The sequence below is a fragment of the Adiantum capillus-veneris genome, chromosome 8, assembly GCF_014529385.1.
Source record: "Adiantum capillus-veneris isolate H3 chromosome 8, ASM1452938v2, whole genome shotgun sequence".
Classification (NCBI taxonomy): domain Eukaryota; kingdom Viridiplantae; phylum Streptophyta; class Polypodiopsida; order Polypodiales; family Pteridaceae; genus Adiantum; species Adiantum capillus-veneris.
In genome coordinates this window covers 58,372,997-58,445,085 of record NC_140938.1, presented here as the reverse complement: position 1 = coordinate 58,445,085, position 72,089 = coordinate 58,372,997, and the positions used below count along the sequence as shown (strand labels likewise).

At 41.4% G+C, this 72,089-nt stretch overlaps 1 protein-coding gene and 1 pseudogene across 1 annotated transcript; one reads left to right on the top strand and one right to left on the bottom strand.

The window, feature by feature from the left end:
* The first annotated feature begins 12,069 nt into the window (after positions 1-12,069).
* Positions 12,070-12,855, top strand: LOC147452199 (uncharacterized; annotated as a pseudogene).
* Positions 12,856-43,189: 30,334 nt separating this feature from the next.
* On the bottom strand, positions 43,190-67,409 carry LOC147452198 (disease resistance protein LAZ5-like). Its single transcript, XM_086518893.1, has 3 exons — positions 67,272-67,409; positions 66,406-66,892; positions 43,190-43,887 (listed from the first exon to the last, which is right to left on the bottom strand). The coding sequence occupies exons 1-3, from the start codon at positions 67,316-67,318 to the stop codon at positions 43,306-43,308; spliced, it is 1,116 nt and encodes a 371-aa protein (XP_086375019.1). The 5' UTR covers positions 67,319-67,409; the 3' UTR covers positions 43,190-43,305.
* Between the last annotated feature and the right edge of the window lie 4,680 nt (positions 67,410-72,089).

Below are 72,089 nucleotides of genomic sequence, written 5' to 3'. Positions count from 1 at the left end.
AGAAAGTTTGTAAGAAAACGCTTTTGGACATTCTCAAACTCTTTCCAAGTACACTTTGAGATGCTCCCGCCCCACACTTCAACTCCATAAAGAAGAACTGGTGTCACCAATGCATCAAAAAGATACTTCTTGAGAACCCAACACTTGATGTTTCCCGCATTACACATGTTCTCAAATGCATAATATGCTATCTTTCCTGCTTCCAAACGACGCATAGCACATTCATGCCACTTGTGATTGGATGGAACCTCAAGGCCAAGGTACTTAAAGCTCTCAACAACTTCAAGAGAGAGAGAGGCGATCGAAGCCGGCCATACTAGTATATATATGAGAAAGAACCTTACAAATGTCTTGGCAATCATGTGCATGTGTGTGTGTGTAATCACTCTCCATTAACATGTCAAATGTGTTCTAGCAATCACTCAATTTGTTACAACAAAAATGATTGTCTTCTTGAGGCCACCGTAAAGTCTTCACCTTGTTTGTAAAGCCATAAGGAATTCTTTATAATTTTTCTTTAAATCCTTTGAATGATAACTAGATTTATTATTAATAAGAGTTTTATATAACCCATCCACTGAGTATGGCAGAAAAGAGAATGACCCTCTTTTCTTCTCCTTGGACCCTCACGTAATGCCAACATTGACAAACAAGGTGAAAAGTCACAGTGGCAGGATGTAAATTGGCTAGTGAAGACCTCGCCCACCTTTTCATGGAATGCTCAGCTATGAGAGGCCTAGGAGGAAAGGTCTCTAAATGGATTCAAAGAACGTTGAAGATAGGGTTTTTCAAGAAGGATTTGTGCCTAAGGGGGAAATAGTTTTGAAGATATGCACTCCTAATATGTACTCAAATTGTTAGATATTGTTTCTTCAGTAATCTCTTGAAGGCCATAAATTGCCGTATCGTTGATATTCTCCGTGGCTAGATTCTCAGAGATTGTACAAAAAGTAAGGAGTCAATAAATGTGGTAGGTAAAAGATATAACTATGAGAATTGGCTTATGGCGACCCTCGCCATCCGATCGAGTCGTGCTGTGTAAAAGATGTGGATTTTGGTTGCAATACGCTACTAGGTACTTTTGACTAAGCTCTGCTGACTAAGCTTTGATGTAACCCTTTGTCCCTCACGGCTTGGCAAGAGCTTGAGGCTGATTTGTATTCTAACTTGGTGATTTTATAATACATCCACTCACAGTTGTGAGTTTTGCAAGAAAAAAAAAGTCACAATGGTGTAGGTTAAAGAACCAGTAAATATTGAGGTGAGGTCCAAAACAAAGACGACAGTATGTTGCTACAATCATTTTTCATTTCTTTTCATAGGAATCTCCAAAGATACTCCGCGCGTGATGGAGCAGGAGACAAAAAAAATAATATATTTCGTTTGGACGCTTGCCTGTCCTTTCTTTCTGTTGTTTTGTGGGGCTGGGGATATTTTATGTGCATCTAGGCTACTCAATGTGTGACAAAAATAAAGGGAGATGGCACGGGTGTCATGTTGTCTCTGTCAATGCCCTAGGGTTGTATCGATTGCTTGTGTGCGAGGCTGGGCAAGAGAGGTAGATGCCATGCAGAGACGATGTTGAGGGAGGGGAAGACAGGGCCTCCATTGCAAGAGCGTGAGGCTGGGCGAGTGAGGTAGATGTCATGCAGAGACGATGCTGAGGGAGGGGAAGACAGGGCTCTGGTTGCAGGAGCGCGAGGCTGGGCAAGGGAGGAAGATTCTCTGCAGAGAAAATGTTGAGGGAGGGGAAGACATGGCCATGGGAGGGGAGTGTGTTGTGTGCCTAGCACAACAGGGCGGGTGATGCAGTGGCCCTCTCTCTCCGTCTGGTTTTGTGAGAATGTGATGGTTATCGCCATCATGAGGAAATTGAGGGGGGGAAGCTTACGTGAGGCTGCAACAGAGAGATCCAGGTTTGGGACGGAGAGGAGGCTCTGAAACCAAATTTGTTCCCAGGTTTGGGATGGAGAGGAGGCTGTGAAACCAAATTTGTGGGAACAACTGGAGAAATGGAGGGTATGGTTGTGTAAGCTAATGAAAAAGGCATCTCGAGGCTAATTAATTAATTGGGAGCAAAGTTGACCCAAATTTAGGCCGTGCCAATTTTTTGTTTGAGGTTGATTAAGGGGTATCTAAGGAGATACCCTTTTGAATTGAATAGGATGATGGAGTGGAAATGTGGAACCAAATGAGTGATACAAACGTGGCAGGTGTGAGCCAAGCATGGTTGATTCACAAAGTAGAAGACGAGTGTCAAAGCTCTCTCTCTCTCTCTCTCTCTCTCTCTCTCTCTCTCTTAAGGTGCACACATGCACATATCTTGGTGGGCAAGGTGCGTAGAGAGAGAGACGCAGATGAGATGGTGAGAGAGGAAGATTGGAGGTGGTCAAAGAGAGAGAGGGAAGCGCACACATGTCTGTTCAATTCTACTCGTAGGTGGGAGATAGGTGGGAGATAGGTGCCTAGAGGGCATAGGCTGCAGGTCTGTCTTTTGGATCGTGCCATCTCTCTGTGTTTGAGAGCATGGCCAAAGAGAGGCACTCACCGGTGGGAGATGATGTTGGTACAGTGCTCGTCTTTTGCATGACAAAGTATTGCGAGGCAATCGAGTGAGAGTAGTAGTGGACACAGAAAGCAAAGGCGGAGAATCAATGTAGAGGCGAGGGGTTTGCAAAACACATAATGGCAATAGGGATGCAGAGAAGGGCTACGAGTTGAGCTTGCGAGGACTAGGATATGCAACCAAAGGGGGCCTCGGAGCTGTGGGCTGGCTGCCTTCTCTCTCTCTCTCTCTCTCTCTCTCTCTCTCTCTCTCCCCCCCCCCTTGTGCAATTTCCTTTCTGTGGAGATGGAGATGACTGATTTGCGAATGTGACAGACGTAGAGGAGAGAGAGAGAGAGTCACCCTCTAACCCCTTTTGCTTCAATTTTAAAGATTTTGAAAAAAATCGGATATGACAAATTAAGACGTTTTTGTAGTGTGGAGCAATTACCATATGTTGCTACAATCTTTCAAGTGGGATCTAATTTATCATGCTTGCAGATTTGTGATGGGGATACCCTTTTCTATGACCAAAGCTCGACATGAGCATTTTATTTGCATCTTTTTCAATCAAACTCATTCCTTGTAGTGAGAGTTTGAGCCAATTCAATTTGAATATCCTTTTAGAACAGACGCACGTCCAAACGTCCAAACAAAAGATATCAAAATTTTTGTTTCGTTTCCTGCTCCATTGCCCACGCAATATCTGTGGAGATTCCTATGAAAAGAAATGAAAAAAAAGATTGTAGCAACATATTGGATCCTACATTTTAGGTGTCCTTAAGTTGGCTCCTTCACCCTACATAACAGAATCAAAAGTGCTTCTACGTGCGTGTGCACGTGTGTGTGTGTGTGTGTGTGTGTGTGTGTGTGTGTGTGAGTGAGAGAGAGAGAGAGAGAGAGAGACCCACTACTCATTCCTCCTCTTCAAAAAATTAGGGTTGCTACTGAAGCTAGTAGGTGGTGCCATGGAAACAAGGGATCATCCCAAGGGGAACCCTACCATGTCTTGTGCGACCTCAGTTTTTTGGACATAGGAAGGAGACCACCCCTCCCTCCTCTCCTTGGAGAGGTAATCAATGGTCCGATTCTATTTGAAGACATGTTTGTTGCTGCATGGGATTTGGTTTGACTCAAGTGTTGGTGGACCAGCAAGGGGCATGTGTGAGGTGCCCGCTTACTTGATGGTCCCCATTGATGTATTGTCTTGAAGTGTCCTGGTCTCATGCTAGGATTATCATGGTCTCGGGCATTTTTTGTGTGCTAGTTGTTGGCGGCGAATCTACAAAGTTGTATGAACCTTCTAATAGAGAAGGTTAGCACATGGTTGTCTTCTAAGATTTTTTGGCAGATCTCGAGAGATCATGGTCAGTGGTGCTCCATGGTAGCAATACATGCGAACCCTTATGGTGATGGTACCTTGGGCCCAACCCTTGAAACAACAGTATATTGGTATGTCTTTATTGTTATATCTGATAGTTTACTTAGAGCTTTATTGGTCAAGAAATCTCTTTTATGGTGGTATTTTCCTTATGGTTGTCCAATGATGCTATGGTCCTCATGGTAGATTTATTACATGAGGTTTTTATGTAATTTTTTTAGTCTTAATTTATCTACAACCTCCGGTTGTTGGTGGGGATACTCTAAAGGAAAACAAAACGTGTGCCATCATTTAGTTGCCATGTTGCACTAATCAGGATGCCACCAACGGAGACATGGCTTATCAAGCCTTGAAAAAACCACTCCCGTAAAGTGTGGAAGTGGAGGACGCACTCACCGTCGCCGTTCCTCCTGCTCTAGCTAAGAAACAGCTTGTCGAACTTGCCTCTTGTGTCTTAAATCAAGGATTTTCTGTTACTAATGCTCAATCCTTGGCAAAAGGTTTTTTTTTTGTGCAATTCAGGGATGAGACGGCGTAGCAAATTTCTTAACCAAAAGCTTGTTATTTCTCAATCGTTCGCTGGTGTGCATGCTTCCTTGGGATCCATCCTTTGAGTCCCTTGATGCTTTCCAAGACATGTGCCTAGTATGGGTAGAGTTCATGAACCTCCCAACGTGGCTAAGAAGCAATCTGAAAGACCTAGTAGCAGCCCTAGGTACCCCTCTCTTTGTACCATCTAATAGAGCAGTGGGCACTGCAACCAATAGGGTGTGTATATGGTGGGACCTTAGAAAGGCTTAGCCCAAGAATCTTGTAGTGAATGTTGGGACTGGCCTAAAGGTCATTCCATTGAACTTTGGCACCTTCTTTGGGGCATGTTTCAAGTGTAACAAATTTGGACATTTTGCTAGGACGTGTCCAATTGCTACAACAGTGACCTCAGGAAAAAAGGCGGTTGAACCCCGACCAAGGGACCAAACGGAATTTAGAGAAACCCACCAAGGTCCAATCTAGAAAAATTAAGGCCATCCCCAATTATGGTTTCACATCCACTACACAAAAGAAACCGACAACACCGCCGGTACAGAAGATTGTTCTGTCTACCACATTTAGAAAGCAAGAAAAGGGATGGCACCAAGTGTCCAACATTTCTTGTAAGCGTTTTAAATCCCAAGCATGGGCAATGCGATAGCTGAAAGAAGCCCCACTGGACACTCCCAAACCCTCCATCCTATATGATAATATTTTTGAGGGTCTTCAGGATGATAACCTTGAAAACTTCAAGATAACAGAGGGGCATGGGAGTGAGCTAATAGAAGAGAAAAGAAAGAAAGAGGGCACTGAAGAATAGGTCCTTGAAGTTGAGGAGTTTGTACCCCTCTCTCAATAAAGGGAAGAGTTGATAAGAGGTCGTGGCATGCATCACTTTTATTGTGATAGACGATACGTGTAGGAAGAGAGTATTGATAGTGTTCCACTTGGAAGGGAAGATAGCCCTATGAGAATAAAGGCATTGTTTCCTTGGCCGCAGCAACGCACGAGTCACATACTAGTACTATAAATAATTGAGCTTAAAATTTTCAGGAAGGATAGGACATCTATGTGTCACTCTCTCCTTCATTTCAAGAACCTTAACACTTGTCCTGTAAAAAATTAGCCACTTTTGTGGCTTTCCGAGACTTTTGTAAAAAAAAAAAATTCAACACTATATTAGTTATCTAAATAGAAAATGGTTTCAGGGAATTATGACCAACACTCACTATGAGTTGATAAAAAATAGTACATACCTAAATAAAGGTCTAAAGGTGTCTTGCATTGCCATCTTGCACAACTAATTTATACGGATGGACAATTTTCTTCTATTTTCTATTGAAAGTAAAGCAAATCATTGTTAAGCAGACCCAAAATTCTTTGAAAAATCCCTCAATAGGTATGTGATAGATGTACCAAGATTTTTTAACCCACATACAAAAGCTGCCAACATTTTTTACTTCACCAAGTTAAGTAGTAAAGTGCAGTTTTGCATAAAATTTACTAGTTATAAAAAAGTAATTTTCTTATTTTTGAGATTTTCATGTAAATTTTTTATTTAGAAACTTATTTCATATCTTGAACCCATAATTAAGAAGTTTTATGAAATTTTGATGTCATATACAAAAGTTATGTTTCATTTACTAGAATCCTGATGTGAGCCATTTTTGTGACTTCAGCCAGTTTAGTGGCTCATTACAAGTCTAGTGTTAAGAAACATTTGGTCTGAATGTAAAAATAAAGGGTAAGTAGCAAGTTCCATCATGGTAGAAGATGAAAAGACTTAGTTTTGACTTCTCGGTTCTCTCAAAATGTCATAATACTTAGTACTATATCTATATTTACATTATTTAAACTCTTTAGCAAGGCAAAGGAGTTCCACTCGAGCCTTCAATTTCGAAGGGTGTTTACTTTTGTTTTTGTAAAGGGTGACTGTACTTCATATTTTGAAGGCCGTAAAGACAGTCGATCACTATATGGCATGGGCATGGTTAAATGGGATCAAGGGTGGAGGTGATAGATCATGACATGCATGCATTGTAGACCTTGCGATTGGCACCCAAATTTACAAATCAGTCTCCACTTACAATGTAATGCATAGGAGTACCATGATGTTCAGTGAAAGCATGTGAGCGTGGTGGTTAGAGCCCATGCCTTGAATAGGGCAGGTCGCGGCTTTGACGTGCAAGGTGCGAGACAATTTTGACTAGCTCAAATTTACTTGTTGGTCCGAATTTACTCGACAATCCAAATTTGACGGTACGAATGATCCCAATGTCCATCCCATTAGGATGTGCTCGGGCTAGATTGTGCGGAGTATAAAGAACTCCCTTTTCCTTTCTAGCTTTGAAATCTATCTTTGAGCTTCAAACAATGTAGAACTTTTAAAGTTTTCACGCATTGTATAATGTTGAGCTAATATCTCACACTTTGCACCTCATGTATAATTTTCCTTCTAGCCTTGAGAATGTGCACATTGCATGTTGTAGCTTTGCACAAAGGGTCAAATTCGAATGATCTTGGAGTCGATTGATGTTGCTACCTAGACCTTATGTGGAACAACATGAGCGTGCAGAGAGAGAGAGAGAGAGAGAGAGAGAGAGAGAGAGAGAGAGAGAGAGAGGGGGGGGGGGGGGGGGGGGGAGGGGGTTCTCAAATAGGACTTGCCAAAAATAATTTTTTTGATCGAAGAAATATTAAAATAAAAAATTACACAATAAAATGCTTTTGAATTTTAGGTTGAAACTTGAAGAATTGATAGTATTGACACTCAATTTTTTTCATTAACAAGCTTCAAATCTATCCAAAAATTTGCAACTTTAGTGGCAAAAATACACTAGACCTGGCTTACTACAAACATTGGGAGTCTCAAATATCCCCAAAATAAAAGAGCATGATAGATGTTGAAGAGTTGAATGCCCAGTACATCCACGATCATTGTCTCACCACTCAAAGCTCACCTATTGAAAATCTGCTAGACCTTTGCATAGGGCACTGGTGTGTGTGTGTGTGTGTGTGTGTGTGTGTGTGTGTGTGAGAGAGAGAGAGAGAGAGAGAGAGAGAGAGAGAGAGAGAGAGAGAGAGAGAGAGAGAGAGCCTTAGAGGCATCCATGTGTCACTTAAAGGGTTACTCTACTTTGCCTTTTGAAGGCCATAAAGAAACTCGAGGCCTCAAATTTAATACTTTGATATCTATATTACTTCTTTATTGAGCTTGAGAATCCTCGAGCACTAAAGCCTTCCATGCATCAAAAAGTAAAATGGAAATGGCCTATGAACTTTGAGAGTAGCAGAATTAGGAAATTAGATGAAGCACTTTTGTGAGCCTAACGAGTGAACTTAATTGATGGTAGCAACATAAACATGGTACGTAGTTAACTTGGCATGAATAATACTTTTGCAAAAGAGAGAGTTTAGAGAACATGACAACAGTTGAGGAGCCGATTCATATGGAGCCGGCGGTCCCCCCTCCAATAGGTGCTTGTATTATAGTTTCTCCCATCAAGAGAGACTTGGTACAATACAATCTTTGTGTTCCTTGTGACCTAGGTGATGCAATGAAGATGAAAAGCTTCATGCATTACAAGCATAAAATAAACTTTGTACAAATCATTAACTATCTGAAGCCTCAGTCCCAAGACCTCAAACACCTTCAAAGGTGGAGAGAGCTAGCAGGGAATGAGCATAGGGAAGAGGAAGAAGAAACTCCATAGGAGAAAGAAATAGTTTCTCACTTCTCATCACTCTTTTTGCTAGCATACATAATAGCATATTATTGAAGATGGAGAAAATGGAAATCTTAAGCATTGAAGCATTGCTCTTGGTTGTATTTGCATTCCATAGCCAAGAGTGTTGGAGTAGGCTCTCACTTCTCACAAGCTTGGAGAAGGAGGTGGAGCTCCTCAACTATCACCAAGTGAGAATGATCCACAAAATGAGTGTGTGTGTGTGTGTGTGTAGTGTATAGCCCCCCAGTACCACCCTTGCTTGCTTGGGGCGAGTTCTAGCCTTTTCACATGCTTCAAGCTCATTGGGCCCCTCTCCCCCTAGCCAATCACATGCAGCATGCATTCAAGTACATGGGTAGTCTTTGGACAAGTGTCCTCATTACCCCTTAGAGAGAGAGAGGTTGAAAATATCTAGATATTTGTTGGATTGAACTAGAATCTCATTGGACCCCTCTTTAGCCCAACCAATAGCATTCAAGCACACCATGTGGCTAAGCATAGGGAGAGTCTGACATGTGTCCCATCTGCCCCTTGAGAAAAGGAGTGCCCTTTGGGTGAGTGCGAGGTTAAGTCAAAGATTCCCCTAACTTTGGGACTTTCCCCCTCCTTTGTAGGGTCTCCTTTTGACTCAAGCACCTTACCGCTTCCTATGCATGGGAAGCTTCTCAAGAAGCTTCCTCATTAAGTTTGTAGGGTCTCTTTTTGACTCAAGCACCTTATCCCCCATGCATGGGAGGATTTGCAAGCAGCTACCTCATTAAGTATGACAAGCACCTCAAGTACCTTAGTCATCAAGCAGGACAAGCACCTCAAGAACCTTAGTCGTCAAGCACGACAAGCACCTCAAGCATCTTAGTCATCAAGCACGACAAGCACCTTAGTCATCAAGCACGACAAGCACCTCAAGCTTAGGTTGGGTTTCCACCTCAAGCTCAACCCTAGCTTGCCTAAGGTCAAAGGAATTTTAACTCTAACTATTGGTGGTCTTTAATGAAGATAACCCTAAGGTCTTTTAAGCTCCATTAAATGCACGTTTCTCTTTGATAGACTACCTCCTTTTGGACCCATATTAAGATGTAACCATCTCTCCTCTTGGTCCCCTGTTGAGATAAGTCTAGAAGCACTTATTGCACATTGCTCTTTGGTAGACTATCTCCTTTTGGACCCCTATTGAGATGCAGCCATCTCTCCTTTTGGTCCCCTGCTGAAATAGGTCTAGAAGCACATGTCTCCATTCTAACTCTTGTTCCCGTTTATATCCCACATTAAATGATTAGTTTAATATGATAAAATCATTTGGGTTAGTTAGGTATTAGATTTTATGGCAAAAATTGCTCTCTCTCTCTCTCTCTCTTTATCTCTCTCTCTCTCTCTCTCGGATGGGTGAAGCACCACTTTTTTCAGGAATGCAGCACTTCACAGGCATTGAAAATCGAGGCGGCTATCTCCATGCAACTACTTAGCAAGCATGAGGTTGGCCAATTGGCATGCAAGAGAAGCTAGAACTACAGCGCCACAAGTCTAGGATACTTGGTCCCAACTCAATGTCCACATCTCTCACACACGGGTGTGTGTGTGTGTGTGTGTGTGTGTGTGTGTGTGTGTGTGTGTGTGTGTGTGTGAGAGAGAGAGAGAGAGAGAGAGAGAGAGAGAGAGAGAGCACTCACATTCAACTCCCATGGTAGTTGTGTCAGTTCCCTTTCAACGCTTCTTCTCTGCATGCTATGAGATTGGCCTTGCAACTATGCTATTCGGCCTTTCATTTTGCACCTCCCTGCCACACAAGTGGTGCCATCGGTGGATGCTCTTCTTGCGCCTTGCTCAGCTATCCTATGAATGTTAATAGCGAAGGAGGTCCTTCCTACACACTCACAACATATCTTCCATCGGAATGCATAAGCTCAAGGTTTATTGTGGGAACTATTTAGTTTGCAAGGAAAAATGAGACCAGTTATGTTATCTTTCCAAGAAAATAGACACCTACTTAGAAGTGGAAGCAAGATAGGGAACTGCTTATGTGTTACCACTATAAAATGATCAGGCCCTGTTGTTGGTATAGAAAGCCCTAAAAGAAAAAACTCATGTAATGAAGAGCCAGTTTAGACTCTGTCGAGTTCAGACTCTATTGGGATATGAGGTGTCTTTTGGAGAACTTGGAATTGTTTACAAACTAAGGACTATGAGCTCAATATTTAAGTGAAAAAACTTTCTTGGTGCCTATCTCAAGAAAGTGGAAGATAAATCAAATATAATAGTAATCTCGTGTATGTATAAAAGGTAATTGAGTAAAAGGGATAGCGGATAAGGTAAGGTAGGGAGCTAACCAAAAAGATACCTCATATGGCACTATGCAAATATGTGAAAGAATAAGAAGGATATAGCTATCAGTTATAACAATATGTCTTTTGAAGAACTTAGAATTGTTTACAAACTAAGGACTATGAGCTCAATAGTTAAGTGGGTGGATGCATGAATAGGTGGTACTCTAGCTACCATTTTGGGGGGTGGTAGCAAAGGGGTGGGCTTGTTGGTAGCTAGGTGAGTAAACATTGAGAATCTTTTATAAGGTTTTATTTAAAAATTGTTCATCAAAAGGCTTGAGCAGCGAGTTGGATTTAAAAACTTTAAAAATTATCTTTTCAATTTCAACTGTGTCTGTGAAAGTAGTGCGGGGGGGCCACCTTACTCCACAATCATGATGCCTCCTGCTTGTTGATGGTTGTAGAGGGGGGGAAACTCAGGTGGCCAAGCAGCTCTTGCAGCTGAAGCAAAATCAGCCACAATTACTGGGAGGCCGAAGAGGGCCCATCATTCATCTCCCTCGCCTGATCCACCCTCAAAATCCCTTGCTGGAAAGAGGAAGAAGAAGGTCTTGACTCCTTCACCAAAGCCCTGCAATCCTATAGCAAAGAAACATTCAAAAATGGCAGATGTTGTAACCCCCCAACAGTGAGGTACTACTGCATCTTAGTGTTGCTGGCTCTCTCTGCACAATTTATTGTTGTAACTTGTTTCCAAGGTCCATGTAAGCTCTCTTAAGCTTGATTTGAAGCAAACCTAAGTTAGAGGCTAGATGTTTGTAGATGCATTCAAGCTCCATAAGCTAATGTGCATTCATTCAAGCTTGAATTGAAAACCCATGTAGAGGCATGCATGCATGCGTTCAATCTTGCATTGAAAACCTGTGTAGAGGCATGCATGCATGCATGCATTCAAGCAGATATATTTGTGCACATTGCATTTTTTACTGAACTTCAATTGGCTGGCTGCACATGAATTCATGTATGTGCATAGTTGGGACCTTACTCGTATGGATTGCAAATCATAGTGCTATGAAGAAGCATGAATCAGTGATACTCTATCAGTGTGGTAGCTACTACCTACAACACTTATTTAATATAGGGAAAGTGCATCAGAGATCATCAAGATTGTAGCATCCAGCACTCAGCAAAAATCATAACAAGTTGGTAGCATTATGTTAGCTAGCTACCAATCAAAAAGTTCATTTAGTAAAGAAATACCAAGGTGGTAGTTATATGGTAGCTATCTTTCTGGGACACAGGTAGTTGTACCACCTGTTCATGCACATGCCTAGCTTGCTTCTGCTCCTGCTCGATGCAACAATTGATGTTTAATGTGAAAACTTATATAAAATTGTGATATTATAAATGCTCACCATGCATAGGTTATCTAAGTTTTCAGTAAATTTATGGCCGTGTATGTTTCAAGCTTAAGTGTTGAACCATACTCCAATCATACTTCCATACCCGTATGCGTTTGTCGTATGGAAACAACTATGGTCTTATGTTTTTCCCTATATTTTACAGGGCAAAGGCCATTGGTGCACTCCATATGTGCCATTTAAAAGGAAGACAGTTTTTTGCATGACAAAGCATCAATCTCATGAAGTATACGACCTCCCCAACTCTAGAGTGGATGCTCAACTGCTGACTGAGGCAGATTTCACCAACAAAGATTGGTTGAAATGCTTTAAGGAGGTGCCAAAGAGGGGCATCAAAGTAATGTAGAGATGTGAAGCGAGAGCTCTGGAACAGGTTTTATGTATTGTTCACATCCGTGTATCAAGAACCTCCTGGAAATTATGGTATGGAGGTGACTAAAGGATTTTCTAGAGGCTTTCTATATGAGCAGTTGAAGGGACAGGTTGACTGGGCCTTGTTTTCAGAAAGTATTGTCACAAATATGGATCCAGGAAAATTACATGCAAAGAAGCAACGATGGGCAGCTTTCCATTCCTCCTCTGCCCCTAATAGCTCGTGGCGAATGACGAGGACTCCAAATCATTTGGAGGCACCCCAGGAAACTCCGATCGATACAGTGGATGATGTGCAGAAAAAGAATTTATTTGGTCCATCATCTCTTACAGAGTTAGATACTATTTACAACATGGTTGTAAGCAAGCATTCTTTTGCATTGTCAGAGTATAATGAAGATTTTAAGAAGCTGGAATTGCTTCAGACTGATGTGCACCGAAATGAAGGTGCCAACCTCCTAGTGGAAAATCTCAGAGGCCAGTTGAAAGATGCAGAGACTGCATTACTAATGGCAGAAGGTAGCGTCGATGCTGTGGATGCAATGAAGGTGGAGCAACTTAAAAATAGTTTCGGCAGGTTGTCGCTAACACTCCAAACATTGCAAGTGGTAGTTGAGGAGAAGGCACCACTTGATGATATGGATAGTGCTCTAAAGGAGAGAGATTTTACACAGGAAGTGGAGGAGTGTGCACAGGCGCGGATGGATTTTGTGAAGACCATGAGATTAAAAAAAGTACAGTTTTGTTTTCTGCACCTCCGTCGAAAGTTCCACCTATGGATATGGGCACGTTGCCTTTGGACAAAGTTTGCAGTGCTTGTGGGTTGACGATGTACGATGATGATGCACTTGGCATGTTTTTGCTGCCCTGCAATCATGCCTTTCACATGTACTGTTTTGGCCATCTTGTTGCAAGCAAAGAAACATGCATCGAGATGGGATGCATGTAACCGATTTCGCATACCATGCGGTCTTTGGTGATCCTCGACAGTACGAATGCCAATTTCCAAGGAGTGCAATCAGACACCAAACCCTCATTAGTGCCCTTCCATTAAGGTGGTGACGATTGCTCTCATGTAAGATATATGTTGCTTGTTTTTCTTTCATTTGCATATCTAGTCCAATACTTGTCTTTAACTCCTTCTCTATCTCTCATTATTTATCTTTAATACCACCACCACACTTAGATCTATCTCTAATTCTATCTTTACTCCTCCTTTCATCTCTCTTGTTGTGTCCTAATTGTTTCATTGGAAGGTATTCAAGCAGCAATCTTGTCAATGTAACGGGCACAACCTTCTTGCGGGAAACAATTATGTGCACAAGGTTAGTAACCATATCTTCATCTTTCACAAGCACCTCTCTCTCTTACGGTTCTCATTCTCTTCCACAAACTCTAGAATCTCCTTGCTACAGGTACTTCTCTCCCCGCAGTATCCTTATTGCCTAAGGGCAACAATAGGGCTTGGGAGAGAAACTCTCTTCTTCTTCTCCTTTCACTTCTTTCACACCTTTATCTTTGAACATACTAAGTATATCATCGATGAATAACCATAATCCACATAAAGGCGATTTCTTTCATTTCCATTCTGTGCAATCTATTAGGGTCAACATTTGGATTAGTCGAAAGATTTACTTTCAGCAACGCATAGTGTTTCTATTTGGTCCTGAAAGGCTCAACGAAATACTTCTCTCAACAGATCCCATCATACTACCTTTTCTTGACTATAACTTCTCTTTTGATGTGAGTGTGGTTATTTTATTATGAATCAAGAGGATTTGTACTCACAACTAATCCCCATCGCTAGACAAAACATATACATTATAGTAAGCACAAAGCTACAGTTCCAAAGAGCAATCCATAGCTTATTTGGACAACAAAGATTAGATATCATTAACTCATCCATTACCCTTTTATCCTACCCATGATACAATATGATTGTAATCTCGATGTTTTCATTTTTGTTTTGTTCTGACTATATTTCATGAGTTCTCTCCATCACGTATGTGTTTGTAAGCAAAAGTGAGCGGCTTCTTTGGCTACATTTCTTCTTTAGCTTTAGAAGCTATGTTATCTACATCTTAGCTCCTTCTCATAACCCTTGATCTTCCTCACAAACTCTCATAGCAAGAAGCCCGGTGCCTTCCTAGCAAGACCGCCAACTTCTTGACAACGAGCGCTTCAATAATAATCAATTGCTCGATAGATTTATTAGGGGATTACGACATGAGGATATCTACAATGGCTTAGTCATTAGAGGTATCACCACTTGGGAAGCAGTTACCACCAATGCGATCCAATTGGAGGATAATTTAATGATTCAAGGAGAAAGAGTGTCTGCTAAGCCTAAATCTATTAGCTCACAAGCATCAAGGCATCAGCCAGTGACCCTAAAGCCTATTGCTAAGGAGCCAAAGATATCTGAGATGACTTTATCAGATCTCACCAAGGCTATTCAAGAGAGTTTTATAGATAATCGTGCTTCGCAAAACAATCATAAGTATTCAAGAAGGGAGCAACAATGGTTCTCAGTATGCTATGGACTGCATAGTACCAGTGAATGCCCTACTTTTAGAGTAAAATTCAATGGGAATTGGAATGCCTGTGGAAGGTATGGTCATCAAGCTACGTATTGCATAGTATTTAAGCGCGCGATGGCCAATAGACCAGCCTTAGCATCGACAGACACACCTTGAGTGCCTGTATTGATGTCGGCCCCACCTCTTGAACAAACGTCACAGCACATGGTCCCTAGGACCAAAAATATTATTCAAACAACACCTTTACCACCTCCAGTGCTACGACCGCAACCACCACATCTGAGAATCACTTCTGTGAATCAAGTAGGTTGTGAGTCATCTGTTGCTTTTTTGGAACGCTGTGAGGAAGACATAGACCCTAATGTTGCCTATGGGATGGATGTGCTTGAAGAAAGTCCACAATACTACATGGAGGACTATTGAGGAAAAGTGAAACATGTATATCAAGTAGCTGCTCTTGCGGCAAGAGGCCAAAATATCAACTACACTACTAAGAGACCACCTCTTCAATGCTATGAGTGTGGAGGTCCACATCGTGTAGCCGAGTGTCCTATTAGGCTACAAAACAACACCACACTAATGCAAACCAATCAAGAGAGCACGTCTACAATGCGGATACTCATGTGTAATCGATGTGGCATAGATCATTTGATTGCCCAATGTCCAAATAATCCAAATGCACCGAAGATCACGCCATTAAACTTGATTGAAGTTACCGAGGAGCCATCACAAAGTACACCTGTGGTACCACTAAACGTACTCACACGATCGATGCTCCAAAAACAAAATTATATTCTTGAGGAAAGAGACACGGAATCAATTGCCTAATCTCAGAAAAAGAAGAAAACACGAAGGAAGAGATCGCAAAAAGCAGCGAAGTCAGACCCTAGTTCAAAGACCAACATAGGGATTGGTGACGACCCCGTATATATGAACGACGCTGAAGAGGATTCTGATTCAGGTGAAACCATGGAGACCAAAACGACCACTAAGATAGAAACGAACAAGGAAGATCTTCATGAGCCACAATGGCCAGGATCCAGGAAGAAGATAGGAACTTACCCAAACCCTACAGAGGAGTTCGAGCGAGTCAAGAAATTAAGGAGTTTGGTAGAAGATACCCAAAGGGATCTAGAACCATCACCTATGCAGATCCATATTATAGACACCATGTTTCCTACGCAACAACAACCTCATCAAGTCCATAGACCCTTAGCCATACCTAGTGTTATCCAAGAAGAAAGTGACTTAAAGTCATGGGAAAGTGGGTGTACTCACTTCTTGATGGAAAGAATGTTTACAGAGGGACTATGAAATGGAGATCCCATCTTCCCCACGTCAAGGGACTTAAGTCCAAAAGGTTCCATTAAACATTGCCAAATTGATGGATTTCATGTCTTCATAAGTTAGAACCACCATCATGTCCAAACTATATAAAGACCCTAAGCTAGTTTCAGCTCTTCGAGCCTTCCTCAATGGAGAACTGAAGTGTGGGCTACCACAATTTGCACAGATGGATGGAGCGGGGGAGATTCCAATAGAGGAGGAACACTTAGATCCATAACCCAACCTAGATGAGAACCTTGTTATAGAAATACCAGTTAACCAGTTGGGATAATACTTTGAGGGCGATGAATCCAATACAACCATACCAATCACTACTAAGGGATTAACTGTGAAGGGAATCCTTGATGGTGGCGCTGGGGTTAGCACTATGACTAAAAATTGCTAGGAAACTATGGGAAGACCTCACCTTGCAACCACAACCATAGTAGTGACGATGGCCAATGGGTCTATTGTTAAACCTATTGGGATGCTAGAAGATCTCACGATCAAGGTCTTTGGACATAAAATAAGAATTACCTTCATTTTTATGGATTTCTCCAAACAAACTATGGCATCAGAGATGATCTTAGGACATCCTTTCATGAGGGAAGCAGAAATGGTGCATGACTGGTCTAAAAACCATGTCTACTTGCAGTTCCAAGATTCTGTCATTTGAGTGGATCTTGTGATCGGTCGAGCACATTCCTAGGAAATAGGTTTATAATTGATTATAGATCTGACACCACAGTTCACTTGGCCCCATTGCAGTACTGTTACACGTGTAAAGCGGACACTGATGTTGGGGAAGATTCTCCTTATATGGATGTACTACCTGGGATGACCGAGTCGGACAATGTAGATTGGGTCCACCTAGCAGCAACCATAGACACTTGGGGAAACAGGGGGACAACCTGGGTAACACCTGAGGGGGATGAAATGCCCGTACCCTTAAATATGCTACAAGCAATGCATATAGCTTCTGACAAGACTCACCCTAATATAATGAAGAAAACATACAAGTGGGTCCCTAAAGCTTCTTTAGCGACCATAGCTAGTGCTAAAAAACAAAAGCCTTGTAAGAAACGTCCCACTCACCCCAAGAAATATAAAGAAACGTGGTGTTGGATTCCTAAACAACTATGGGAATCCCAAGGCTACTATGAAGGAAATAATCAAATCTGGGTGCCAAAACGTAGATTGTGTTCTTACTTGTCACCTGACCCATGCGAGCCCAATCCCGTAGCTCCAATGTGGAAAGAAAAAAATCATAGAATGCTACACACCCGCTCCAGAGCTAGTTTGGGTACCAAAGAAAAAATGATTTGTTCCACTTAGCTCAGGAAGGGGGGAGTCCCATGAAGCTTCTAGCTCTTCATGTAATGCATCCATAGAGGTAAAAGCTTCTCCACAGCCTCGACCTACAATAGTGGACCTCCATGAAGATACAAAGGAATCCACACCTCCCATTGTTCAAGAATCACCTAATGAACCACTTCAAGTTTGATCCTGGGAGAGTACCTTACCACCCTTGAAACTTGACGAGGTACTAAGGTAATAGAAAAATACTGGCAAAAATCCTCACCTAGTACCAACTGGAACAATTGGTTTCAAAGGGTGACGAGCACATTTCAAACGGTATGATCTACCCAAGGAAGGGGGGAGTGTTTGCTGACAGCCATCATTCACTCACTCCCCTATCAACCTTCCTCCCTAACCTCTCAATCTCCCAATCTTAGGGAATGTATATATAAAGCCTTATACTCACAAAAAACAAGATAAAAATAATAAAGAGCAAGAGACATAACACAAAATCTTAAAAACACATTATGCACAAGAACACGAACCTTGTAATATTTGCACTCTTATTATCATCTATTTGCGTGTACAGATATGGCTAGTACGCTAGAGTCTTCCACTCATGCCTTGGGTGAGAGGTACCCTCGTTACTTTTCACAAATGTTTCACATGGTCTTTCCGGTGCTTGCATGTGAATGGGATTTGGTAGGTACGCTAGCATGTGAGGAATTTCGAGGAGTTAGAATGGCTGATACGTCTCTTGACCACGACTGATCCATACTTAGTAGAGAGCGTTTCTCCCATTGCACAAACCTACCCTTTTGACCAAGATGACTATAGGCGTCTAGTGACCTTCTTAGTAAACATGGGTACCTATAATGAAGAAGAAGATTTACATGACTACACGGATGGCACATATGGTCTGATGGATGATGAATTTGTTTATCTCGACGACGAGGATAGGGGTTTAGCCTTAGGGTTTCCCCCCCATCTCTACAATATCCTATTCCCTTGACTCTCTAAGGGGAGTGCAAATAATTAGGTTAGGGTTAATTATGTTTTTTTGTTGTGTTCAATAAGTGCTGGTACCTTTTCCCACTGATGTGCCTCCTAGAGGTATTCTTTGTGTTTCCTAGTGTGTACAAGAACGTGTTGTTGTTGTTAGGATTTGGACCTTCATGGAATCTTTCTCTCGTTCACACTTCAAATCAAGCGTGACCATCAACACAAACAGGTGTTTCTTTCTCATTAACATTGCCCCTTATCTTTTTGCATCCATGTTTGTCTACTTTAATTGTGATTGGTAGCATAATATTCAATGCCTTTGTTTAGTATCAAACATTAAATTCAATGTAATTTTTGTCATAATCACTTGTCTAGGTTTAAAAATCAAGCAGTCCGACTAAGCTAGTTTGACCAAGCTAGGCGTTAGAGATCTTTTCTTAATACCATGGGGAATGCATTCCTAATTATCAATGGTTGCTTAGGTTCTTAATCCAATTTAGGCAGCATTGTGTGAAATGTAGTAAGGGCTTTCTAGTGGGCCTATTCCCTATTGACCTTTAGCTTAAGTATTATAAAGGAGTTTACTAGTGTGATGAGCCTGGGGAGGGTAACAGTGTTATAGGACCCCCCAAAGTTACAAAATTAAAATGTTGAAAACAAACAAACAAAAAATCGAAGTACCACAATGTAAAATCTTAAGCTAGAAGAGAAATCTCAGCTTGATTTGGTAATCCACTCACATGTATCGCCTATGGTACTAGAGCCCTAGAGGTTCCCGGTGCGGGCGCTTTTCCTTGAAAAGCAAAAAACACAAGGCATACAAAATAAGCACACACATCAAAATTGAAACAATGTGAAAAGACTTTGGGGGGTCAAAGAAAAGGAAATAAGTCGGGCGATGATTTCATGAGCAATTCCTTTTATCGTAGCTTAACTACAAGGTCTTCTAGGTATAGCCTCTAGTCACCCCTTGGACATGAAATACTTAGTTCTCGCGATTAAATAACTTAATTGACCAGAGAAAATTGAGAAGCTTACCCATGATATTAATAGTCGATCTTTAGTGCCTTTCGACCGTTAAATTAGCGACCTCAGACTTGTTTAATTTTTTATCTTTACAGTTGTTTATGCGTTTGATTATATTGCAATTTAATGTTTATTGGTGATAAATGGTTTAAAATTCTGTTACCAATCAAATTGTCTGCCTACAACTGCATATGATTTTTAATTGCTTATGAGAATGCAATTACTGTGCCAATGTTGTTTGATTTTGCAGTGACTGAAGGAGCTAAGGACATTCATCTCAAAAGCTCTTCCACCTCGACGAATGAGCTTCAACTCAATAGCTTCCGAGGACGGAATCTATATCAAGAAGGGGGGCATGTTAGCCCTCACAGCTCATGAACACCCTATCACCTACGACAGACGTATTATTTACTTGGTAGAGTCAGGTACCGAGCTTTTCGGTCCAATAGGAATGGTTAAGAGTGATCTCCAATGAGAGGCGCACTCTAAAATTGGAACGTTTAACGTTTGGGTAAGATTGGCTAAGTGTGGGCACCCAAATGTGAACGGGTGAGCCCATATAAAAGTCAATCTAAACCTAAAAAACCTCATTCTCTCATTTGTGCAATTGAAGAGTGCTCTTGCTCCATTTCCATCTTCTTCTTCTTCATCTCCTCATGTGTGCGTGTATGCATGAGAGAGAGAGAGAGAGAGAGAGAGAGAGAGAGAGAGAGAGAGAGAGAGAGAGAGAGAGAGAGTGCGATCGAGCTTTGCGGCGGCACGATGGCGGCAAGGCGGTTGAGCACGGCGTAGCAGCGTCTCCCTCTTCTTAGCGGCGAGGAATCCTCCACGAAAGCAAGCGTAGAGCGGTGAGTGACACATCATCGCCATCTTTGAGCTTACAAGTTTAGGCTTGTTGTGTGCTTGGAGCCATTTGTGGCTCACACACAGTGTATCGGCAAGTTCCTTGCATTGACACATGCGACAAACGCGCACAGTAGCTATCAGCGCTTGCCTGGTAGCTTCCACTATCATGCCTAGTAGCTTCCACTATCATGCTATAGCTACATGTAACTTGAAACAGCGAGTTCTTAATTCCTTAATACTTTTCATGACTACAGAGGCTGAGCCAGAGATTGTAGAGGCTGATCCAGAGACTACAATTGAGAGGGAAGGTGTGTTAGAGAAGTATAGTCCTGAGAATGGAGATCAAGCAAAAAATGCTCCTTCATCAATGAAGGACAATGAAGTGTCAGCCAGAGACACCAGTCCCTCCATCCTGCAGACCATACAAATGATGCAAAGGGAAAGAAAGAGAAAGATGACAGGTATTATTTCTCGTTTTTTTTTTCCTAAAGGCAGATAATATTGTTTAAGGTTCATTCTTGTTGATTATTTCTTCTCTCTTGCAGATGGAGCTGCAGAAAGCCTATAGAGGATGCAGAAGGGCAAACAATGACATCAAAGGACCAATTCGCCATAGAGACTGGAGAAAATAGTAACATGGAATTTGGAAGAAAAGGTGCTTCAACAACTAGAGTCAGAAAAAGACTCCAAACATAGTCTCAATGTTTTTGCTTTGTAGCCATTTCCTATGAATTCAGAAAGCCAAAATCAAATTATTTTTGTCTTGTCCATCATTGTTGTTTATCTCATTATTATTTTTATGTTCAGATGCTACCACTAGCAACATTGAAAATCTTGATAAGTATGATAGCACAGTCTACTATGAAAGACCCTCGTGATGTAGATGGTTCATTTAGAGTTGAGGGCCAAGTCCCATGTGCTAGCAGCATTGATGACCAAGAGGATAAAAACACGGAGTTTTTTGTCCTTGGTACAGGTAAGGACACGGAGATTATCATGAAAAAGTCTGAACCAAGAAGGGAAAATGGTGATGCATCTGTGGATACAAGTGTTGATGCAAGTTGTGCAGTTGGTGCAAGTGATGACACAGAGATTACAATTGATAAGTTTGAACCACCTCGGGAAGATGGTGATGCATCTGTGGATGTAGGTGGTGCAGTTGGTGCAGGCAGTGCATGTGAAGACACCAACATTATCATTGAAGTCTGAATCACCTTGGGAATATGGTGATGCATATGTGGATGCAGGTGGTGAAGCAAGTTGTGCAGGTGGAGCAGTTGGTGCACGTGAGGACACGGAGATTACCAATGAAAAGTCTGAACCACCTCAGGAAGATGGTGATGCATCTGTGGATGCAGGTTGTGCAACTCGTGCAGTTGGTGCAGTTGGTACAGAATATGTAAGGCACGATGATGGGACGGTGTCTCGGCAAAGGGAGGATGGACGAGGTGCAGGTGGTGTTGCAAATTATGTTAGGAAAGATGATGGGACGATGTCTCGTCCATGGGAGGATATTGGGAACATATTGTTTGAGAGTAATCCAACTCTAATTCTTGATATTAATGGTGTCCAGCTGACTTCATTAGACAAGAGGTACCGTTCACGGAAGCCTGCCTACTGGAATGATCTAGAAATTATAGACATAGAAGGGGTGTCTGTTGGGTATAAAAGGGATGCACCTGCATTCTAGGACTGGTGCCTTGTGCACTTTGATGTATTTGTGTGGACCTGTTGCATGAAGACTAAAGCAGAAAACCTGTTGAGTGCCCGCTCCTAATTAGTTTTCCCAATTCAAGGAAATTCTTGCATAGCAGGATTGTGTAAGAGATGCTAGAATCAAGATAAATGGTGAAAAGCCTGTATTTTATAAGAAGCTAAGTGACTTCTGGGAGAAAAGAGGTGAGTACACTGCTACGTCCACAATTCTAGTGGATGACACACAGTACAAGTAGATGTGGAATCCTCCAGGAACTTTTTTCATTGTGAAGAATATGGAAAATCAGAATCCCACTGAGATTCAAGGATATATTACAGCAACTGCAAGATCTTGGCTCGCGGCTTGGCTTTGTGCGGAAGATCGCCTCGAGTATGCCGAGGATTGTGCAGTGCCGAGACCGATCGATAACCTGAGCATTAGGATCTCAAAGCAGTGGCGTCTAGAGTATTACGGCTATATATATTATCCTGACATGTAACTATGATAAGTGATGTAAACAGTCAACCATTTACTGACTTATGGAGTATTTTGCTCACTTGTAATGATGATACAATGTAGTAAAGCAGCTTTTGTTAACTTGTACACTTGTTTACGTTTTTGCATTGTTCATCACTGCACCTCCATAGTTGCACAATTACAAGTACTTAGCATAGCTTCCGATACCAGGAAATGTTAAGGGAAGTTACCAGTTTGCATAGTAGCTACCCTTGCAGCTACTTAGCTACCAGTTTGCATAGTAGCTACCCTTGCTGCTACTTAGCTAAACTTGTTTAATTTTTCTATGTCTGTTGTGGAGATGATTATTTCTTATGGCGTAATGTACACGCGAGAGTACTGGTGGGCACTTGGGTTGGTTCTAGTGGTCATGATCATTCATGCATCAGATGTATTCATCATTTACCAGAGTCACCTGTCCATTGTCTCTTAGGACTCGCACATGCAGCCTCGAACATTCGAAAAGTGTTGCCACGTTTGCACGTCCTTGCGCCTATTCTGAACGGCTCCTTATCACCCCCAACGTGATGACCCCCCCCCCCCCCCCCCCCCCCCCCCTCACGACGTTCAGCTATAACGGTGCCGATGGCGAAGGTGGGAGAGAAGTAGGAGCCTGCAAAAGACTGCTAACACCTGTTGTGGCGGGCCTGCAAAAGCTGACCTTATCCTCTGTCAACACAACCGTTGAGCAACCGCCTGCTGTGCATGTGAGAGATCCGTCATCAGTTGGCTGTCCGGTCAAGGGCATCGAACCCTTGATTGGCCGGCTGCATGTACGAGTCTCATCTGGAGTTGCTCTTATCTCCTTTTTAAGGGAAAGGCTTTCGACAGAGTGTTCCTCAGGATATCACATAGGCATTTTAGACATGATTCAAGCAATTGCAAAACAGAGTGATTCTCAACACATAGATTACGGAGATTCCCCCAAAGAAAAAAAGAAAAGAAAAGATGTTGAAGGGCCATCAAAAGCAGCTTAGATTAGAACTAGGAATGCTATACATCAAAAGGAGTGCTATTGTAAATAGCCTCATATGATTCTAAGGAAAGTAAGAATTTTCTTGTACGTGCCACTTTTTGCATTGGGAACTTAATAGCTCGTACAAGGTGGCTTCAGGCTCAGAATTTAATAGCTTGAACTCATAGGGATTTTCTTTTGCTTGTTCATACCAAACTCCTTTGACAACAAATGAGCCGGCATTGCAAACATTCCCCCATGCATCTCTTAGCAAAGATTTAGTTTGAGTCTTGTCTGCTGTACGTTTCAACACATAGAAATCCACAAGCTCCTTATTGTCATGAGGAGCCATAACAACAAAATTGTCACCAACATGAAGTGCATCACTCAACGCATCATGGTGTCCTTTGTATGCAAACTCTTCAATCTCATCATCATCTTTGACATCATATGTAGGTTCAAGGGTAACATAATTCCATGCAAAAACGTGTGATTGGTTCGAACACCTCCTCCAACTGCCTTGCAAACAAGCACTAGAAAAGCCTGAGAATTGACGATACCTAAGAAATTTTCCATTTGTTAAGGAGTAGCCACTGACACAATGTAACCCACGTGCATTAGGCACAGATTTACAATCCCGACGTTGGATTCTATCCACATCACCTACTTTGACCTCCCAGAACAGTCGAGTAAGTGGTCGTACCTGAGAAGAATACGTGGCGTAGCACCATTGGACATGGTTTCTCTCAAAAATGGCACCACATATGCTACACATTGTAATTTCACACAATCTAGCTTTAGCTACTCCTGAGTGAGTTGCCTCTTGAAAAGTGATGTGTCATTTTCAAACTTGTCAGAGTTCCATATCGAGCAACAAAATAAAAAGGCCTCTTTGCTTTGAATTGTGAGGCTGCTCCATCTAACCAGACCCAATGTTCCTTGAGTGATATGCCTAGCTCTTTCAACCAACCATAATGGAGCATAAAGCAATGCTGGACAAAAAGAGTATCATGGCTTTTATCATTAGATATATAGAAATGATAGTATTTTTTGACACTACCTGCAATCCTCACATATGTAATGTGAATGAACATTGTCACCTGGCTAGAAAACCAATGCATTGATTGGATCTTATTCTGTTCTTTGACAGTGTAATTTTCAGCGAAATCCACCACTGACACTATCACATCTTCAGGGAAGATATGTAGAAAATCTTTCAACTACTCAGCCTGCCATCTCTAAACAAAATTGTGATTTATAAACTTACTCAGATGATCCTTGAACAGTATGAAAAGCTGCCCGCATTGCATCTCCTTATGAGAAAGAACTTTTCTTTTCTTCTTTTTCCATTAATCTGTTTCGCCAACTTCAAGGTCTTAAAAAATCTTAAATGTTACCATGCGTCCACCATTTAACTCTTCAATCGGGCAAATTGGTAGCTTCTTTGAAGGCCCACATGAAGAGAATTCGCCAATCAAACAATTCAGTGCAAAAAAATTTGACCCGCTAGCCTTCGAGCATAAAACTGACTCCCAAAGCTTTGTAAGGCTAGGGCACTGATTTTTTTGAGCACTACATTTCAAATCTGCACCACAAATATCACATTGACAACTACACTCTTTCCCATGCACACCATAAGAAATATGCCTTATATGGTTTACAGCATCCCTCAAGAATGACATTTGAATATGAGTGATGCAACAGCAGCTGTAGCGATCTCGAAGCTTGCGTACAAAATAAGGTTTTAACTTTTCAAATGTCCTTTGGTGAATTTGTACCTCTAGGTGACTCTGTTTGAAGGCAAGAAAGAATTCTACTTGCATTAAATAATGATATTCAGTTAACTTATTGGCAAAATCATAACTTATTGTTGACATGCAAAACAGAGATCAATTTGGTGGGAGTTAGTATAAGAATGATAACTAATACTTTTGTGATCAGTGGAAGGAGAAAAGTTACAAGAGCCTGAGTCTAATAGTAGAAAGAACTCTAAGACCTGGTTGTTATCAGACTACCTAAGGGTAGCTGCTAGGTTAACAGTGGTAGCTACCAGGTTAACAGTGTGACAGCTACCAGGTTGACAAAGATAGCTACCAATCCACCAGGATTTCCATGGAAAACTGGTAGCTTCCACCAAGGTTGCCATGGCAGACTGGTAGCTTCCACCAGGATTGCATGGCAGAGTGGAAGCTATTACTCTCAAAATGGTAACTAATATTTTGTGATGAGTGTAAGGAGAAAAGTTACAAGAGCCTGAGTCTAATAGTAGGAAGCACTCTAAGACTTGTGGCTACCTTTACCATGAGTAGCACTGTAAGGCTAGTTGTTATCAGACTACCTAAGGGTAGCTACCAGGTTGACATTGATATCTACCATGTTGACAGTGATAGCTACCAATCCACCAGGATTGCCATGTCAAACTGGTAGCTTCCACCAAGATTTCCATGGCAGAATGGTAGCTTCCACCAGGATTGCATGACAGACTGGAAGCTATTACTCTCAGAGTGATAGCTCCAGCTAGCACTAGGATACTGATAGCTACCAAGTTGAATAATAGCTACAAGTACACCAATACTACCATGGAAATCTGGTAGAAATCACTATCAGACTGGTGGTTACCTTATCATGACTATGAGACTGTAAACTAGCAGGTTGAGCATGGTAGCCAACAAATTTACCAAGAACACCATGGCAGATTGGTAGCAACCCTTATCAGACTAGTAGCTACCTTTACCGAGGACAACATGGACGCTACCAAAGTCTGACAGTGGTAATTATAAGGATCACAGTGGTAGCTAACTGTCATGTATAGTAAGCTACCTATTTGACAGTGGTTGTTACTAGGCCTAAAGCAACGTGGAACAATAAGAAAAATGTACAAAAGTCAACTGAAGTACAACCAAACCAGTGCCATAATTGTCAATGAAAATAAGCTTGTAGTTACTCAAGAAGTCAAAACAAACCTGGGGTTGCTCAAGAAGATGCACTCGGTGTTTATCGAATACTTTGCGTGCAATACGCTTTCGACACAATCCTTTTTGTTGGGCGATACGCGAGTATTGTGAGTCCAAAAGCTCACCACTATGGCCTTCACTTCCTCTGTAATTACACTATTTGTGTATGGTTGTCGCCCACACAAATGAAATGGCAGTTATGTATGATTATCTTTCAACCGAGATCTAGCTGCATAGAAGTTGTATGCCAAGTTTCACAAGGTTTGGAAATTTGGTCAAGTCCCTTTACCCAATTTGTCTCTGAAGTCCGACTCAAAACACCAGACAAGTGCTTTGGTGGTCTTCTTGATGTCCAATTTCAAATTTGAAATGATGGTTAAGGTCTAGCTGAGGAGTGGATTCAAGCTATCTAGTCACAATTTCCAAAAACTGTCCCACTCAAGATGTCATGAGTCTATCGTGATAGACACGGCAGCTTGTGCAGGAAAAAGCAATTGAAAATTGTGAATTCACTTTTAGATTCCCGTTACTGTCTTGTGTCTATCCCTCAAATTTCATGCAATTTGCACATTTGGTTTGTGTTTTAGGCCATTTTTAGTGTTTTTGTCAGAACCTGAATCTCTATCTGGGCTTTAGATTCACTTCTAGTGATCGAAACACCTTGAAATTTGGTGTGTACGCTATGTAGGCTCTGCTTAAGCTATCCCTAGAAGGGATTTTCAAAATAAGGTCCATAGCTAAATATCCCCAACCTATCATGATAGGCTCATAAAGTTTCCCAGTTTTGGTCTTTTTACAAAGTTCTCTTCACAACTAGTTTCCTTATCCTAGAGGTTTTTGAAAATTTCAGTTTCTATCACTCTATTCTTACTCTGTCGCGATAGACTCACCAAGTATGCTAAAATGACACTTTTTTCAAATTTTCTCTTCACATATGAGTTCCCTACCCTCTGTAGATCATCATGTAGACCAAGTTTCACAAGGTTTGGAAATTTGGTCAAGTCCCTTTACCCAATTTGTCTCTAAAGTTCGACTCAAAACACCAGACAAGTGCTTTGGTGGTCTTCTTGATGTCCAATTTCAACTTTGAAATGATGGTTAAGGTCTAGGTGAGGAGTGGATTCAAGCTATCTAGTCACAATTTCCAAAGACTATCCCACTCAAAATGTCATGAGTCTATCGCGATAGACACGGCAAATTGTGCAGGAAAAGTCAACTCAAAATTGTGACTTCACTTTTAGATTCCCCTTACTGTCTTGTGTCTATCCCTCAAATTTCATGCAATTTGGACACTTGGTTTGTGTTTTGGGCCATTTTTAGTGTTTTTGGAAAATTCAGTTTCTATCACTAGGTTCTTAGTCTGTCGCGATAGACTCACCAAGTATGCTAAAATGACACTTTTTTCAAATTTTCTCTTCACACATGTGTTCCCTACCCTCTGTAGATCATCATGTATACCAAGTTTCACAAGGTTTGGAAATTTGGTCAAGTCCCTTTACCCAATCTGTCTCTGAAGTCTGACTCTGAACCTGAGTCTGACTCTCAGGTTTTTGTTACAACCTGAATCTCTATCTGGGCTTTAGATTCACTTCTAGTGATCCAAACACCTTGAAATTTGGTGTGTACGCTATGTAGGCTCTGCTTAAGCTATCCCTAGAAGGGATTTTCAAAATAAGGTCCATAGCTAAATATCCCCAACCTATCATGATAGGCTCATAAAGTTTCCCAGTTTTCGTCTTTTTACAAAGTTCTCTTCACAACTAGTTTCCTTATCCTAGAGGTTTTTGAAAAATTCAGTTTCTATCACTCTGTTCTTACTCTGTCGCGATAGACTTACCAAGTATGCTTAAATGACACTTTTTTCAAATTTTCTCTTCTCATATGTGTTCCCTACCCTCTGTAGATCATCATGTATACCAAGTTTCACAAGGTTTGGAAATTTGGTAAAGTCCCTTTACCCAATTTGTCTCTGAAGTTCGACTCTAAACACCAGACAAGTGCTTTGGTGGTCTTCTTGATGTCCAATTTCAAATTTGAAATGATGGTTAAGGTCTAGGTGAGGAGTGGATTCAAGCTATCTAGTAACAATTTCAAAAAACTCTCCCACTCAAAATGTCATGAGCCTATCGCGATAGACACGGCAGATTGTGTAAGAAAAGTCAACTCAAAATTGTGACTTCACTTTTAGATTCCCCGTACTCTCTTGTGTCTATCCCTCAAATTTCATGCAATTTGGACACTTGGTTTGTGTTTTGGGCCATTTTTAGTGTTTTTGTCAGAACGTGAATCTCTATCTGGGCTTTAGATTCACTTCTAGTGATCCAAACACCTTGAAATTTGGTGTGTATTCTATGTAGGCTCTGCTTAAGCTATCCCTAGTAGGGATTTGCAAAATAAGGTCCACAGCTAAATATCCCCAACCTATCGGAATAGGCTCATAAAGTCTCCCAATTTTGGTCTTTTTACAAAGTTCTCTTCACAACTAGTTTCCTTGTGCTAGAGGTTTTTGAAAAATTCAGTTTCTATCACTGGGTTCTTAGTCTATCGCGATAGACTCACCAAGTACGCTAAAATGACGCTTTTTTCAAATTTTCTCTTCACATATGTGTTCCCTACCCTCTGTAGATCATCATGTATACCAAGTTTCACAAGGTTTGGAAATTTGGTCAAGTCCCTTTACCCAATTTGTCTCTAAAGTTTGACTCAAAACACCAGACAAGTGCTTTGGTGGTCTTCTTGATGTCCAATTTCAAATTTGAAATGATGGTTAAGGTCTATGTGAGGAGTGGATTCAAACTATCTAGTCACAATTTCCAAAAACTGTCCCACTGAAGATGTCATGAGTCTATCGTGATAGACACGGCAGATTGTGCAAGAAAAGTCAACTCAAAATTGTGACTTCACTTTTAGATTCCTCTTACTCTCTTGTGTCTATCCCTCAAATTTCATGCAATTTGGACACTTGGTTTGTGTTTTGGGCCATTTTTAGTGTTTTTGTCAGAACCTGAATCTCTATCTGGGCTTTAGATTCACTTCTAGTGATCCAAACACCTTGAAATTTGGTGTGTATGCTATGTAGGCTCTCCTTAAGCTATCCCTAGGAGGGATTTGCAAAATAAGGTCCACAGCTAAATATCCCCAACCTATCGCGCTAGGCTCATAAAGTTTCCCAGTTTTGGTCTTTTTACAATGTTCTCTTCACAACTAGTTTCCTTATCCTAGAGGTTTTTGAAAAATTCAATTTCTGTCACTGAGTTCATAGTCTATCGCGATAGACTCACCAAGTATTCTAAAATGATGCTTTTTTCAAATTTTCTCTTCACAGATGTGTTCCCTACCCTCTGTAGATCATCATGTATACCAAGTTTCACAAGGTTTGGAAATTTGGTCAAGTCCCTTTACCCAATTTGGCTCTAAAGTCTAACTCAAAACACCAGACAAGTGCTTTGGTTGTCTTCTTGATGTCCAATTTCAAATTTGAAATGATGGTTAAGGTCTAGATGAGGAGTGGATTCAAGCTATCTAGTCACAATTTCCAAAAAGTGTCCCACTGCAGATGTCATGAGTCTATCGCGATAGACACAGCAGATTGTGTAGGAAAAGTCAACTCAAAATTGTGACTTCACTTTTAGATTCCCCTTACTCTCTTGTGTCTATCCCTCAAATTTCATGCAATTTAGACACTTGGTTTGTGTTTTGGGCCATTTTTAGTGTTTTTGGAAAATTCAGTTTCTATCACTGGGTTCTTAATCTGTCACAATAGACTCACCATGTATGCTAAAATAACACTTTTCTCAAATTTTCACTTCACAGATGTGTTCCCTACCCTTTGTAGATCATCATGTATGCCAAGTTTCACAAGGTTTGGCAATTTGGTCAAGTCCCTTTACCCAATTTGTCTCTGAAGTCCGACTCAAAACACCAGACAAGTGCTTTGGTGGTCTTCTTGATGTCCAATTTCAAATTTGAAATGATGGTTAAGGTCTAGGTGAGGAGTGGATTCAAGCTATCTAGTCACAATTTCCAAAAACTGTCCCACTCAAGATGTCATGAGTCTATCGTGATAAACACGGCAGCTTGTGCAGGAAAAAGCAATTGAAAATTGTGAATTCACTTTTAGATTCCCGTTACTCTCTTGTGTCTATCCCTCAAATTTCATGCAATTTGCACACTTGGTTTGTGTTTTGGGCCATTTTTAGTGTTTTTGTCAGAACCTGAATCTCTATCTGGGCTTCAGATTCACTTCTAGCGATCCAAACACCTTGAAATTTCGTGTGTATACTATGTAGGCTCTGCTTAACCTATCCCTAGGAGGGATTTGCAAAATAAGGTCCACAGCTAAATATCCCCAACCTATCGTGATAGGCTCATAAAGTTTCCCAGTTTTCGTCTTTTTAGAAAGTTCTCTTCACAACTTGTTTCCTTATCCTAGAGGTTTTTGAAAAATTCAGTTTCTATCACTCGGTTCTTAGTCTATCGCGATAGACTCACCAACTATGCTAAAATGACACTTTTTTCAAATTTTCTCTTCACATATGTGTTCCCTACCCTCTGTAGATCATCATGTATACCAAGTTTCACAAGGTTTGGTAATTTGGTCAAGTCCCTTTACCCAATTTGTCTCTGCAGTCTGACTCAAAACACCAAACAAATGCTTTGGTGGTCTTCTTGATGTCCAATTTCAAATTTGAAATGATGGTTAAGGTCTAGGTGAGCAGTGGATTCAAGCTATCTAGTCACAATTTCCAAACACTATCCCACTCAAAATGTCATGAGTCTATCGCGATAGACACGGCAAATTGTGCAGGAAAAGTCAACTCAAAATTGTGACTTCACTTTTAGATTCCCCTTACTCTCTTGTGTCTATCCCTCAAATTTCATGCAATTTGGACACTTGGTTTTTGTTTTGGGCCATTTTTAGTGTTTTTGGAAAATTCAGTTTCTATCACTGGGTTCTTAATCTGTCACAATAGACTCACCATGTATGCTAAAATAACACTTTTCTCAAATTTTCTCTTCACAGATGTGTTCCCTACCCTTTGTAGATCATCATGTATGCCAAGTTTCACAAGGTTTGGCAATTTGGTCAAGTCCCTTTACCCAATTGGTCTCTGAAGTCTGACTCTGAACCTGAGTCTGACTCTCAGGTTTTTGTCAGAACCTGAATCTCTATCTGGGCTTTAGATTCACTTCTAGTGATCGAAACACCTTGAAATTTGGTGTGTACGCTATGTAGGCTCTGCTTAAGCTATCCCTAGAAGGGATTTTCAAAATAAGGTCCATAGCTAAATATCCCCAACCTATCATGATAGGCTCATAAAGTTTCCAAGTTTTTGTCTTTTTACAAAGTTCTCTTCACAACTAGTTTCCTTATCCTAGAGGTTTTTCAAAAATTCAGTTTCTATCACTCTGTTCTTACTCTGTCGCGATAGACTTACCAAGTATGCTTAAATGACACTTTTTTCAAATTTTCTCTTCTCATATGTGTTCCCTACCCTCTGTAGATCATCATGTATACCAAGTTTCACAAGGTTTGGAAATTTGGTAAAGTCCCTTTACCCAATTTGTCTCTGAAGTTCGACTCAAAACACCAGACAAGTGCTTTGGTGGTCTTCTTGATGTCCAATTTCAAATTTGAAATGATGGTTAAGGTCTAGGTGAGGAGTGGATTCAAGCTATCTAGTCACAATTTCAAAGAACTGTCCCACTCAAAATGTCATGAGCCTATCGCGATAGACACGGCAGATTGTGTAAGAAAAGTCAACTTAAAATTGTGACTTCACTTTTAGATTCCCCTTACTCTCTTGTGTCTATTCCTCAAATTTCATGCAATTTGGACTCTTGGTTTGTGTTTTGGGCCATTTTTAGTGTTTTTGTCAGAACGTGAATCTCTATCTGGGCTTTAGATTCACTTCTAGTGATCCAAACACCTTGAAATTTGGTGTGTATGCTATGTAGGCTCTGCTTAATCTATCCCTAGGAGGGATTTGGAAAATAAGGTCCACAGCTAAATAACCCCAACCTATCACAATAGGCTCATAAAGTTTCCCAGTTTTCGTCTTTTTACAAAGTTCTCTTCACAACTAGTTTCCTTATCTTAGAGGTTTTTCAAAAATTCAGTTTCTATCACTGGGTTCTTACTCTTTCGCGATAGACTTACCAAGTATGCTTAAATGACACTTTTTTCAAATTTTCTCTTCACATATGTGTTCCCTACCCTCTGTAGATCATCATGTATACCAAGTTTCACAAGGTTTGGAAATTTGGTAAAGTCCCTTTACCCAATTTGTCTCTGAAGTTCGACTCAAAACACCAGACAAGTGCTTTGCTGGTCTTCTTGATGTCCAATTTCAAATTTGAAATGATGGTTAAGGTCTAGGTGAGGAGTGGATTCAAGCTATATAGTAACAATTTCAAAAAACTCTCCCACTCAAAATGTCATGAGCCTATCGCCATAGACACGGTAGATTGTGTAGGAAAAGTCAACTGAAAATGGTGACTTCACTTTTAGATTCCCCGTACTCTCTTGTGTGTAACCCTCAAATTTCATGCAACTTGGACACTTGGTTTGTGTTTTGGGCCATTTTTAGTGTTTTTGTCAGAACCTGAATCTCTATCTGGGCTTTAGATTCACTTCTAGTGATCCAAACACCTTGAAATTTCGTGTGTATACTATGTAGGCTCTGCTTAACCTATCCCTAGGAGGGATTTGCAAAATAAGGTCCACAGCTAAATATCCCCAACCTATCGTGATAGGCTCAAAAAGTTTCCCAGTTTTCGTCTTTTTACAAAGTTCTCTTCACAACTTGTTTCCTTAACCTAGAGGTTTTTGAAAAATTTAGTTTCTATCACTCGGTTCTTAGTCTATCGCGATAGACTCACCAACTATGCTAAAATGACACTTTTTTCAAATTTTCTCTTCACATATGTGTTCCCTACCCTCTGTAGATCATCATGTATACCAAGTTTCACAAGGTTTGGTAATTTGGTCAAGTCCCTTTACCCAATTTGTCTCTGCAGTCTGACTCAAAACACCAAACAAATGCTTTGGTGGTCTTCTTGATGTCCAATTTCAAATTTGAAATGATGGTTAAGGTCTAGGTGAAGAGTGGATTCAAGCTATCTAGTCACAATTTCCAAAAACTATCCCACTCAAAATGTCATGAGTCTATCGCGATAGACACGACAGATTGTGCAGGAAAAGTCAACTCAAAATTGTGACTTCACTTTTAGATTCCCCTTACTCTCTTGTGTCTATCTCTCAAATTTCATGCAATTTGGACACTTGGTTTGTGTTTTGGGCCATTTTTAGTTTTTTTGTCAGAACCTGAATCTCTATCTGGGCTTTAGATTCACTTCTAGTGATCCAAACACCTTGAAATTTGGTGTGTATGCTATGTAGGCTCTGCTTAAGCTATCCCTAGGAGGGATTTGCAAAATAAGGTCCACAACTAAATATCCCCAACCTATCACGATAGGCTTATAAAGTTTCCCAGTTTTGGTCTTTTTACAATGTTCTCTTCACAACTAGTTTCCTTATCGTAGAGGTTTTTGAAAAATTCAATTTCTATCCCTGGGTTCATAGTCTATCGCGATAGAATCACCAAGTATTCTAAAATGACACTTTTTTCAAATTTTCTCTTTAGAGATGTGTTCCCTACCCTCTGTAGATCATCATGTATACCAAGTTTCACAAGGTTTGGAAATTTGGTCACGTCCGTTTACCTAATTTGGCTCTAAAGTCTAACTCAAAACACCAGACAAGTGCTTTAGTAGTCTTCTTGATGTCCAATTTCAAATTTGAAATGATGATTAAAGTCTAGATGAGGAGTGGATTCAAGCTATCTAGTCACAATTTCCAAAGACTGTCCCACTCAAGATGTCATGAGTCTATCGCGATACACACGGCAGATTGTGCAGGAAAAGTCAACTCAAAATTGTGACTTCACTTTTAGATTCCCCTTACTCTCTTGTGTCTATTTCTCAAATTTCATGCAATTTGGACACTTGGTTTGTGTTTTGGGCCATTTTTAGTGTTTTTGGAAAATTCAGTTTCTATCATTGGGTTCTTAGTCTGTCGTGATAGACTCACCAATATGCTAAAATGACACTTTTTTCAAATTTTCTCTTCACAGATGTGTTCCCTACCCTTTTTAGATCATCATGTATACCAAGTTTCACAAGGTTTGGAAATTTGGTCAAGTCTCTTTACCCAATTTGTCTTTGAAGTCCGACTCAAAACACCAGACAAGTGCTTTGGTGGTCTTCTTGATGTCCAATTTCAAATTCTAAATGATGGTTGGGGTCTAGGTGAGGAGTGGATTCAAGCTATCTAGTCACAATTTCCAAAAATTATCCCACTCAAGATTTCATGAGTCTATCGCAATAGACACACCAGATTGTGCGGGAAAAGTCAACTGAAAATTAGAGCTTCACTTTTAGATTCCCCTTACTCTCTTGTGTCTATCCCTCAAATTTCATCCAATTTGGAAACTTGGTTTGTGTTTTGGGCCATTTTTAGTGTTTTTGTCAGAACATGAATCTCTATCTGGGCGTTAGATTCACTTCTAGTGATCCAAACACCTTGAAATTTGGTGTGTATTCTATGTAGGCTCTGCTTAAGCTATCCCTAGTAGGGATTTGCAAAATAAGGTCCACAGCTAAATATCCCCAACCTATCGGAATAGGCTCATAAAGTCTCCCAGTTTTGGTCTTTTTACAAAGTTCTCTTCACAACTAGTTTCCTTGTGCTAGAGGTTTTTGAAAAATTCAGTTTCTATCACTGGGTTCTTAGTCTATCGCGATAGACTCACCAAGTACGCTAAAATGACGCTTTTTTCAAATTTTCTCTTCAGACATGTGTTCCCTACCCTCTGTAGATCATCATGTATACCAAGTTTCACAAGTTTTTGAAATTTGGTCAAGTCCCTTTACCCAATTTGTCTCTAAAGTTTGACTCAAAACACCAGACAAGTGCTTTGGTGGTCTTCTTGATGTCCAATTTCAAATTTGAAATGATGGTTACGGTCTAGATGAGGAGTGGATTCAAGCTATCTAGTCACAATTTCCAAAAACTGTCCCTTTACTGTAGCAGCGCTGCTCGGATTTTCTCAAAGCTCCCAAGCCTTGCAAAGCCTTTGTCTGCTCGCAGCTCTCGATACTCTCCTCTGATTGGCTTTTCCTCGATTGGATGCTCCTACACCGCCCATGTTAAGCTTGGCTCGCTGCTCGATTTCTCTGATTGCTCTCGCTAGAAAATTGTGTGTGTGTGTGTGTGTGTGTGTGTGTGTGGTTGTGTGTGTGTGTGTGTGTGTGTGTGTGTGTGTGTGTGTGTGTGTGTGTGTGTGTGTGTAACCAACACACCATATGGTTCTGCCACTTGGTACTCCTGCCTCCTCAAGTTTGGCTGCCCCTACACACACAGTGTGTGTCTACTTGAATATTGCCTGTTGAGCCTGCTTCCAGCTCTTTTGCAAAGCACCTTGATGCTCCAATTTCGAGGCTTGCTCCCTTTGTCTGCACGACATGCCCACTATGCAAAGCTATGACGCCCGATTGCTCCTGTTCTCTAATGTCGTTATTGCCAAATCTATCCAAATCCCGATAGGGGTCATTGCGCACATGGGGTGTAGCCGAGGCAAAGGAGCTCTGCCTCTGAGCTCTGATACCAATTGTGGGGTTGTCGTAGCGGAGTGTGCGTGTGAGGAATGCATGCAAGAGAGGGAAGAAGAGAATTGGGGAAGGGGATGAAGAACATACAGAGTTGGGTTAGTGGAGAGAAAAGTGAGAGAGTGGGCAACTTTCTCACTTTCTCTCTCTACATTGATTAGGAAAGACAAAAGAGTAAGGGTGCTTTCCCACGGCTACCAAGCCTACATCTCAACACCATATGGGTGTATTAATATCCATCTTATCTAAATATATGTGATTCTTTTTATAGAAAATGGCTCATAAGAGAATGTCAAAGTCGGTTGATGCAAAAGGTGGGGCAAGACCAAGTTCTTGGTATCTACATTTTCACTTACCAAATGGTGGAAGTGATGAGAAATTCCACTTGTTCTTTAATGATTAAGAGCAATTATCCTTCAAAGACTGTGGGATTGTTAAGGATATAAAGAAAGATTGTTCAGATCTTGAAATGTCTCCAAGTCTTGGAGTAAGAGAGAGAGAGAGAGAGAGAGAGAGAGAGAGAGAGAGAGAGAGAGAGGGAGAATGGGTAAGTGAGATGGGCAAGTGAGGACACCTCACTAGGGAACCCCACACCTGGCATGGCACTTGGAGGTGTGTGTGTATGTGTGTGTGTGTATGGACTCTCTAGTTCTAGTTTTAGCAAGGCAAATCGAACCTCCTTGAGGGGGATGCCTATATAAGAGTAGCTTCAACCCTCTCTAGTGGACACACAATCCCCAAGACAGTGCAAGGAAGTGTTGTTGCTGGAGTGAATTTTTGTGAAGCCTTTTCTACATCACAAAGTACACAAAGGAGATCTGAACCAAGGGTAATTAAATTATGTTTATGCTAATCCTATTGCTCCATAGCCTATTTTCTCTAGAGGATTCCTATATTGAGCCTATTATGCTAGCTGGCTACAACATTAAGCAATATATTCCCTATTATAATCCATGTGAGGTATTGTCAATGGTTTCCATCCGTTGATTGTATTTCCATTGTTGGATTAAGGAGCACCTTGCTTCATAAGGATATCTAATTTTTCTTTATTCGAGCATAAGTTTATGCACATAATTATCATTGCTAGCTAAGGAGATTGTGCATAATTATGTTGTAAGGCTCTTTCACCTATGATTCTCTAAGATATGGCGAATCCTTTTTCCTCCTTGTCATGTACCCAAATTGAAGTATAATTAAGGTGATTAAACCCTTGAATTGCCCATGAAATTAGGGAATAATTAGAGACTTTTTGTATACTAAAAGAGGCATAGTTAGGGTCTTGTTTTGCACTAGCAAATTATGCATAATCTATTGTTGAAAGGATGCCCTTTCAACAACGTTTCCATAAAGACTCCATTAAAGATTCCACATGAAGATGGTGATGAAGTAATGAAGATGAAGATGGATGCTGCAACATGAAGATACGAGTTCATGGACGTCATCGAATATCCCGTTATTATTATTTTGAGCCATTACGGCCACTTTTGTAATGTTTACGAGAACCTCATATTTTAAATCGGCACTTGTATTTTGGCCATAGATGCTTGTATAATGAGTAAAGCCAACTCAGTTTTGTGTAATTAAGCTCTGTAGAAGCCTAGGGACAATTCAGGTCATTTGGCCGGACATTAGGTTTGAAGGCTTTGTATATAAGCTAAAACCTAAGGCTTTGTAAAAAACACATTACGTTATCTCAAATAAGATACACTCCTGGGTTCTGCAGCACACAGTAGTGAGCTTCACGCACACACACCATCGCGCACACTAATCACATTGCAAATATGAGAGTAGGAGTGTGTTAGCATCGAGGATCTCTCCGCGTCCACGCAAGCAATGCAAGCCGAGGACCACATCGCGAGCTCGCCTGCTACGAGCTATATTTGGTCGTAAGTACCTCAAACGACATCCGTTCTGAATGATCGAGTAGTCGTTAGAATGAGGGCGAGAAGCTCTTTGTGTTGATGTCTTTGTAGATCAGTTCCGGACACTTTGGAAATTGCTGTTTTGAGTCTATCGCGACAGCGAATAGAGGTCTTACAGTTATGGTTTTCAGGGTTTAGGTGTTTGGCTACATAGGATATGTCCTTGTGAGTCTTACCCTCCGATTTCGAGTCATTCTGATATGATTTGAGACTGTTTCGAGCTTGTAGTGTTTCGTAGGATGCGTTGTCTGTTTCTTTGCTTTATGGTAGTGTTGTGGTAGGATTAGTGACTGTAGAGTGTTGTTCGTGTCTAGCTCAGGGTTGACAACCCAGAGATTGCCTCCATGCCCTAATCGGGTCAACTACGTCCTCGGATGGACAGTTTGTTGTTATGTGTTCTCGCTGTGCTCCATCGTCCGTCGCGACGTATCCGCTAACATTGGCGCCGCTGCCGGGGACGAAGCGCCTAAACTAGCGTAGACCGCATCACTCGTGTTTGATAGTATAGCGTTTCTCTAGAGTTTTCTAGAGTGTTGTCACCATTTGCCTTCTTAGTGGGAAGTCAGAGAGCGATCTCTTGATTGAGGGATAGCCAGGGAGCCTGCGTCTTCAAAGCTGGGATCAGGTGCTGGGGCGACATCTTGGTGATGGGCAAGTTGAAGACTCAAAATATCCTTCAGATGGAGTTTAATGTGTCAGCAGCTGATGCTGTCTGGTGTCTACAAAGAGCTGAGTCGTGCATGAGAAAGATTCGAGTGCCTGTCAAAGCTTCCTTCTCAGGCAGTCAGGCTTCTCATCTTTCTTTCCTGATGTTTAAGCAGTTCAAACCCAAGAGAGCTGTGGAGAATGCTCTCAAGCAAAAGCTTAACAGGCTCTGGAAGATTGGGTGGAGTTGCAAACAGTGGACGTATCGTTTCAAATGTCTCTGGGCTTATCCAACTTGCAATAAGCAAAGCACTTTGATGTGGTTGATTATGCACCAAGGAGTTTGGACAACTGCCAGAGCTCTCAAAGCTGGCCTAGGAAATGGGAGATGCAATCGATGTAAAGTAGCCATAGAAGATTGTGCTCACCTGTGGGTCCATTGCAAGTGCAATAAGGATATCATTCAGCTTCTGCAGGCAGTCCTCTCCTACTTCTCACTTTCGGATCTTGACCATAAGGATCTTCTGCTTGGTAATTGTAAGTCTATGGACGTCCCATTATGGAATATATGGAGAGGAATTATACTTTGGTAAATATGGATACAAAGAAATGCGGTGGTTTTTCATCACCCTTCTTCCCATCCTGTTTCCCTTCTCAGAAGAGACCTTATGAATTCGGCTAATAATCTCTGTAACAAGGCCACTGATGCTATGTATGAATGTGTTCCTGTCACCTCCCTTCAGAAGAGTATAAGATGGCAGAAATGGAGGGCACTTATCCCAAGGTTCTATCATGCTTCAAGGTATCTCATGAGATATGTTATAAATCCCTGAGCTATCTCAAGGGGTGAACCCTCCCCCTTCCTGTGGGTTCAATGTAACTTTCCTTTCTGTTCATTTACAATCAAATTCAACTTCGCTCAAAAAAAAAAAAAAAATGTGTGTGTACACGCACACACACACACACACACACACACACACACACACACACACACACACACACACACACACACACACACACACACACACACACCAATCAAGGCTTGAGTGAAGCAGTTTGGCAAGAGTAGCTGATTACAGAGGGAATCGGGACAAAGTAGGTCATCAGAGCCTTTGCAGTCCCGACAGTCTAAAAATTAGTAGATTTCGACAATGAAAGTTATATATATTTTTAGCTAATTTGCCTCTAAAAGTCTTATGTGCAAGGGTGGGTTCACCCCACACCCAAACCCCCCCCCCCCCCCCCCCCCCCCCCCCCCCCGACTTTTGACCCATGCTCACACATACTTGGGCATGACAGATTAAGAGAGAGAGTGTGAAGAGAGAGGATAGATAGATGACATCGACTTTGAACTTGTGAGAGAGAGAAAGATCGGCCATTTTTTCTTCTTTAGAATGAAAGGAGTCCCCAATAAATAGTGCTTCCACGAGTCTAGAGCATGTAGAACTGCTAAGAGTTCCTTCTCATATATGCCTAGAGCTAGGCAATCACCATAGGCATCGCATTGGACCTCAAATGGCTTTGAGAGATCCGATAGTAAAAAGCACAGGTTGAGAGATAAGCTTTTCAAAAGCATTGTTCTCCTTGGTGGACCATATATACCTAGTGTTGTAGGGGCAAGGCTTGCCCAAAACATTTTTCCTAACCAAAGAAAATGATGGCACACTTACCAATTCTTTTCCTTTACAAGTCAAAAATTTCAAACATTTGTCATTACTTACACTAAACTTGTAAGATTTTTCTATAGTAGCTTTCTTCAAGGAAAGCTCATAATAAATTCACTAATGGATTTAGGACATAAACCTCATTATGTCTCCTAGGGGTCTTGAAATTTTCTCTTTGAGTGGCTTTGCTCGATATTTTCTTTGCTCGAAAAAACTTGCTCAGTGTTTGGTAAAACTCATCACATGCACTATGGTTAGTGAGCACTATACTAGAAAGCATACAATCATGATTCATACATGGGCATCTTGTAATCTAGCATGGGTCATTCAGTCTTACAATTGGTATGACAATATCATATACTCTGCTATACATCTCGTTTCTATGCAGACCCTTCATTACACTTTAAAAATCAAATTGGCATGACAATATCATATACTTTGTTAGGCATCTCGTTTGTATATTGACCCTTCATTACACTTTAAAAATCAATTATTTCATATTATCATTGTAACAAGATCGATTCTTTTGGATTTACACACTAAGTTTTCCACTATGGTTGCTTTGGATATGGTATTGGAAGTCATTAGATCACAAGTTCACCATGTATATATCAATGTAATTGCACATACTTGTAATTTTTTTCCCCAACATGAAGGACTAGTAATGAGGCTTATTTTTATCATTTTTCCTTGATTGTTGTGTCTTAATCATCTTGATAGAATCTCCTGCGAAATGGCATGAAAGAGACTTTTTGAAAAGTTAGTCATAATACAAACAAAATGCTGCCCAAATTAATTTCCAAAATCTTGAGATTACATAGTCTAAAATAAGGTGGTCAGAGATTGCAAACAAGGTTTGGTTACATCATTCAAATGCGTACATAAATGAGGTAACCGTGATACCTAATCACATATTGTGAGATCTAAGTAGAATACATTAAGCATTTTTTTGATGCATCATGTTAGTTTTGTAGGAATTCTTAACAACAATAAAAAGGGTCCTTGAAACCTGCCTTCTTGAGTAAATGGGTAGCAAGAGTATTGAGATTCTTGTGGTGTTTCTTGGATGGTGTCATGTAAAAGGTTCCTTCCTTGCAATTACTTCACAAACTACTAATGTAGTAAGAGATCCACAGTGGCTTACACAAATCTTCATTGGTTATGGTTTCTAATGATATCACAATGTAACTCTTTTGTGTGGTTATGGGAATGATTTGTACTTAAGCAAATCTTCATTGGTTATGGTTTCTAATGATTTCACTGTGTAACTCTTTTGTGTGGTTATGGGTGGGCGCAATCCCATAAAACTAGTCAAAGCGAAGCTTCGAACAAATTTTCTTTTTTTTTTACATGTAATATCAACATATTTTTGTCATTGTATTCTATGGGGAAATATTGTTTTATATATTGACTATTCTTTATCATATTATGGTTCAATAGACTGTACGATTCAATATGTTGTTGGATAATCTCTATAAACACACGCATGCACACACACATACACACACACATGTGCATACTCTTGTCAAATTGGCCATGGGTTGGCCATGACCCCCTCCTTTGTGGAGCTCCTTATGGTGGCAGTTTAGAGAATGGCATACACTCTAAGTCATGTTCATGGGATTTTGTCTATCTCTTTTTCCATCCACACACACCACAAGATTCTCTCTCTCTCTCTCTCTCTCTCTCTCTCTCTCTCTCTCTCTCTCTCTCTCTCTCTCTCACACACACACACACACACACACACACACACACACACACATAAATGTGTGTACGCTTTTGCTAAATTGGCAATGAGTTGCCCACTGCTATCTCCTTTGCGAATCTCTCCAAGGTGGCAGCCTAGAGTATGATGTGTGGATGGCCTCATCGTCCAAATTTATTTTAGTCTCTTTAATGTAAAGCATAAAATATCTAGAGAAAGAAGAAGGAATCAAGAAGTGGGAACAAAATTCACGTATACCACATGCATAAAGAAATCAATAGAACAAGCCTATGTTAGCCTTTCACAATGCACTCAAATTGCTAGATATTGTTTCTTCAGGAATATGTGGAAGACCAGGAGCTGTCGTGTCTTTGAGAGCGACCTCTCTGTGGCTAGCTTCTCAGAGATTGTACAAGAAAGCAAAGTGAAAGGCATAGCTCGCATGGTTGGCTTAGGATGGCAACACTTGTTAGCCGATTGAGCCTTGCTTTGTAAAGGATTGGGGCTGCTTGCAATAGTAAGCTACTAGCTATTTGTTACTAAGCTCGGATGTAACCCTCTAATCCTCAAGGCTGGGCCTGAGCTTGAGGCTGACTTGTATATCTATTGGTGACTTTATAATACAATCACTCACAATTGTGAGTTTTGAAGAAAAAAAAAAGCCTTTCACAATGTATAAGAGACAAGGGCATTTTATAGATACACATCTCAATTAAAGAGTTCTCATCTTCTTGGAGCATATAGCCTTGCCCAATGTATATAATGGAAAACAGAGCACTTCTATCGAGTATGTTTGCCGGCTTATCTGTAGGTGATGTTGGTTCTTGAGGTCTGTTATCATGACACCAATCTTGCAATTTCACTTAGGTATAGTGTTCGTAACAAATCAATTTCACAAACATACGAAATTCCCTTTAAGATAGATTAAAAAAAGAAATTTTGCAAAATAATCGTCATTTTTTGCAATTTAACTCTAATTTCTTAAATTTTTCAAGCGGATTTTTTTCTTTCTCCCCCTCACTTCAACCGGCTAATTTGGTGTTTCAACGGGCTCAAGGCTAAGTTGAGGCACACTTTCCTCGAACACTACCTAAGTAAGATGATGAATCAACTCAGGCAAAGACGACTGGTCTCCTCCATTCATGGTAAATGACACAGACACACATATATATATATAAGAAACTTCTTTCAAAACTCTCCATAGGAGCAGGATATAGTGCATTACAAAAGTCGAAAAAGAAAAGAATACAGACTTTGAATAAGGCGTGACAGTTTGATTGTCACTGAGTTTGCATCTGCCTTCATGGAGGTGTCCACTTCATTTTGCCAAGGATTGTTTTGGTAAATTTGCACAATTGATGAAAAATTTTCACGGAATCAGAGATCCTGTCGAACTTTTGATACGCGCTACAGAGTTTTGAATGCACAGTATTGCCCCCTTCGTTGAGATTTCGGAGTTTTGTTTTGGCGATATTGACTTGAATCAAGGTGGACATGCAGAATATAGCACATGCGATCGTCTGTTCGTAGTCAAGCATTCTTAATAAAACCTCTATAACACCCACTTTCACTGCATCTTCCTTTGCAGAATTTCCCGCGTAGTGCACCACGTGCTTTAGTGCCCACCCTGCTTGACGCATAAGCATTGTATTGTCCTGGTTCACATTTTTTAGTATATCCACCAGCTCTGGTATCACCTTCAAATGGACTAGTTTTGTTGCAGCTTCTGCCTTCTTATCAACTCCATTTACCTTGTCCCTAATGTATATCACTGCCTTAAGATTGATAGATAAATCCAAATCCAATTTTTGAGTCATAGCATGGTCTTTGTTTGCTTGTTTAATCATTCGCACAGCTCTTTCAAGGCTGTCCACCGTTATGTTCTGTACGTCAATGAAGGTTTAGTCCCTCCCTCTGTCCCTCTCTCTCTCTCTCTCTCTCTCTCACACACACACACACACACATACGCACAATACAAATGTACATTTACACCTCTTTTGTAATATGGGAAGGGAGACTAGAATTGAAGAAAGGAGAATGTGTGGTGTGTATCACTACAAGAGGCTATTCATATTAGCGACGCTCACACAGCGACACTCAAAAAAAAAATTCCCGACGTCGCTATGAGCGTCGCAAATTTACAAGTAACTTTGCGACGCTCATAACGACGCCGGCTGGGGGCTAGAATTGAAGGGAGACTAGAATTGTAATATGGGAAGGGAGACTAGAATTGAAGAAAGGAGAATGTGTGGTGTGTGTGTCCACGTGCACATGTGCTTATTTATGTGTGTTCATGCATCTCTTTTTAACATACATACAAACTTGCTTGTAGCAGGCCAAAAAAATCTAATCGGTCAAACATTCTCCCACCCCCTAGAGGGCCTCTTAAAATGAAAATGATAGCCTCTCAAAAGTGTTGGGTAGTCACCCATGGGATGAGTTCAATCCTTTGTGGCATCCTCGATCAAGTCCTCATTGAAATGGATATTCATCCCTGCTCCCCCCGCTATTGACATACTCATAGACGATGGTGCAGGGTTTGAACAACCTCTAGAATACAAGTACCTTCCTCAAGCTTGTTTTTTGTGTGGGGTATAAGGTCATTTTGTAAGGAACTTCCCTGTTAAGAATCCTACTCCCGCTCCTTCCCCCTCTCCCCCTAGCCATTTCGTTCCCCAACAAACTTCCAAACCCCCCCTCCCCCTTGCCGCTTGGGGCCTACCCCTCAAAACGCTAAATCCCAACCCCCTAAAAGGAATATCTGCCCCGCCCCCATGTATGCAAAAAAGTTTGACAAACTCCTAGGCCTAACAAATTTGCAGTGATGGCTTCACTTACTGAATATACGGACACCTCGGACTATGAGGAAGAGGACTACGTCCTCCCCACCCCCAAGGAACCTTCTTCTGATCTTGAGTAGCAAGTCAATGCCTAGACTAGTCCTCAAAGCTTGATCTAAATAAGGACACTACCACATGTAATGGGTCCTTGTCAACTTGTGCCCTGGTCTCTTGCCCCACTCCCATGGAGAACCTCAAAGACAACAAAAGAATCCACTCAAATGTTTCCCAAACCCCTATGAGGTTGAGAAGTGTTGGCAAGCGCCCCCAACAAGGCCATCAATGAAAATTTTCTCCTAGAATATAAAGGGGCTCTCTGACCCCACCAACAAGTCCAAGAAGATTACCAATTGGCTATGAGAGGTGTGAGGTGTTAGGTGTTAGGTGTTTTTTCCTTATCTATAGATCGGATTCATGCTCACAGCTATTGTAGTCTTTGACTCTGCTAGATTTAGGTTGTAGGTTAATCCAAAATTAGTTACCCTTGTGCAATAGTTCTGATTCTTATGATTTCAAAAATATTTTACCTATAAACTAACTACTTTTGGATGGACCGTTCATTTGAGGACTATCCATAGAAACTAGTTAAAGCACAGAAAACTTCTACAACTGACTATGAACGACATCCATAATATTCTCTATTGGCTATGAAATCCTTAAAACTCTGAATGGATTATAATACTCTCTGCAAACATTGTCAATTGTAGCTCTAATGAGACTCGTCATTTTTTGATATGATAGAGCAATTTCGCTTCAGACTTGACTGTTCTATTCTAATCAACTTGATGAGGCACTCTCAATGATCCTACTGCCGACTCATTGAGTATGGTGCCTAGGTTAAGGTGGACACACACACAGACACATCACTTTCATGTGTGGATTATTGTTCTCATAATGGATACTTGCTGATATTTAACATTACATGGATGGTAGGTATAAGTTAAAAAGGTTTTAATTAGAACATGGATAACAATTGATAGGTTTGTTGACACTTGTAATATGTATTCAAGGCTAAAGAATCTTTTGTCTTGTTTATATAGATGTAGATGAGGACTCTATCTTTACTTAGAATCTTTTTGGCTTTGTTGTCCATCATTGTCAAATATGACCTTTTTCACTTCCTTTGAGTGCGCGGATACGGTGCGTGTGCGGTTGGTGTGCATGTGGGAAGGAGAGAAGGAGAGAGTACACAATTTGTGGGTGGAGCCACCTCTAGAAGTAACTCAGTTGTATGAGTAAGGTGCTCCTTATTCTTATGTACAGAATGAATAAGGAAGTGAGTATACACAGTGGGAGAACGTTCGGACATCGGACATCTGGCTCGCGTAAAAGACGTAGCGTCTTTACCCCAACAATCTCCCATTGAAAGGCAATGCGCTGATAAGTGAGGCCTACTAGCTAAACTACTAGTATGTACAAGAAAACTAGGCGAGAGACTCTCTCAACCTATGTCCACTGGCTCACTCTATCGATCTACACGCAGTCATATCAGTTGTGGTAGTAGGCGAGCGTACGTGCCACCGCTAGAGCCTGCATGTAAATCTCAGACTACTTTGTATGGTCTGCAAAGTTCCACAAAGCATCATGCTAGTGTCAGTCACCGTAAGACTGACTACCCCTTCTGCAAATGCTCCCACTATAGTTGCTAGATCGGGCCTCGACACTAACAAGTCAAACATGAGACTCCCGAACGCTGACGAAATCTACACGAACGTGGTTGTCCTAGTCTCTCATGTGCTATGTGCATATATTGCATCATCACGACTACTCATCGTGTGTGGATGTGTCACTGCCGACACTTGGGTAGCTACGTGCCTCTCATCCATAAGCAAAACTGTGTATCTTGGCATCAACTCATCAGCCTCTAGCATAAGCATGCCAAAAAACTCCATATCTGTCATCTGTGTTTGTGTCTCTACGGAGCAGACATGCTCTACCTTTGACTGCACAAAGTCTGACAACACCTGTTGTGTCTCACTAGAGCAGTGCCACTCTATCTCTCTCTCTACAGAGTCTACTGGCACGTCCTGCACAGCTAAATGCTTTGTCTCTTGAGCATGATGGAGATCACTGACGAAAGAGACATGTCTCGTCTCTCGCTCAAAACATGTCAGCAACAAAACCTAAGACTAGCAATCACTAGTAAACCGTAATGCATTTGGAAAAACTACTCTCTAAGCAGTATCTGACAACCAAAAGCTGTCAACTGTCTCATTGAGATCAAGCTCTGTCGTAGCTAAGGAACATAAAACATGTTGTAGTGTGTATGATGCACCATTGGGTAAAGACAAACAAACATCTCTTGCACCCTCTATGTCAAACACCGAACCATCGGCCAAGTGCACACAAACAAGTCTCCCACTAGAAATTGTGTAAACCACTCACGACATGGTGTGACATGGAAGCAACATCGCTATCTAGTAACCACTGTGGAGAAAGTGTGCAAACCAGAGACAAATCTGCAAGAGGTACACTGGAGGTAAGCATGACATCAGCGGCACTGGCATAGACTATCACTGAAACTATCTCTCTAACATGTGTCAAAGCCGTATCTATATCTCGCATATATCTTTGTTGTTGTCTTATACGTCTGAAACAACGACACCTAATGTGCCCTGTGTGACCACAATGCCAACAACGCAAGTATCGGCAAGATCAAGACCTCCATCTCTCATGAGCCATCATTGTAGACTCAATTGTGTCACACATCATGTCAATGCATACACGTCAAAAGTGGGAGATCACTCGACCACTACGCTAATTAAGCATAAAACAACCGGTAGCTCAATAGTGAAAACCTGTAACTTGCATGTTGTAGTCTCATGCTCGGAATATGCGTCAAACTGAGAACATGAAGCAAAATCAAAAGAAACTTGTAACCACTACGAGTATACCATAAATAAAATATGCCAAAAATTGACAACAAACATGGGAGATTACCCAACCACTACACAATCATGAAAACCATGACCATCGCATCAAGACCGATGCTCACATCTACATAAAAGCAACTTCACAATCTGCAAACTCTGTAAGCATAAACTGGGATAAACTGCTCAACCGAGCGTAAAGCGCATAACCATGTATGCAAGTAGAGAGAAAACTAGCTCAAAACGCATCCCACAAGAGAAATTGCCTGCAAAAATATGAGAAAACCTGTGAAACCTGTGACTGTCTGATTGTAGCCACACAAACATACGCTATCCTCACTTCTGTGAGAGTGGGTACAAGAATATCAAACCGTGTCCAAATTGACAAACCTATCAAAAGTGAGAGTAAACACTGGATCACTGTCAAAGTGGGAATACATCGACCACTGTACAAGATGGCATGCCATTGCAAACTTTTATGGCAAGAAGACGAGAAAAAACGAATAGAATTTTCTTTACAAAATGAGTCAAAACTCAACGGAAACCGCAAGCCAAAAAACTGCAGATAACTGCCAAAGTGGGAGACAACTCGACCAGTACGTTTTTATTTTTGATTTTTCTCTTGATCGAATAAGATTTTGCAGAATCTACCTAAGCAAGACACTGGAATCGATGTGGTCTACAATTTTGCAAAAGGAAGTTTTTTCAAATTTTGCACCGATTTTGAGTTATCGTTTGTGGACTACGTACATGTCTGAAAAGCAACTTTTGCTTTTTTTTTTTTTTTTTCTGCTAATTGAAAACGATTTTGTAGAAACTACCTCCACAAGCCCCCGGAATTGATGCGGTCTACAACTTTGCAGAAGGAAGTTTCTGCACCGATTTTGAGTTATCGTTCGCGGACTGCGTACATGTCTAAAAAGAAACTTTCGCTTTTTGTTTTTGATTTTCCTTCTAATTGAAAATGATTTTGTAGAAACTACCCCGATCAGCCACCGGAATTGATGTGATCTACAACCTTGCAGAAGGAAGTTTTTTCAAATTCTGCACCAATTTTGAGTTATCGTTCGCGGACTGCGTACATACCTGAAAAGAAACTTTCGCTTTTTGTTTTTTATTTTTCTGCTAATTGAAAACGATTTTGCAGAAACTATATGCCTGAGGCAGCGGAATCGATGTGGTCTACAACTTTGCAGATGAAAGTTTTTTCAAATTCTTCACTGATTTTGAGTTATCTTTAGCGGACTTCGTACATGCCTGAAAAGAAACTTTTTTTTTTGTTTTTTTATTTTTCTCGTAATTAAGAACAATTTTGCAGAAACAGCCTGCAGAGGCACTGGAATCGATATGGTCTACAACTTTGTAGAAGAAAGTTTTTTTTTAAAATTTTGCATTGATTTTTAGTTATAGTTTACGGACTGCGTACATGCCTGAAAAGCAACTTTTGTTTTTGGTTTTTTGATTTTTTTTCTAATTGCAAATGATTTTGCAGAAACTATGCAGAAGAATGATGTGGTGTATAACTTTGCAGAAGAAAGTTTCTCTAAATTCTGCACCGATTTTGGATTATCGTTCTCGTACTACGAATATGTTTGAAAAGCAAATTTTACTTTTGCTTTTGATTTTTCTCATAATTGAAAACTTCTCAATTATATTTTCTCTTCATCAATCATATATTTTTTACTGACGTAACTTTGTTGCAGAAGCTAGTTATATCGTTCCGATTCAATCGAGCCGTTGATGATCGTCCAAATTCTATCGAGCTACTGTTGGTACATGATCTTTTATTATATGATATACTCGTTCATTGATTATTCTTGTATAATTATTCTTCTAGAGATATAGTTTACACCATTTTATTGATAATCTTTCGTTGATACCATAGTGATTTTGATGGTACCATGATGATGTTTTGTTAGTACTTTGATCATAGTGATTTTTGTTGATACCATGATGATATTTCGTTAATACCATGGTTATTCTCGATGATGTCATGTTCATTGATTCCATGGTTATTCTCGATGATACCATGATGTTGTTTCGTTGATACCATGGTTATTCTCGGTGATACCATGATGTTGTTTCGTTGATACCATGGTTATTCTCGGTGATACCATATATGATGTTGTTTCGTTGATACAATGATTATTCTCGGTGATATCATGATGTTGTTTCGTTGATACCATGGCTATTCTCGGTGATACCATGATGTTAATTCGTTGGTACAATAATTTTCAATGATATCATGATGTTGTTTCATTGATACCATGGTTATTCTCGGTGATACCATGACGTTGTTTTGTTGATACAATGATTATTATATGATGCTATTCGTTGATACCATGATGATTTATTTATTTTTATTGATACAATGATGATATTTTGTTAATACTTTGATGATACTCATTGATATCACTACGTTGATAAATTTCGTTTTATGTAGTATATACACATGTCATGTGCATCACGTAATCAGGCATCTTGTACTTTTACGTTCATACTTATATGTTATCGTGCGTATATATGTCGTCAAAAGAGTGGCGTCGCGAACCATCTCTTATGGCATTGTGAACGTAATTATTTCACTAACGATACTAATAATTTTCATGACTATGTTTTTTGAGTCTATGGTCTATGTAGGATTGATCAAAGAATTGATTTCATGAAGACAAACTTGGTGACAATAAAAGATTTATGAAGACATGTTTGGTGATGCCATATTGATGACAAGCTACACAACAGATTCACGAAGACACTTCTGATTACGAGCTAATAGATAGCCTTTACACCTCTTTATTGAACCTTTGTATTCATTATTGTATTTGATAGGATAGGAGTAATGTAACTCCTCATAAAACATTCACTGTAAAAGGAGTGATGTAGCTCCTCATAAAATATTCATTGTAAAAGGAGTGACGTAGCTCGTCATGAACATTTGTACATTCAATGATTTTTATAATATAATGGTGGGTGTATATAGAGCTGTGGGTTTTTCTCTTGATCCCCCAAGGGTTTTTTCATCCACAGTTAGGGACCCTTATTTGAGTGGGAGTGTTGAGCTTATATGTGAAGCTACTCAATATATGGCTTCTCTATATATGACACCCAGGTCCCCTCTATATATACATCATCTCATGTGTGTATTCTACACACTTTGGGGTTCTCCTCTTCTGTGCTCTCTCTCTCTCTCTCTCAACAAACTGAGCAAAAACTCAAAAAATCTCACCAAATACGCATGACAATAGACACTGTCGTAGTAGCAAAATCCACAAATGGTCCACATGCAATGCCACATTAGGAAAAAAATGGACTCTCCATGGGCCTTGTAAGAATCCCTAATTTAAAGGAAGCCTGCCAAGATTAAGGGGGACAAAGGCTTTGAATGGGGCTATTTTGGTAGGGTCTCCTCTACCTTTGACCCCTAAAAAGGTAGGGGGAAGGGGGGGGGGGTAACCATTTAAAGAGTAGGGAAGGGGGGGGTAAACCATTTGAAAAGTAGGGGGGTAGGGGGTCTTCTCTCTCTAGCTTTTTGGCCAACTTGTAAGTGGCCTCTTAACTCTCCCATGCCACCTAAGCAAATCCGTGGGTCAAAGAGGTTTAAAAAATGACTTTTTTCAAAAACTTTCAAAAAAACTCTATTCCCCCCTAAAAAGTACCCCCAACATATACACATAATAAAAAAAAGATTTTTAAGTTAAATTACTCATAATTCAACATTTTTTGACTCCCTCCAAAACTTTTAGAAAATTCTCCCCAAAATTGAAAACTTTCCCTCCTAATATAAGCTCCTCTCCTACACCCATCCCCCTTGCACCTACACCTACTGCTGCACCTACACACCCATCTCTCCATCCTTCAAGCTCCATCTCTCCATCCTACAATGCCTCTTGACGACGTGACCAATGTTCCAGCAAGCTCTTCACGCGGTAGGTCTCCAGGGCTTTTCCTACACCTACCTCAAGAGTATGTTCCGACAAAGAAAACATGCTTGGGTACATTACCTTCAGCCAACGAACGTCGCGCTCAAGGGAAGAAGAATGTGGATCTCTGGACAGACGGATGCTTGTATCCAAAGGATCCTTCTCTCAATGTTCATTCGTCTTTTACAAACATTCCATCACTGTTGCAATACGTTGGAAATGGAGAGCAAGGTTTGTTGGGCTACTGCAAGAGACTCAAAAAACACGAGATTACGCGGTCCGAGATCTACTTGCGTCATTGGCAATTGCTCAATGGGAGTTTCCACAATCTTCAAGATCAGATGCAAACAGCTACTAGTGCGCTTGAGGAGGCAAAGAGCACCATCACAACCAACGAAAATGTAATTAAAAAGCTTGAGGATACTCTTTCACACATGAAGAGTACTGCCATGGGAGGTAGGGTGAGGAAACGAGAGTTGTCCGAAATTCAGACTCTTGCACCACGTGGAGGTGCAAGAAAACGAAGGGTGACAGCTATGAGGTAACATGTTTTGTCCCTCATGTTGTTTAAGTCTAATACCACTCATCATTGTTCTTTTGGGCAATAGGAACTTCGTCCAAGAAACGTGCGGCGGCGAGAATGCGTCAGCTAGGGCTACTTTACTTCGTTCTTGTTTCAACAAAGAGGATTTTATTGGGATGCTTGATGCTCAAGAGGCAAAACACTTGAAAGACGCAATCACTAAGAGAGTTCTTAGTGATTTTTCTAATATTGTCACTGATCTAGATGTTCAGGATATTTGTGATGCTGTTGGGATTAGTACCAAGGGCTATCAAGCAATACATCAAGTGTTAAAAGATGCATTAAGAAGTCGAGGAGTCACGGAAAACCTATTTCCACTTCCTCACAGAGTGGAGATTGCCAAGAAGGTGTCAAATGAAGATGTTGTTCACTGATTAGGAGACTACTTGTATATTGAAGACACGATGCCTCTTCTGCCGCTCCGTAGCAAATCAGAAGGAAGGAAGGGCCGCAGGAAGGGAAGCGGTGTTGTTTCTAACAGCGTGTTGCGGACCGAAGGGTTTGTTTACACCAAATTCAACAATATCTTTGTGGACTTGATACGATTGCAGCAGTCCATGGCTATTTTCTACAATTTGAGTGATGCAGGTTAGTTTAGAGTTGCCTACATGCTCTATGATGTGTCATAACATGCATTCTGAGGCTTTATATTGTTGGCAGTTCTTGAAGGCAAGCTTGTGTTTGTGCTGAAGTTGAATGAGTGTGTAATTGTTAAAGGGAGAAAGTTGGAGAGAATGAGCATCACGCTTATGAATGAAGCCCTAGCTTATGCCAAGCAATCTTGCAGTTCGAGTGAAGCGACAAAGCCCTCTTTTAGTGTGTAATCAGAGAAGGATATATGGTGGCTTGGTGCAATTGAAGTTCCGAAAGAGACACATGAAGTCCTTGCATGGATTTTCAGTAGAATCCCATGGGTCACAGAGGTCATTAAAGCTCAAATAAACGGTGAGAAGCTCATGGTTCCAGGACGTGGGGAGTTTGATGTTGAATGGCATTTAGGTGGTGATCTAAAGACCATAAAGTGCATGCTTGGATGCACACAAGGTGCAAATTCTTTACTTCCCTGTCCATTCTGTACGAAAGGGCACAAGACAAGTCGAGCAACTCAAGTGGAAGGTCAGGACGAAGATAATGATGACCATATAAATAGGGAGTGGCAAACTTCGGTTCTTTCATGTGATATGTTGCAGGTGCCCAATAGGGATAGCAAAGATCCTGGGTGGAACCCCATAATTCCCTTCTCCCTCAACAATGTTCATTTTTGTACATTGCATGCGTTTATGCGAATATTTGATAGGATCCTAAAGCATCACATTGATTATGCTTTCACAATGAAGCCCCTTCAACGGTCAAAAGACTCCTTGCAGGGGGTGGAGACGCTCCTTAATGAGATTGGATGTCACCGATCAAGGGTGAACATTGTAGCAGAGACTTGTAGGGAGAAGACATATGAGGTGGCACAGAAGGTTTCCATGAATGGAGCCAAGGCACGTCGATTTTTCAAGAAGATGTCAAAGTCTCCAATGCAGTTATCCAAGGCAAGTGTCGATCTAGCAAGTGAGAAGCGGTGGGAGTTGTGGAAAGATTTGTGTTCATGCACGATGGACAAAGATCCCAATATGGAGGTTGCTAACCAACGCAAGCTAGTATGGTCATCCTTTCAAAAGGTTGTGCAATTGATGAATCTTTCAAGCACCACCGTTGAGCAGCGAGAGGAATTCAAGAAGGTGCTTTATGAATTCACAAAGGCCGCTAAGGACGGATGGTCTGAAAGCAAGATTACACACTACATGGTTTGTTTTAACGTACTTAATATATATGCAATGTTTGAAAATGTAACTTTTCTAGTAGCTTATCTCCTTTTTGGTTGTTTTAGCACATTCTCTATGCGCATGGTGCATACTTCATGGACCGCTATGGTTCGTTTTATATTTGGAGTACACAAGGCATGGAGAAGTCCCACTATCGAGCAAAAGGAGTCTACTTCAAGAATACTCGGCATGGTGGTGGTAGTTCACACTCCAACTACCTCCAAGAGATGTTTAACTGGTTTTTTAGGCACACCTTTGGGAGAACTCGTACTATTGAGAAAGCAAGAGAGTCGATGTTAGCAAAGCAGTTACGCAACGCCTCTCGTACTGCAGCATCCAAGAAGTGGAAACGCTCGCGAGCATCCCTAGGCCATGAAGCTTGGCGAGTAACTAAGTATCAAAAAAACAGCGTTTGGACGTCGCGTCAGCCGTTCGCATTGTTATATCTTGTATCTGGGTTTGGGGGCTTCTTGTAAAAGCCCTCGAGACGATGCCTTTAGGTATGGTTTAGGTTGGGGTGTTGGGATGGCAGAGGTATGTGCATGGCATGTATGGTCATTTTTTGTATAAGTTCTAATTTAATCTAACCCACATAATGTGAGAATTGCCAACAAAAAAAAAAAAAAAAAATACTTATTACCTTTGGGTGAATACCCCATAAAGAAAGGAAGGGTGTGTAGTAGGAGTGAAAAAACAACGATGTATGAACAAATGAATGTTGCATGGCCGCTATGACGTGGATAATCAATTCATTATCTAGAGCTACATTCACTTTTCATTTTTCAGATTCTTCCCAAGATGCTTCAAGATTCAAAAGCATTTCTAATTTGTAGGATTGGACCTCATCACGTAGAGAATAAGGCTCAAGTTAAACCACTAGGCTACATGTCTACAAGTGCTTTTTGGGGTGCCCTTAACCATATTTTAAAGAATACTCCCCTAGGGTATGTATATTGTGTTTCAATTATGGGACACAACACAAGGGGTAGTGGGGTGGTTAATGCGCGCAAGCGTCAATCTCGGTCATCAGATCGTGAGATCGAACCTTGCTGGCCAAATGGACCTAATTACTCCCTATCCCTGATCGTTACTCGCGTGCAATTTTGTTACACTAGAAAAAACTATTGTCATTGTATGCCATGTGTGGAACGCCGATTGCATTGCCCTTTCGGCCCCTTGTAGAGTGAAGGCTTAGCTTTCAGTTGCGCCTCTCCATTCTCCGTTTTGTACACCATTTTGGCCCAAGAACCGACCTTCTCAGCTTAGGTGGCCTTAAGTTGGCCCCCTTACCCTACCCTACCCCCCGCCCCCCTTTTTCCCTTTTCCTTTCTTTCCCCTCACCCTTCCCTTTTCCGTTCTTCCCTCCCTAATGAGATTCTTAAAACGAACGTTTTAGCCACCTATTGGACGAAGAAGGCCTGGGTGGTTCTTACTCAAATTTATGTAGTGCTACTCTTTGTACTAATTAACTCATTGGGAGCAAAGTTTTTTTTGGATAAATATTCCCAGTAATTTCCACATTGTCACTTAGCTCAACATCACGAGCTTCTGTGAGGGAGGCACCACATACCTCGCTAGGTATGATGGGGGGCAAGGAACAACCAACATCGTGATCTTCTATGAGGGAGGCACCACATACCTAGCTAGGTACGATTGGGGGCAGGGACCGCGGGCCCGGTGGGGGGGTCGGTGGTTCCCTGCCCCCAATTGTACCTAGCTAGGTACGTGGTGCCATTTGAGCATAAGCTCATGATGTTATGAAATGTATGAAAAACACTGAAAAAGATTTTGTTTTCTTACATGAGAAAATTTCTAAATCTTCTTGTGGAGCTAATGGGATTTTAGGAGCTAAAAATGGGAAACCTTTTCCTTCAGATTTCAAATTTTACTAGTATGTGACCCGCGCGTTGATGCGGCCAAGAAAATCGTGGAAATTGGAGATCTCTCTCTCTCTCTCACTCTCTCTCTCTCTCTCTCTCTCTCTCTCTTACACACACACACACACACACACACACACACAATATGTTGAGTCATGGTTGGAGGTGCTCCCACCTAAGCCATCATCTCTTTTCCCTCAATCCAAACACTTAGTGGCTTGAGCAAACCTATGTACACCCATTGCCTTGAGCACCCATTTGCTACTATTAAGCATTCCCCATAAGAAAGCAGTGCCTCTCCCCTATTCAACTCTGCTTCACAACCAAGTTACTGCTACTAAATGTCGCAGCACCACCGCTTGGCCTATCGTACCTATATGTGATTACCAGTGGCTACCCACCTCATTCTTTCTCTTTCTTTGTCTAGTTTCTAGTGGCAAATCTCTGTGTGTGTGTCTTTGACACACATGGTGATGGTGACACACTGTCAGGACAAGGGTCCTGTACCCTAAGAATTAGGTTAGTCACAGACTACGGCCAAGGGCCGAGCTAGGCAGTGTGGACAGGGGATCCGTCTAGGGCAAGGGGCTAGGAGCCCACCTATATAAAGGGAGGTTGGGAGGAGGATCTCAAGGCCTAGTTCCCTAGTTCTTACACTGGTATCAGAGCATAGGTCTCTCTTCCACTCTCTCTCTAGGCATGGTCACTTTGGGCTCCTAAAAAAGGGCCTTTATGTGAGAACCATTGCTTTTTTGGACCTTTTGCCGTTTTTAGCCGATCTACTTGCCAAATCGGGGAGAGCTGCCTGTTTTGGATTCGAAGCTGTGGTGCATGCCTTGACGAACTCTTGGGCTAGGAAGGAGCGCCCTCCGGAGACAGGGTTTGAGCCAGCTCCCCGCGGCCGTAGCCGGGCTGTGCGAGCCACACCATCTTCATCATCATCTTCGTCAACTGTCGCTCGCTGCCTGCGCTTTGGGAGCTTGAGTTTTCACATTAAAACGGACTTTGGCCATTGGCTTTGAGCCTTGGCCATAGTAGAAGGCCCTTCCCACAGGCAAGAGCGACCCGTGTGCCGACAATCATCCTCCCCTGAGTTCGGGTGGTTCGGTGGAAGGCAAAAAATCCGCACCTTGGTGTGGGATGGCATACCTCATCAGTCCGAACCAGCTGGGAACCAATTTGGCAGTTTAGCACACCAAAAAAAGAACCGATTGGCCGTTTAGATTAAAGGCAAATCCAAGTATTGGCTACGAAGCATACATCGGTGTTTGCAAAGGCATCCTCGGCTGCAAATCAAGTGCTAATTTCGTGGTGGCTTGGGATTTACAATCCGATTTCAACTTAGACGTTCAGTTCAGTTGAAGACATAATTACCCAATTAATTATTGCAACCTGCTACGATCTAGTGCTGAAGTTCCTCAGTGATTTCACCTCTTCGCCGATTGTACCGGGATTGGAAATTCACCTTCTTTATGACCGCCGACGAGGTTAGCACGGCTAACTACCTTTGTGTTCGGTACGGTTACGAGTTTTTGTTGCATTCCAAGGTACTGTTTTCTCTTTTGTTCGCACAACACAGATTAGCCACGAGTGTGGAAATTGATGATCAACATATGTTTGACTTTGAATGTATCGAATGGGCTCCACCTGTGGATGTCATGGGGCCGAAGACTCTCACGGAGAGTACCCTCGTGGAAACAGGGATGGATGGTGCAAACCCAAGTGATCAATCTCTGTCTCCTCATTTATCAACCCCTCCTCCACAAAGCGTGTTGGATATTCTAGAGGATGACAGTCAATTGCCTGATGCCAGGGAGTTTGTCACTCGACAGGACTGGAAAACGTTTTGATGCCCGATTTTGCAAGCTCGCTGTCAAGGTTCAAATCTTGGTTACACAAGTAGAAAATCTTACACAACTAATTTACAGAATGCTACCAGAATCAACTCTCCACTTGCCAGTAACCCAGGGGGTTGCCAATTTACCAGTTATGACCAAAGAGGTCCAACATGTCCACAATACTTCGGTTGTCGGAACAAATCGGGGCACGACCAACGTGGTCAAGAAGCACCTATCACCATCTGAATTTCAACGTGCAAAAAGTCAAAAATTATGCTTTATTTGCTTAGGAACACATCAAAAAAAGCAGCGCCCACATGTCGAAAAACTTAAGCATGATGCATGAGTTTGTGATTTGACATAAACTCCAGTTTTGGTGCACGGCACAGTAGCTTTATAGCTTTTGAATATGTTATGCGTAGCCATTTTCGCAGACTTCAATATGGAATTTTCAACGTATTGTACGTTTTTGTTTTCAATTGGGTACTGCTAAACCCAATTGTTTTCTGCCACAGTCATTTTTGGTACGACCAGTCACATCATCTCGGCTTATATGGTCTACCGAAAACATTCTAAGATGCATGCAAGATCACTGAATTAGGGTGTATATGATACACGTGTTCTACAACTCACGTTTTGCATTTACTTTGGACAGTATTATGAAAAACCAAATGCTTGGCCCATTTTACATGACATAAGGCTTCTAATTCGTACTCTGATTACCTCGACGACAAGAGCAGTTGGCAACCAAGTTTGGGGCACCTACATTATTCAGGATATCATCTCATCGAATCCTTACAAGTCTAACCAGTGCAAGGCACTTAGGGTGTTGACTTCAATGGTTGTCACGGTAGTCACGGACTTTCGTTTTTGTATGCAAGGCATGCTACCCAGATGGTATATAGTACACTCTCACAAATCACTCTATCGAGGACACTATTAGTTATGCATTGTTTCCCATAATTTTCGGTTGCTATACAGGCACACAAAAATACCTCCAAACTTCTACTGGATTACAACCCATACACGGTAGACAGTCAAGATCTGACTTGTGTTCCCTCTTGCGATGCGAGCATTGGTTGCATGCTTATAGGATAAGCTGCCAGTCAGGCATAAGATGTCTAAGCGCACACGTTCTGGGCACACACAAACTAGGCATTTAAGGAAAGTCCCTCAGCCCAGCATGCTCTTCTGTTCATTCTTCACCTCTTTTTCTAAGCTACAAATTGGGCAAGGTACCATTCACATTTATTTCATCGGTTTATAGATTGAACACTCATTGCCATACGGGCTATGAACCACGCACGCTGGCTACGGGCCATTGCTACATCTAGGATAAGATCCACTCGTTGGTATTCCTTGGATGATTGTCCTCAAGATCGAACAGCTCTACCCAGTGGTGTACACCTTGACGTTAATTGACAAGCAAGCGTCTTGTCATTACAAATATCATTACGGATGTTTAGGGTGTCATTTATTCACTACATGTTTTCAATGCAAACGCTCATGTGCGTTTTTTGATAATCTTAACCTCACACGGGCTGATCTCTACCACGGAGTATAGACGTAGCAATCAGGGGTGACAACATGTTTGTAAGGGATCGGTAGTTCACTTGTGTGCATCTTCTGCTCTCTCTATAGCACTACGAAGTATCTATGGACATACGGTTTTGGGGTAAGACCCAGCGAGTAATTGCTACATCACCCCATAGGCATTACGGATCACAGTTTGATATGCATTGAGGATCACAGTTGATCTCTCTCAGTTCTACTTTCAAGGAAAGAATTCCGCAATCTACCACCTGTAACCATTTGTAACCATCTGTAACCATCTGATGGTACCGGTTCCTATCCAAACATAGTGTGTAAACTCCATTTAGAACTCTCATGAGCATGGTAAACGAGTTTATCACAACATAGGTGTACTAAAAAGCATACCTCTTGTCACTTTCCATGAAAGTAACTTGCTGACATAACTCATCAGCCAATCAACCCCACCCTAACGAGTGTTCAAGGTTGCAAGCGAGTAGGAAATCTGGCTCACAACTGCATGGAAAGTTACGCAAAGGCTTCCTTGCATTATTCGAGTACCTTCAGAAGATCTGAAAACTGGTTATGCCTTTGGACAACTCTTAGTTGTGGTTACTCCTTTACAGTACTCAAGTGAGTTATAAATGGAGTTACCATTTAAACCCAAGTGACTCTTAGTTGTGGTTACTCCTTTACAGTACTCAAGTGAGTTATAAATGGAGTTACCATTTAGACCCAAGTGGTTGCAAACGGACAACAATGCTGAAAATCAAGATATTCATCTTGATTTCATTGAACCTCCTCACTGCACCAATTATCGGTCATATAGACAACTGGCTCACTTATGGGACATCAATAAAGAGAACATCACTATTCTTAAGAAGATGTTACTACTTGTGTTTTCGAGGACCAAAACTCTTCCTTAAGGGGGAAGTAATGTCAGGACAAGGGTCCTATACCCTAAGAACTAGGTTAGTCACGGACTACAACCAAGGGCTGGGCTACGCAGTGTAGACAGGGGATCCGTCTAGGGCAAGGGGCTAGGAGCCCGCCTATATAAAGGGAGGTTGGGAGGAGGATCTCAAGGCCTAGTTCCCTAGTTCTTACACACACACACACACACAGAGTGCACACACATATACGTAGACACACATGCAAGTTGTCAGGCATACAATTTTGGGTACTATAGTTTGCACGCTGTTGAAAAATAGTGAATTTGCACAATCTCTCTCTCTCTCTCTCTCTCTCTCTCTCTCACACACACACACACACACACACACACACACACACACACACATGCACACACACACACATACACACACATACAGGTTAACACGTTGTCAGGTGTACGATTTTGAATATTTCAAGGCATCGGGAAAGAATTGATTTGCATTGATTTTGGAGTACTTCATGTAATTTTTGAAGGCTCTTTAATGTGTTTATAGCAAGGAGGACAACCAGCAGGGACTCAACAACTCAATTTCGGTGTTGATCCAACATGCTGTGCAAATAAACCTGAAGGCGACCCTCACCTTCCTCTAATTTTTCAAACTCCATTATAAAGAGTATAGATAATGGACTATTGCATAATAGCAAAAAACTATTGTGTACGAAAGTGCTCAAGAAAAACCTAGATTTAGTGTAATCCCACATACAAATTTCCTTGACTATATCTAATACACCTTGGAGGACCCCGTCATGTGACATAAGGAAAGGGCTTGGAGGGCATGGGAGTTGGAGACCAAGAAAAAGCAAGAAAGAGAGTTGATTGGGCGCAAAGAAAAGGGCCTCCCTCACCTTCCTCTAATTTTTCAAACTCCATTATAAAGAGTACAGATAATGGACTATTGCATAATAGAAAAAACCTATTGTGTACGCAAGTGCTCAAGAAAAACCTAGATTTAGTGTAATCCCACATACAAATTTCCTTGACTATATCTAATACACCTTGGAGACCCCCGTCATGTGACATAAGGAAAGGGCTTGGAGGGCATGGGGGTTGGAGACCAAGAAAAAGCAAGAAAGAGAGTGGATTGGGCGCAAAGAAAAGGGCCTCTCTCTCTCTCTCTCCCTCCCCCCCCCCCCCCCCCCCTCTCTCTCTCTCTCTCTCTCTCTCTCTCTCTCTCATCCATCCATAGGATGGGCCACACACTCGTAAGACTTAATTTGAAGGTTAGGACACCCACAACAATTGGAGGAAAAAACCTACGTTTAGTATAATCCCATCTACAATTTTGAGATTTACCTCTAATTTTTGGCCTGCCCAAAGGGCTAAGGCCATAGTGATGGGTTCCCTTTTTTCTTAAGGAAAAAGGAGAGGTTAGTTTAAAAAATCTACTTTTTTTTGATTGGTTGGTTGGTAGACACTCATTAGATTTGATTGGTAGATAAGTTAGTGGGGACTCATTGTTTTAGAAGCTTGTCATGAAAATGATGAAACATTGTGGATTGGAGCTAAAAATAGCAAAATAATTTTAAAGTTTTCACAGACCAAAATAAATTTTAGTTGGTAAATGAAGATAGGGTCAAAGATCCCTTGATGAGGCCGCTTCATCAAATAATTATTACAAAAATAATAAAAATACTAGCCTCTGACACACCAACTCAATAAAGGTCATGGAGGCCAGAATCGCCCAGACCCAAGGCAGCTTGCACGGGGAGAGAGAGAGAGAGAGAGAGAGAGAGAGAGAGAGAGAGAGAGAGAGACCAACACGAAATTAGATTCTGCACATGCGTGTCCAGCTGGGCACTTGCATAGCTCCGCCTGCTCGCCATGGCTGTGAATGACATCCAGCCATAGCCCGCTTAACAAACTCATGCACCTGTTGGACGCAGACAGCAACACAGCTCGGCTTAGCTTTGAAGAGTGCTGCACCCTCTTATGCCTCTCCATGCCGTTGAGAAATCGTGATTCTTGCAAGCTATGTGCTTCCTTGATGCAGACAGCTTTATCAATGTTGTCCCACCATACATGGTTAGTGCTAAGCTCGCTAGCCCTTCTCTGCCACCTAGCTTGTGACATGCGCTGACCAACAGTCCACGCAAAAACTTCAGAAGGCACAATTCCACCAGTCACCTCACCAATGGGCTAAGTCATGCTCCGAAAGCCCCAGTTTTCTTTGCGTTTGCCCGAAAAACAGGCAACCAAGCGAAGAGACTGTTCTTGCAGCTCAAGCTGTGGGTATTGTCCTTTCTGTGGAGAGCTCGGGGGAATGGTTTGCGATCATGTACAACAAGGAGGTGATCAAGGGCGTCATTTTCCCATCCATCTACTAGTATAGCATCACGAACGGCTTATCATGGAGACCTAACATTGTGCCACTGATAAAGTAGACTTCTGTTGGGTGCAAATTGCCGCTGCTAGGATGTTGGGTCTCTCTCTCTCTCAGAGTCGTGACAGCTCAGACGTTGGAAGCTGACGTGGAAAGGAAGTATGGTGGATGCTGGTGTAGAAGGGGATATTTGTGGGGGTATCCAAGCTAGAAATGGGTCGTTGTCTCTCCCCGGAGCAAGGTTGGGGAAGGGAGGGGGGATGATTTTGTCGACCACAGACAAGATACAACAATTGTGTGATGGCTCTCTCTCTCTCTCTCTCTCTCTCTCTCTCTCTCTCTCTCTCTCTCTCTCCAACTCTAGCCTGAAGGCAGAACGGTTGTGCGTGGCACTACGTGTGTAGCCCAAAGAAGAGAAGGCAAAGACAACTATGGGGAGATAGAGGAGCACGATGAAGAAGGGTGACACAGGGCCATAGAGGAGCACGATGAGGGAAGGTGAAACACTCTTGAACGCATCCAGTAGCCTCTCAAAGCACTAGTGATTAGGCCATCCACATCATACATTTTAGAACGCATGCACGTTGGCCACCTCTGTCTGCCGTCTCTCAACACACACTTGGTTGAGGCAGAACCGTCGCAAGGATAAGTTCTCACAAAAAAATGTTGTGAGCATACCCAAGCACTGTAATGTTGGAATCTGACGCTTGAGCATTTCAAAATGTCTCTGCAAGGACAACAAGAAAACGCAAAAAGGGGGGAGGTTTGTTTAGGAGAAGTACTTGAGCCGATGCATGTGCAACTAGAACCAAAGTACACAGAGATCTTGCAACGTAGTGTAGGATTCCAAGCAATGGTGGTGCAACTCTTCTTTTTTAGCACTGATCGGCCCTATAGTCCATCATAAAATTACTCCACAAGGAAATACTAGTAGAATCAAAAGTAACCAGTCTTGCTTGGGTGTGCCCAACCTACCAATCACTGAGAGAGAGAGAGAGAGAGAGAGAGAGACACCTGTCGCCACTGCCGCCACCTGCTATCCCTCTTCTCCTTTGGATTTTTCAAAGACTTCTCCTTTTTAAGGGCTTTTCTATAATCATCCTCACATACTGATTGGTACGCCTCTTGATTTTAATTGAGATAAGCACAAAAAATTCCTATGGCAGGCCTCGTGATTTTATCACTTTTTTCGCTCTTGTTTTAAAAACTTTGTTTTTACCGGCACTCACTTATCACTTGTTAGAGTGAGTTGTAATGAATGAGAAACATAAAATATACAACAATTTTGAGATTTATCTCTAATTTTTTAAAAAACTTTGTTTTTACCGGCACTCACTTATCACTTGTCAGAGTGAGTTGTAATGAATGAGAAACATAAAATATACAACATCCCCATGCTCCAAAAAACCCATGGATGCAAAAAGGCTAACAACTTAACATCACGAATTTAAATTTTAAATTCAAGGTGAGAAAATCTCATAAGTTCAAAAGAACCTAAGTTAAAGTTTAGAGAAGTAACAGAGAAGTTTATTGTAATAGCTTTAAAATATAGTAAATTTGTCTAGAGAAGTTTATGGTAATAGCTTTAAAATATAGTAAATTTGTCTGTAATTTTTTTGGAAAAAACAATAGTATAGTTGAATGATTGAAAAGTCCTCGCTTAAGTGTAGCCCACCTACAGATTTTGAAATTTATTTCTAAACTTTAGATTTGAAGGTGAGAAAACCTACAAAGTAAATAAATTGAGTGTAATAGCCTTCAAATATAATAAAGTTACTCCTAAAATTTCTCATTTGTAAGTTTTCTGAGTCTTTGGGAGAAAGTATTGTGCCTCACCTCGATTTAGTGCAACCCCTCTTACAAATTTTTGAGATTTTCCTCAAAAATTCTAATTTGTCTTTAAGCGCTTGCAAAAACCTAGGCTTAGTGCAATCCCAACTATGACTTTTAAGATTCACCTTTGAATTATGAGTCAACCCAAGGCAAGAGCAAGAAATCTAGCATAAAGACCTTCAAAAATAGCCAAGATTTGCCAGAGCTGCCTCCTATTGTCCACCTTTGCTATCTGTTGATGTCCGCTCTTGCCTTGGGCTCGTACTCCTTCTGCCTTGGATTTGTTGGATCAAAATTTTTCAATTACGTCAATTCTCAAGTTTATAGATGTCGATGTTGATTCCCGATTCTTGATTGCACATTCTATTGATCATCGCTTTGTTGATTGTTGATTGTAAGATCAATGCTTATTCTCCCTCCCCCCTCTCTCTCGTGCTGGTGTGAGAGCCTCTCTCTCTCTCTCTCTCTCTCTCTCTCTCACACACACACACACACACACACACACACACACACACACACATGATGAATCACATGGACCAATCTCTATTTAGTATCACACTCAAAATCTTGCAATCAATAACATCGCATTGTCTCTCTCTCGCTCTCCTCTCCCTCTCCCTCTCTCTCTCTCTCTCTCTCACACACACACACACACACACACACACACACACACACACACGATGAATCATCCCATGGATCAATCTCTATTTCTCAGCACACACAAATCTTGCAATCAATAACGTTGCATTCTCTCTCTCTCTCTCTCTCTCTCTCTCATACACACTCACAATGTGTGCATACAAAACACGGATACATGCATGCAACTATTGAGCTTTGAGCATTAAGGGTGGAGAGAGATCATTTACGATATGGAAGGTTTGTGCAATCCTACAAAGGGAGGTTCATCAGGACATGGCCACGCAAAGCTTAGTTATCTATAAGCCTCGAAGTTCTAACTAAGGCAAGCTCGACATTCCAAAACGTCTTAGGTAGCAGAAGGTAGTGAGGGAGAGTGAGATGCAAACAATAGAGAGAGAGAGAGAGAGAGAGAGAGAGAGAGAGAGAGAGAAAGAGGATTGATCGACAAGAAATTGGCGTAGTTTGAAAATTATACTCTTTTAGGCATAATAAGTTGATGAAAAACTACATGCTATCGAAAATTTTCGACTGATGTAACATGTAACAGGCAACTAAGCTTCGCATGACGATAGCTTTAGATGACACATGGAGGGAAGTTCTTTATAGATTTCAAAATGGAAAGTAAACCCTACACCCTTCAAATGGCTTTAGAAAGCAAAAGTAGTGACTGAGTGAAGTGAAATTCAGTGGCCTTCCCAAGAACTAAAACTATTGTAAATATAGACAAAGTACTAAGTTTTTTACTTTACATTTTTAGAACTCATAAGTCTTCTCATTTTCTACTTTTCATTTTTGCATTTCTTAAGGTTTCCTTTGAAATGCAGTAGAGTGTGAGACGTGGATGTTTTATCCTTGCTCAAAAAATTTAAGCTCCATTATAAAGAGTACTAGTGTGGCTGACAGCTTCGCCGCCTCTCTCTCTCTCTCTCTCTCTCTCTCTCCGCTTGCGCGCATCGAGCCTTGCACTCTGCTGTCTCGCTGTCTCAGTATGGCTCAGACGCCACTGCCGCGAGGGCGCCAGACTAAGCAAACACTGACGCGTGGCAACGGGGGGGGGGGGGGGGGGGGGGCGCGGAATTCCCTCCCCCTTTATCTGTAATATAGATGGATGGATGGCAACGTGTTGTGGGTTGCATCATATAGTTAGTGAAATTACAAATTGCTTGTGTTGTACCTGCATTCGTGAAAACAAAGTGGAGACTTTCATGGTCCTTACCTAGGGTAGATGGAATAGTCTAAGATCATGTAAGACAACTTAGAGTGCAGAATTGACGACATATAAACATATTGAAGCTATTAATTGAGAAGAATTTTGAGATTTGTGCAAGTTGTTCTTTCATGCTGTGTTCTAGCAAAAAAAAGCAAAAACAGAGTTTGCAGTAACTTGCCTGGGGACGAAGAATTTTTGCAATCTCGTCGACAACTTTGTTTGTGAAAATGACCTCCCCGTCTTGTGGGTCGAAGACTAGGCCATTAATGGGTCTCACAGCTGCCACAGCCTCCTCCCAGTTACCAACGTTGATGTGGCGGTCTCCGGCAAAACGCCCTTTCCATTTTTCGCGTGCCGATTGAGGATCTTGAAGCTCAGGTGGCGTTATGTTGAAAAAAAGGGGCAAAATTTTAACTTTGTTTTGATGAAATGTGTGAAGTTCAAACATGGGCCATTTTGAAGTGATGAACTCGTGCGATAGTACTACCACTGCCAGCTTACATGTCTTAGCTGCTTTAATAATGCGGGGTGGAAAGGGCTCCGCAAGTGGAAGGCTATCTTGGTCAATGTCAAAAAAGGTAGAGTAAACCAAAGGAAGCATCATGTGAAGGCCCTTCACAAATCCTTTTTGTACACCACTGTGGGCTAAGAAGACATCATATGGACTGCAAATTCATTCAATATTTCATAAGTGTTGGGAGTTAAAAGTGAAGGTCACAAGAAGTTTTCGACAAATTCTCACAATAATTCCCACATCTTGACTTACCTCAACATCATTAGCTTCTGTTAGGGAGGCACTGCATACCTAGCTAGATATGATTAGGGGCTGGGGATCGCCGGGCCGGTGGGGCGATCCCTTGACCCCAATCGTACCTAGCTAGGTACGCAGTGCTTCTCAAGGAGAAGCTAATCTTATGATCCTTAGATGAGAAGGTGTATAAAGCTTCTTTGTGCATGGAAGCCTTTTAGTCATATGCATGCAAAAGGACACGGTATGTAGATCTGTGGCAACAGACTCTTATGCATGGTGAATGTAAAGGCTACCTGCATGATGTAATGTTTTGAGAGCTAGTCGAGCTTGAGGCCGCCATCAGATAGATGCCTGCAGGACGTCCCAGATCGCTTAACCCTAAACGCCCCGACTAAGTGCTGCCATTTGCAAGAAGTCGCTGGCGACTCACGTCTTTAAGGAAAAAAAAAGTTAGCAAAAGCTTGCTGACCGGCTACTGTTAGATAAAGCTTGTTGACCTTAGCGCGCTGAGCTCTCCTCACGATCTGAATGGTTTTCAAAGTTTTTAGAAATGAATTCATTCTAATGAGATACATCATTATTGTAAGAATTTCCATTTTCAATTCTAAAATCTACAATACAACTCAAAGCCCTCAATTGATAGGTCTCCCCAATCTCGAATAAGCGAAGGGTGAGTTACGAAATGAAAAGACCTATGAAGCGAAAAGTCCAAAGACTTTCTATGCCCATATAAAGAGATGGTGGGATAAAAGCCCCAATTACAGGACAGGTCCCAAAATAAGGCCAACACTGAGTCCAGTATATTATTACGAGGCTAAACCTGAGGCAAGACGAGCCCGCTTGGGTAGTTGGACAAATCGCAATGATGTGTAATGCTTTCATTGGCTACTACGAGAGTTCGAGCCCGTCTTTTTCTCTGTCCGCTCGCTCACCCAAGGTGCTTCCTACTATAGGGGCACAATTATTTTGTACTACGATTTTGTAATCGCCTTCGTGATGCTTGAAATCTCATATGTGTCTGTCAGCGCTACTTCTGTAATTAGTCCATCTCCTCAGCTATAGGTTGCATCATTCTTCGCTCAAAAATTTACAGCATAGTTGTCCTTAACCCGGGGCTTTTACCCTAGCTTCACCTTTAGTGAATTTGTGTTTTTGTTCTTCTTCCTTTTTTTTAACGTTTTCTTCTCTTTAAAATGTCTTTGCATTGTGTAGGCAGCGAATGTTTTTGCCCAAGAAGGTCATAGGGAGTGGTAGACAAAACTTGCAATTGCTCTTTGCACCTTCATCATCCAATCATCACCATCACATTAACTTAAAGTAGTATGTGACCCATGCGTTGCGGCGGCTACATGTTCGTCAATTGAAGCAACCATTGTTCTACTTCCCTTGAAAAGGAGGGCAAATTTTAGCAAATGCATATGAGTCTCATGTGAGCTTTTATAGATCTTTAATACACTTGTGCATCAACCACCACTATAACTACTTTCTAGACGACAATGTATTACAACACACAAGTGAAAGTGCCCTCCACATTCACATCAACAAAGCACAAATCCATCTTTTGGATCAACACTATGTCTACCTTTTCGAGTGTAAGATCGAACAACTAATGAAGTGTAGTTACTCTCCACATTCTTGAGGATTGACCAATGACAAACTCCTTCTAGTTGGTGATGCCAAGCTCCAACATACTCCTCCTAATCATGGAAATTTTGTCCCTCTCTCCCTATCCGTACACACCCCCCTTCTCTCTCTATCTATGTGTGTGTGTGTGTGTGTTGAGTTCAAGAATTATTAGGTCAATTTGAGGTCTTTTGGGAATGAATTAAGTAATGGGCTCCCTTCGCATGATGTCTTGTTTTAACATCCTATGTTTCTCTCTAAGGAGACAAAAAATTTGCGGTTAGGCTAGAGACATTCCCCTCACACAATTGATATGGGACCTTGGTGAGTGATAGTGGCCCTCTAAATAGACTAATAGAGAGCTGGTATCCTTATTTGGAGATAGTGTTTTCATTGAACGACGAGTTCTTTGGATTCATTAGCATCCCCTCTCACGATCCTTATCAATCAAGGCATTGGTCATGATAACAACTCTCCCATGGTTCTCTCATGTAGATTTGGTCTTGTATTTACACTACAACACTAAATGATGATATCGACGCGCGTATATCGACTGCCATGCCTTTCCACGCGTATATCGACGACATTAGCGGGCGTCACTATACGCGTCGCAATGTGCATCGATATACGCGTGGAAAGGCTTTATTTGCCACGCGTATAACGACGTGTATATCGACGCCAAAAAAATTGGGGGAAAAAAGCGAAACCCGCGCGCAGGGGCCATTTTCGCCTGCTTGGGTCTTGGCCGAAACCTGCTGCGTAGGTATTATGTCCATCTCCACCCTCCCCAACCCCTCTCTCTTGCTCTCTCTCTCTCTTTTTCTCTCTCTCTACCTCTACATCGTGTGTGTGTGTGTGTGTGTGTGTAGGAGAGAGAGAGAGAGAGAGAGAGAGAGAGAGAGAGAGAGAGAAATGTGTGTGTGTGTGTAGGGGGGGGGGGGAGGGAGACAGAGAAAGAGAGAGAGAGAGAGAATTAATGTATGCTTAGGAAATTAAAACTAAAGAAAAAAAAATTAAAGAGAGAAATGAAATGAAATGTTATATTAACGTCTTCGAAAGGCCAAAGTGACCTATGAGACATGAGACAAGAAAGTTACAATGTGATGGATCTGATACAAAGTCAAAGTAAGAAGATGAAAAAATAAAATATTATGGAATCCTAAACTGCTGGGTGTGGACTAAATGGCTAAACGAGCTAGTTGGGATAGGTAGATCTCTTCCATGGTCAGTACTTTGACCGGACGTTGTGCATGTCCAGCCAAAGTGACCTAGCTAGATCCTCTGATGCAACCTCTGTCGATGTTGTGTAGTACTCCACAGTCGTGGACATCTAGATCTCCCTAGATCAATCGCTCGTTCGATCATTAGAGAGATAGGGAAGTAGAGAGCTAGAGAGAGAGAGAGAGGTAAGTAGAGAGAGAGAGAGAGAGAGAGAGAGAGAGAGAGAGAGAGAGAGAGAGAGAGAGAGAGGAAATAGAGAGATAGAGAAAGAGAGTTATATATATATAGAGAGAGAGAGAGACAGAGAGAGAGAGAGATAGGGAAGTGGAGCTCCAGGAGTTATGGCAGAGAAATAGGAAAATAGAGAAATAGAGAGAGATAGGAAAATAGAGAAAGAGAGATAGCGAGAGTGAGATCGAGAGAGAAAGAGAGATAGCGAGAGCGAGATCGACAGAGAAAGAACGAGAGATAGGGTACGTAGACAAAGAAGAAACAATGGAACTAAAAGAGGCAAAGGGGTTTTGTCTGCTACATGCATTGCCATGTACACCTGGGAGTGCACGTATGTGTCTATCCATATAGGATTTGACCAATAAAGACGAGATTTTGACCCGGTGGTCCTGATCTCCGTACACCTCTGGACCGAGGTGTATGGAGATTGGGCAAGACTAGAGAATGCGAGGTAGTTTACATTGTGAGAAGTATATATATATATTAAAACAACATTCATAATCATTGTAGATGGAAACGTCATCAACTAACATGGAGGAAAAGATTGCATGCTTGTGCACGCTCTGCAAGTATCAAATCCTGTGCAAGCGTAGGATATGTAATGATCATGTGCACAAGTACGGAGAGTTTGCTAGAGAAACCGTACAAAATCTGCGATACGACTCCTACTGAATGGGCATTGATTTTCGTGACATAGCACCTACATCTGAGAGAGAGAGAAAAACGATTATGCGTGAAGGTCCGACCAATACAGAGCCACAGATGGAAGCAAAAAAGGGCTTACAGACAGAAGACGACGGCATGGAGGAGATGCTGGATGCCTTCTTCCAGACAAGCGAGGAGAACGCGAACGAAGCAGCACCAGAAGCCGTGCGCCTATCTTCTGAAGACATGTTGAGAAAGTTGGCACATCAACCAATCTATGAAGGCGCCAAAATATCTGTGCTTCGTACTTGTCTGGCGTTTTTGAATCTTCAGTTAGTATACGGGTGGTCAGATGCAAGTGTCACTGCTTTGTTTAGGTACGTAATTTACAAAAGATATTTTTCGATTGCAACGGTGATGTGCTCGGAGAGATTTAATTTTAATTTAATGTGGCTTAAACAGGTTATTGCGGGAGCAACTTCTCCCGGCTGGCAATGAAATGCCCCCCTCCAGGCCAGACGCAAAGCAACTTCTGACCTCAGTTGGCTTGGACTACAACAAGATTCATGCATGTCCAAATGATTGCATTCTTTTTCGCAATGAATTCGCAGATTGTCTGTCGTGTCCTAAGTGCGGAGCAATGTGCTACAAACAAGATGCAGTTGGCGAGACAGTGCCAGCTAAAGTGTTGCGGCATTTCCCTATTATTCCTAGGATAAAAAGCATGTTTCGTTGTGGTTCCATTGCAAAGTTGATGCGGTGGCATTCTACGAATAGATCCACTGATGCAACATTTAGGGTGCCCGTTGATTTGAAGGCTTGGAGGCACATTGAAGATGCCTGGCCACATTTTAAGAGTGAACCACGCAATTTGCCTTTGGGCATGGCAATGGATGGAGTCAATCCATTTGGCTTGAGAAGCTTGTCATGGAGCACTTGGCCTATGTGCCTTATCAATTACAACCTCCCGCCGTGGCTTGCTATCAAGAAGGGTCATTTGATTTTAAGCTTGATTGTACCTGGTAAGTTCAAAGCAAAAAACATGGATGTTTATCTAGCTCCACTAGTTGACGAGCTCCAGGAGTTATGGCATGGGATCGACATAGCAGATGCGGTTGAACCAGTAGGACAACAACATGCAAGGATCCATGGACTTCTTATGTGGACTATGCATGATTGGCTAGGATACAGAGAAGCTTCTGGTAATGGTTATTGATTTACAAAATTCTCGCTATTCGCAAGCCCTTTGCCTTGGCCTGATTCATGCTTTGATATATGCAGGACTAACAACTTCGGGATACAATGCATGTCCAACTTGCGGGCAGTCTTTGGATGTGCGCTATTCTACCTCTCTTCGAAAGACAATTTATCAAGGCCACCACTGTTATCTT

Coding starts and splice junctions, on each gene's coding strand:
- LOC147452198 (XM_086518893.1), bottom strand. CDS start 67,318: ATGGCGGCCTCAAGCTCGACTAGCTCTCAAAACATTACATCATGCAG. Junction 66,893..67,271: donor CAAAACATTACATCATGCAG/GTAGCCTTTACA, acceptor ATGAATTTGCAG/TCCATATGATGTCTTCTTAG. Junction 43,888..66,405: donor CAAAAATTCTTCGTCCCCAG/GCAAGTTACTGC, acceptor ATTGACGTACAG/AACATAACGGTGGACAGCCT.